General features: G+C 42.9%; 1 protein-coding gene across 1 annotated transcript; it reads left to right on the top strand.

Moving 5' to 3' along the window:
- The first annotated feature begins 8,493 nt into the window (after window positions 1-8,493).
- BCHE (butyrylcholinesterase) lies at window positions 8,494-60,547 on the top strand. The gene is made up of 4 exons (XM_081911076.1): window positions 8,494-8,622; window positions 15,533-17,045; window positions 53,689-53,855; window positions 58,604-60,547. Exons 2-4 carry the CDS (start codon window positions 15,538-15,540, stop codon window positions 58,726-58,728), a joined length of 1,800 nt encoding a protein of 599 aa, XP_081767202.1. The 5' UTR covers window positions 8,494-8,622; window positions 15,533-15,537; the 3' UTR covers window positions 58,729-60,547.
- Window positions 60,548-60,948: the final 401 nt, after the last annotated feature.

The following is a 60,948-nucleotide window of genomic DNA, read 5'->3' on the forward strand; positions in this document are numbered from 1 at the left end:
TGCGCAAATACAGAAATTTAAAGCCCTATACGGCCTAGGACCCTCGTACCTATGGGACCGCCTCTCCTGGTATGTCCCACGGAGACCTTACGGCCTTCAAACAAAAACATCTTGGAGGTCCCGGGCCACAGGGAGGTTATGCTTGCCTCAACCAGAGCTAGGGCATTTTCGGCTGTGGCCCCGATCTGGTGGAACGCTCTGTCACATCTTTTCGCAGGGCCTGCAAGACAGAGCTATTCCACCAGGCCTTTGGCCAAGGCACAGTCTGACCCCCTCCTTTGGTAATCCTCACAGAACTCTAGCCCAATGGTTGCCATTAATTTGATTTTGAATTGATTTTAAAAGGAATTGATTTTAGAATGCTGTGTTACTTTTATTGTTGTTAGCCGCTCTGAGCCCGGCTTCGGCTGGGGAGGGCAGGATATAAATAAAAAATTATTCTTATTATTGTTGTTATTATTATTAAATGACTGCTATAAGCTCTAAGCAAAGCTGGGGGGGGTGTCTTGTCTGGTCAGCACAGGACCTCCATACACACTGCCCAAGCTTGTGTCCCAAGTGGGTCACTTCAGTGCTGCCACCACAGCAGTTTGACTTCACCCCTGGAGGCACACTCCATTGGCACACTGGAGGCACACTCCATTGTCTCTCAAGACAGATGGATGCTAACAACAGCACCTAAGCGTGTATAGGATTGCAGGTCACAGTATTAGTACATAGATGAAACTAAGACCCAGGGCATTTTTACAACCGGAACTCACCAGAACTCACCTCTTTGGTGCATTCTGGCCTTGCAGAATGGGGTGGCACATCCCCCCATCCCCCCTAAAAAAACTCCACAACTTTGTCTGGGTGCTCCCCTGGAAGGTCAACAAGCAACTCAGACCCATTAAACTAATTTGGACTTACTTCTGAATAAGCAAGACTCAGATTGCACAGGCAGTCACTATGTGACACCAGGCCACCATCACTGAAGGGAGATTTTCAAAGATCTCACCGTATCTGCCATTTATGTCCTCATTGGGTTGGTTGATGTTTTGCTCTCTGCTATCACCAACCTGTTTTGAAGTCATTTTCAGTGGCATGCTGAAGTCATTTTCAGTGGCATGCTTTATGTATCAAATATATCTGCATACTTGAACACATTTACTATATTTTCCCACTAACACACCCTTCTGACAAGCCATGTTTTCTAAGCAGATGGTGCCGTGATATACTTACACAGTATGCAGAAATCGTGACATATTCCTGGAAATTTTTCACAGATGTTTATAATGAGATCTTCATGATCACACACCAATTGCATTTTCACAGACTGACAGAGCCTTCTGTTCCAAAAGGAGTTTGTACTCTGAAGTTGCTTCCATTTTGCTTTGTTCATTTTTAGTACATTTTAAGACTATGCAGGATAACCAGGAAGCTTTTTGGAAGTGCTCAGCAAGCACCAAAATAATACATTTATTTATGTGCAATAAATATACCAGGAAAATATATTCATAAGAAATACCTAGCTATGACAAGAACTATACCTAGAACCATTTTTTTCATTTACAGTCTTTTCCTGATTTTTTTCTGTAAACTAGCAACTTATAATTTTACTAATGAATATATTTTTTTTACAACCAGCTATAATTAGAGCAATAAAGAGAAAATTATAGCTCTGCATGATATACTGACATATATATAAAAAAGAAGTCTTTCACTGGTTGTAATGTAGTTAAAGATATTCCCATTTGCTGAAATGAGCAGGTAAGTAGCGTGAACTTTCCTAATATTGGAAAGTTATTCTACAGAAACATATATCTATTTCACCTTTTCATTGTGAGAGAATTATTGGGGAATTTTCATGTAATACAAAAAGAAGAAGAAGTCGTCTAAAGCTCTGCCTAAGTATTTTAGACCATATTAACTTTCCCTTTTTTATTTTAGTGGTGGGGGACATCTGGCCACGGGTCCCTGGCACAGGTCTCAATTTGACCTGTGAGGCTATTTTCCACACTACCCACCTGTCCTACATCAGGTGTGGGACAAGTAAAGACATGGCTACAGAGGAACAAAGGAAGGCCCCCACTTTGCAAGTGGGACTTGTTGATGCAGGGCCGCCTTACCTGTGGGCACTAGGGGTGTGGAGCACCCAGGCGCAGGGCTCTCAGGGGTGGCAGGCCGAGAGTCCTGGGCCGAGATTTGGAGTCCAGGAATTGGGAAGAGCCAACAGCTGCTGCCAAGTGGAGCAGAGCGGGTCAGAGCGCCACAACTCTTTGGTTGTGGGCGAGTGAGCTGCTGAGGCAGCCGACCAGCTACACCCTTCTGCACGCCTGGGATTGGCGGGCCATCAAGAGTCCGCTCACATCAGGTACCTGGCTTCGCTCAGTCACTGCTGCTGCCTTGAGCTTGACTGATGTTGTGCTGGGCTCTGCTTGCCCCCCTCCCCAGGCACCCGGCCCCAGCCTTACTCTGCTATCACTGTAGCATTCTGCTTGTGGTTAACGCTTAGCTGGAATGAAATATTCAACACAGCAATAGAGAAATTAAAATAATAATTTATTTGTCAGACAAATAAATGAGAGACACAGTGGTTTATGGTTACCAAAGCTCTGCCCACTCCAGCCCTGATGGCCAGCACTTATATTTCCTCAGCCCAGCCCCCTTGCTCCTCCTTTGGCTGCCTCTGTCCAATCAGCCTGGTTGAAATTTCTATTGGCTGTTTGCTAGAACCAATCATAAAAGATACACCCATTTCCTATTACCTTTGATGGGAGACAAAGAGCTATATTTCCTTCTATCTATAAATGGCAAACAAGTAGCCATATATCTTACATTTGCCTCAACAAGGCACCTTAATTACCAGATCACCTCCTGCCCTTCTTGCCCTATTGCCCTCCAAAACAGATGGTTAATGGTTTTAAATTTTTATCTTAAACAGAGATCAGAGATCTTGGGTTCACATTCTCACACACCATCAATGAAATAAGAATCTAACATAAGAATCTAACATTTCTTACTTTCTAAATCCTTTGCATAATTACATTTAAGCCAATATATTTCATACATAACATATAAAGATTTTTAGAAGCAAAGGCCTTTTCAAAGTAAAAACATCTTCAGTTTACACCCCCCCTTTCCTGGCCAGCTGCTTTTCCCATTAGCTCTTGCCCTTTAACCTTATGAAAATGTGGCTAAAGCCTAATGGGAGGCACATGGTATTATTTTCTGTTAAACAATAAATCCTACTATTTACCAACTCTTAATTGTGTTTTTGCAGCTTGATTGTATTCTGTAATATGTATGGTCAGTATGACCTTTTGCTCCCAGCCTGTAATTTTCTTTTACAACTTTGAGAATTTTGGCTCCTGCTATAAATCAGGGGGCCCTTGTCCAGGAGGATAAACGTCTGCCAAAGCCAGCTGGTCTTCTGCCTGGCATAAAAACATCTTTAAGCTCATTTTTTAAAATACAGGCCTTGATCAGATGCTCATCACCACCTCCTCAGGCTCCTCTGTTGTTGCTGAGGTGGCCGGCCAGGCCACCATGCCTCGCCATGGCCACCATGCCATGAATGCCTCACCGGCCCACCCTAAAAAAAGAAGGTTGACAATTTTGGGGTTCCCCCCACTAAAGAAAGGTCAAGAACTCTGGGCAACCTGGGAGGGGCGCCAGGCGGATCTTTGCACCCTGGTGCTGCATATGCTTAAGACAGCCCTGTGTTGATGGCACCAATCAGCTGATTGATGTCAATGAGCTCCAATAGGATTGGCTGTACAATGCTGTTCCCCACCCCTTTCATGGGCTGTGAGCTCTTTTTTATTGTTTTGTAATGTTTGCTTTTGTTTCATTTTATAATGTATATGTATAACAGAGAGAGCAATTACAGTATAACTTATGAAAATTAAAAGATGAAAAACAAAGCTTTAAAATTGGCACGTAGAATGAGCGTATTTGCATACTGGTTAAAAAAAACAGCATTCAAGTGAAGACTATCACTATCCTCAGATTACCAAGACTGGGCTGGAACAGAGGCGCAGTCCCTACCAGGGAAGAATGGCAGATTAAACTGAAGGTAACATGCAGAAATGGCAAAACTGAACGGAATAATTAGGAATCAGGATGACCAAAACTTCAATAAGGAATGGGGAAAATATATAATTTACCTAAAAAATCATTCTAAACAATTAAAATTATTAGTAGGATTGGAATGACGCTTGTAGTTAAACATTGGACTATGGTTTCGGAGATTTAATGGAACTGAACTAACAGAGAAGATGCAGGAGAAAAAGTTAAGGTAAGGACCCACAAAAGGGAGGGGGAAAGTCCAAGGGAATTTATGGAAATCTTATTACTTGTTTGCTTGATGACTGTAAATCTGAAAATTTAAATTCATTTATTTAAAGAAGAAGAAGGAGACTGTGAGCACCTTGGAAGATCCCTTTGGACTCTGAGGCAAACAGACATTTTTCCTCTTCAGATGGGTAGCTCAGTTGGTTCGAAAGTGGTGCTGATAACGCCAAGGTCGCAAGTTCAATCCCCATGTGGGACTGCTGCATATTCCTACATTGCAGGGGGTTGGACTAGATGACCCTCAGGGTCCCTTTCCGTTCTCCAATTCTATGGTTCTATGATTGGTGGTTACAGGGAACCCCTTTGAGCTTTAACAGACATGCATCCTTCGTCACCTGTCAAAGTTGGCCCACAGGGCTGGGGACCCACCTAGGTCCAGACTCCCATCCCTGCTTCATCGGTTTAATAAAAACTGAGCCTGCAAGTCTATACATATGTACCTGGGAGAGCATACAATTGAACTCAATGGGGCTCACTTCCAGATACACTCGCAAATCCTGTGTGCCTTGCTTCTTTTGAAGTATATCATGTGGTTTCTTCTTCCCAGTTTCTGTAAGCTTAAGTTCCACCATTCTCAGCACTACTGGGCTCAAAGGAATAAGTAATAATCACAACAATAATTGCAACTTAGTCCCCACTGTGGGTTCCAATCTCCCTTCCCAAGCATTTACATTTACTACTTTATTCAGGTAAAACGTTATCTGCAGAATCATTTGCATTCACGGGAGCATGGAAGTGTTAAACTACTCATTGGAGAGTTTTTAAATGCACTAAAGATGCACTCAGAGCAGCAAACAAAATATAAAGACTCAGCTAGAGGCTGAAAAAGTGTTTTAAGTGCAAACTTTTCACTTCTTCACAGCACTGGCATAATTTTGTACAAACTAGGAGCTAAAGAGAGAGAAAAAGGACGGATCTAAAAAGAAAACCTTGTCAACAGCTTTGAGTAAACCCAATTAAACTGTCCTCACCTTGACCAATTAAAGTGACAGAAGCAGGAGCACAGGCTGTTTTAACAAGAAAGGAGGAAATGCTTTTTAAAAATCTATGCTGCGTTCACACAATGATGTCACTCCAACAATGTCAGATTTATGCAAATTAAAAAGGTCCAGAATGTTGACACATTTGTTCCAAGATGGCACAGTATTTTTTGGACTGTACCGTTCTTCCTCCCTGACATTCATCCTCCTGTCTTGAATTCACAAATTTAAATTCAGATTGAGAGTAGTTCTCCTGCACGCAGTGTGTGAAGAGAAACAGACATTCATTTAAGCCAGAAGACTGTTTTATAGGGTGCAAGTTGAACAGCTGATGAAAGCTGCATCCAATCAAATGCTTTCCTGCCTTTCTGCCTCCATCTCCTCCAATCTGCAAACACGCCCCCTCTCTCACACATAAAGATGATGTCACAGCTGACAACACCAGCCAAGCCAGCATCTTCTTTCTTTGTTTTTAAGAAGAGGTTGGGTGGCCATCGCTCTTGCTTTAGCTGAGATTCCTGCATTGTAGGGGGATAGACAAGATGACCTTGGTTGTCCCTTCCAGCTCTACAATTCTATAGTTCTATGAGTTTAAGGATCAACTCCAGGCAGTGGCGTAGCGTGGGTTGTCAGCACCCGGGGCAAGGCAAGTAATTTGCACCCCCTAACCCGTGGTAAGCTACTCTGCCAGGCAGGGGCAGAGAGCTGCGAGTGCGAGCGTGCCCCCCCAGATGTTGCGCCCGGTGCGGCCGGCCCCCCCTGCACCCCCACGCTACGCCACTGACTCCAGGTGTGCACAGATAAAAAAGATGGCACCCTCAATGAGTGTAACACGTGAACACGCTTTGTAGTAGAATTGTATTTTATGCTGTTTAAATGTTTCATGATGCCTTGTATTCCTTTCATGCTTTTGTATGCTGCCTTACACTTTTTACACATACAAAAAAGGCACATATAAGTGGCTTAATAAAATAAATAAATAAATAAATAAATAAATAAATAAATAAATAATATACCCCGCCCTCCCCAGCCAGAGCCAGGCTCAGGGCGGTAACACCAGTAAAATTACAGTAAAAACATAATTGGAGGGGGGGGGAAACAATTTAAAATACAGGTTAAAATGCAATTTTAAATGCAGCCTCATTTTAAATGTAGCCCATAGATCAAAACCATAAGGGGAGGGAAACATAAGGGTCAAACTGAGTCCAGACCAAAGGCCAGGCAGAGCAGATCTGTCTTGCAGGCCCTGCGGAAAGATGTCAAGTCCCGCAGGGCTCCAGTCTCTTGTGATAGAGCGTTCCAGCAAGTTGGGGCCAGTACTGAAAAGGCCCTTTCCCTAGTTGAGACCAATCTAACCATTCCTGAAAAGTGCATTCCTGAAAAGCATTTGGGTAGGGTCTGCTCCACGACTGAGCAAAGTGCCTTTGGTGGGTCGCAGGAAATTTCAGTGGTATTAGTAGCGGTGATGAACAACAGCAGTACCGAAATTGGCACTAGATGGCTTGCAGCTCCCTTTTTAATTCCTCACAATTCTCCCTACATAATGTTGCTTCTGGGCATTGTGGGGGATTTTCATGATAGCCTCCATACCCGAGAGATGGGGAGGAACCATTGGGGGGAGAAATCTAAATAAGTGTCTGCTAGGTGGTCCAGATGTCAGGTTGCACACCTGGGATATTATGTATTATCTTTAGCTTGTTTGACTTTGTTGTAAACCATCCTGGGGCTTCTATGAAGAGCAGTATAAAAATCATCTAACACAAAACAAAACTGGAGTGTGTTTCATTCTGAATTTAATTTAAATTTATTTATCTTCTGCATTATTATTGTCTCTCTCTTCCTCCCACACACCCCATACTAGTGATGGTGCCAAGCAAAGTCTCAAATCCAGAATGTATAATTTGCTGTTGAAATGGAACACACAGGACGAAACGGTGAAATCAGCTATGATTAAATGGGCACAAGATATCGGTCATGACATTATGTTTGCTGACTGGGCACAGTTATGGACCACCGGTGTTAAATTTACGGCATGTAATGCCTTAAGAGAAAACATAATGAAAATGATGTATAGGTGGTACATGACCCCAGTCAAGCTTGCAAAAATTTACCATTTGCCCAATAATAAATGCTGGAAATGCAATGAGACTGAAGGTACCTTCTATCACCTTTGGTGGACCTGCCCGAAGATTAAAGCCTTTTGGGAAATGATTTATAATGAAATTAAGAAAGTCCTTAAGTGGACTTTTCCTAAGAAACCTGAGGCTTTTCTCCTGGGCATGGTTGGCCAATTGGTGCCGAGGAAGGATAGGACGTTTTTCATGTATGCCACTACAGCTGCAAGAATCCTTCTGGCAAAGTATTGGAAGACACAAGAACTACCTACTCTGGAAGAATGGCAGACAAAGGTGATCGACTACATGGGATTGGCAGAGATGACCGGCAGAATCCATGATCAGGGGAAAGAGACAGTGGAAGAAGACTGGAAGAAATTCAAGATATATCTTAAAAATTGTTGTAAAATTGAGGAGTTTTAAGATGTCAAGGAATAAGAAATAGAGAATTGCAGCTGTAATTAATAAGTTAAAGAAAAAAGAATGTAATGAAAGTGAATTAAATAATTAGTTAACTGGAGGAGTTGCTAAAGAAATGTAAAACAAGGATGCAGCAAAAGGGAGGTATGGGGAAGTCGGGGAAGTAAGGTGTATGAAAATAAGATTATGAAATTATACATGTTTATATGTTTGTATGTTTTTGTTTTGTTTATTGTTTTTTTTATGTGTTTGGAAAACAAATAAAAATTTATTTCTTTTTTAAAAAAGCAAAGTCTCAAATCCCACCAACCAGCTGAAGACCACTCATATGAGAACAATGATTCCTCTAGACCTGCGTGTGAATGTTACTAAACATGGAAAAATGCACGGAAAAAGCTGCGTTGTTTTTATACTTTGTACTTCCAATGGACTGGCTTTTCTAAATATGCATGCACTTCCTTCTTTTCCCCGTCCCTGACGAAATCCTGAAAATTGGAATGCTCTGATTCCCTACTTGACTTAACTGCAAAGCCTTTCGACAATGATGGCATTCTCCTTTGAGCAGATGTCAGATATTAAGACCGCCTGCTTTCAGATCAAATTGCTGTTGCCAAGTCTCGCGAGCTTTGTCTTAAACAGTTCATTATAATGTCAGCACAGTCCAATTTGCAAGCATTAAAGAAGCAGCTGAACACTGCCTTTTGCTGAAGTATTAAAGATCTTGGATCTTAAAAACACACACACACTTTGGCATCTCTGTAATACGAAACGGGGTAAGAGATTCTCTATTTACGTTGATCTCTATCAGCATAAGTTATAGTTAAGCTCGATTTGTATGGGAATTGCAGTCTACTAAAACGTTATGCTCTGTCCATTTGTTGCTCTGCTGGGAATACAAAGTCTATTCTGCAAATGGAACTGATGGAACAAATAAGCAGGCATGTGTATCGAACCATAGTATTATTCAATGGATTCTGGGCTAAGTAAATTAAACTGAACTAAAAAAAATCATTTATTAATTCAACTATCTGCTGAATTTAAATAGAGATTACACAGCCTTGTGTATAGATTTCTTGGTTGGCTAAAGATTTGCAAGGAGAGGAAACAATCATTGAAATAAATTGTATTGCTTCACTGAATGAGAATACCTAAGTCTGTTCTGTTGAACTTTCATGGATAAAGACTAATGGAAAAAAACTTTAAAAAGAAAAGAAACATAGATGCATCTACCAATGTATCTACATTTGGATGACAGCCTAAAAGAATCTTCTGACTTCTTTTGTTCGGGAAGTAATAAAGTGAGTTTTATTTTCTTCAGTCTGTTTCACGTTAACCTAAGCACAGGATCAAATATTTCATACCAAACAATGGCAGTTTAACTTTTAGTTGAGAGTTGCCTTTTGGAAAATATTTGAAAGGGAACTTTGTACCTGCTCTTGAGTGCTTTGCTCCATCATGCAGGAAGAAATAGGTCAGCACAAGCTGTTATAGGGATAATTGTGACATGCACAACATTATGTGTGGTTCCAGTGTGCATATTTAATAGCTGACACTTGGCTGCAAGCCAGTACATTGTTTTATGTACTTGCATCATGTGGAAATTAATTGGGCTAAAGTATATTTAACTGTGTCCTAGAATACCATTAGGACGCAGCTTCCTTCGCCTTTACTTGGGAATAAGGATGGGTAAATCTTTTAGTTTTGATTTCTTTCAATTTCTTATTTTTCCAATCTTAAACTCAGCTCTTCACATTTCCACATCATGAAAACTCTTCAGCATTTTCTGCATGCTATATACATGTTTGCAAGCAATTTCCCCTAATATAATGCATTTTTATGTTATTTTCATTGACACACACATTTTATGCCCATTTCACTAGTATATACCCTTTTGTATCCAATGCTTGCTTGGTGAAATGTGTTGCAAAATTCGGAGAAGTGCGAATTTTGAATGACGCCTGTGGTTTTAGGAATTGCAAATTCAGCAGAATTTGAACTGAATTGTGTTGCTTCTTTGTGCCTACTTGAGAAGAAACCCATTGACTTCAATGGTTTTTCCTTGTTGGCATGGGATTTGCAATCACTGACTAATGCAAAAAGGAAAAGGAAAAAGGATTACAATTTGCTATGACCTATTCAATTTGATGGCAAAATTGTTAGTAAAAACTTGTCTGCTTGATCAGTTCTCACCATTTGCAGAAATCATTGCCTTTGATTCTTCAGAGAACTATTTGGAAGTTGTGTAACTGTTAGGCTGTTAATTGCCCATTATCACCATCTATTTGCATTCCCACAGGGACATTGAAATGTGTATTGAGGTGTGTGCAATGTGTGCAATCACAAAACACTGCTTTACTTAGTTTTAACAGGATCATGTCCACTTCGTGAAAAGTACAGTGGTACCTTGGGTTAAGTACTTAATTCGTTCTGGAGGTCCGTACTTAACCTGAAACTGTTCTTAACCTGAAGCACCACTTTAGCTAATGGGGCCTCCTGCTGCCGCCGTGCCACTGGAACCTGATTTCTGTTCTTATCCTGAAGGAAAGTTCTTAACCTGAAGCACTATTTCTGGGCTAGCGGAGTGTGTAACCTGAAGCGTATGTAACCTGAAGCATATGTAACCCGAGGTACCACTGTATGTGTGAAGGGGTGAGTTGCCCTGATATATTGTTGCTTTCTTTTTTTAATCATGTATACAGTGGTGCCTCGCAAGACGAAATTAATTCGTTCCGCAAGTCTCTTCGTCTTGCGAGTTTTTCGTCTTGCGATGCACGGTTTTCCATAGGAATGCATTGAAAATCAATTAATGCGTTCCTATGGAAAAAGCCTTCCCCCGACCTCTTCTGGCGGGCGGCATTTTAAAATCGCCCGGGACAGCGGAGGACTTCTCCGCTGTCCGGGGCGATTTAAAAGCCCCTGGGAAGGCAGGCAGGGGGGACAAAGGCTTTCCCGCCCGGCCGCCCGGCTTCGGGACATCGTTCCGATGCCGGGCGGCTGGGGGAGGCTTTCCTGCCCCACCGCCCGGCATCGGGACGATGCCCCGATGCCGGGCGGCTGGGGGAGGCGTTCCTGCCCCACCGCCCGGCATCGGGACGATGCCCCGATGCCGGGCGGCTGGGGGAGGCTTTCCTGCCCCACCGCCCGGCATCGGGACGATGCCCCGAAGCCGGGCGGCTGGGGGAGGCGTTCCTGCCCCACCGCCCGGCATCGGGACAATGCCCCGATGCCGGGCGGCTGGTGGAGGCGTTCCTGCCCCACCGCCCGGCATCGGGACGATGCCCCGAAGCCGGGCGGGGGGGAGGCTTTCCCGCCCGGCCGCCCGGCTTCGGGACATCGTTCCGATGCCGGGCGGCTGGGGGAGGCTTTCCTGCCCCACCGCCCGGCATCGGGACGATGCCCCGAAGCCGGGCGGCTGGGGGAGGCGTTCCTGCCCCACCGCCCGGCATCGGGACGATGCCCCGATGCCGGGCGGCTGGGGGAGGCGTTCCTGCCCCACCGCCCGGCATCGGGACGATGCCCCGAAGCCGGGCGGGGGGGGAGGCTTTCCCGCCCGGCCGCCCGGCTTCGGGACATCGTTCCGATGCCGGGCGGCTGGGGGAGGCTTTCCTGCCCCACCGCCCGGCATCGAGACGATGCCCCGAAGCCGGGCGGCTGGGGGAGGCGTTCCTGCCCCACCGCCCAGCATCGGGATGATGCCCCGAAGCCGGGCGGGGGGGGAGGCTTCAAAAGCCGTCCGGGGGCTTTTAAATCGCCCCGGACAGTCCCGGGGCGATTTAAAAGCCCCCGGTTAGGCAGGCAGGGGGGGCAAAAGTCTTTGCCCCCCCTGCCTGCCTTCAAAAGCCGTCCGGGATAGCGGGAAGCGCTTCCCTGCTATCCCGGACCGCTTTTAAAATGCTGGCGGTGGGGAGCAAAGCCTTTCGCCCCCGCCGGCCTTCCTGGACCTCTTCTGAAGTCCGGAGGGGGGGGAAGGCTTTGCTCCCCACCGCCAGCATTTAAAAAAAGGTCCCCGAGATTTCCCTATGGGCTTTCGTCTTGCGATGCAAGCCCATAGGGAAAATCGTCTAGCGAAGCGTCGCAAAAACCGAAAAACCCTTTCGTCTTGCGGGTTTTTCGTCTTGCGAGGCATTCGTCTAGCGGGGCACCACTGTATATTATTTGCCACAGGAAGACTGGAAGAAGTCAAGGTGAAACAGCCTGCAAATCATAGGCATGCTTAGCTAGGAAATAAATAGGATTGAACTGGATAGGTTTGACTTTTGAGTAAATGTGCATTGGATACAGTGCAAAGTTCTCCATACCCACCTCTCACAATCTCTTTTCCTCCTTTTCTGATTCTTCACTTTTTTATCTCCTTATCTTCCTCAGAAGACAGCCTCCACAGTGCTCACTTGTATTTGTACTGTTGATAATTAACTTGCAAATCAATTCTTGAATCAAATTGCCTGTTGTACCTTCTGCAGTTTGAAACCAAAGCCCAACCTTTAAACTGGGTAATCTTGTTCATTTTACACCTATCTCCCCCTCCTGAACTGAAACCCAGGCTCTCTCTCTACGCATACACACACACATACACACACACACTCACACACACACACAGAGAGAGAGAGAGAGAGAGAGAGAGAGAGAGAGAGAGAGAGAGAGATCAAAACCAGGGCAGGCAAGATTCTTTATAGATTTTTGATGATTCTTCCATGTTAATTCAACATTCTGGAAGTAAAGGAAATCTTGTTGAATTCCATGGAGCTTACTCCCAAAAAAGTAGGGTTAGGACTGCAGCCTCACTGAAGAAGCTGGTCGGGTGTAGGGAGGCAAGCTGAAATCTGATACGCTTAGGAATCAGCTTGCTTTCTTCTCAAGTCATAAAAAGCCCCATCAGTCACTCAGTCTTTTGCCAACTATGTTGAAAAGGCTGAGAGCCACCTACTTCTCTCCCTCATATGCACATTGTAATTTCTTAAAAGTACCCATTTGTAAACAGAAAGGCAAGAAACAGAATTTCACCAACATAGCCACTTTACTACTGTGTGTGTGTGTGTGTGTGTGTGTGTGTGTCATCCTACCCCTGCTTCCTCCTCTGAGGCATTTGCAGTACAACAAAATAATATATTTCACCATTATTTCCCCCAATTAGGAATGGAAAGTATTTGTGTTTTCTGCCCTGATGCTAAACACATTTACTTGGGAATGAGCTCCAATCTGTTGTAGAAAGGGACATTTTATTTATTTATTTATTTATTTATTTATTTATTTAATAAAATGAGTGCCTTTAACCAAGCACATGCCTGGCCACCCGTGCTCTGATCATAACGTTCCTGTGGGTATGTCATGCCATGCCCATTGACTTCTGTGCTCCTGTGTGTATGTGATACTGTACCCATTGACTTCTATGTCACTACTTTTGTCTTTTAAAAATAATTTTTATTGGTTCTAAAACAACCGTGAATACAATAACCATTAAACACTTAGCCAGCAGTGCAGCCAATGGTGTTTGTTTTATCCATCATCTCTAGACATACACTTACATATTCAACAATCAAACATATTACTGAACGTAACATCTCCAAGAAGATCTTGATTTTGGTCACTTCTGTGAACCCACCATCCATCTAAATCACCACGTGGATTTGCTCTAAATCATGTTTCGTGTCATTAGAAGGACTTGTAAATGACAACTGGCACTTGAGTTTTCTTATCTCCTTCTCTGCCCCAATCCATTTCCCTTTTGTGTCAGGTATCTTCAAATGTAAGCCTGAGAATAGAGACGGTCATATTTTCATTGATATGTAAACTGCTCTGTGGGCCTTTTTTTTGGTGGAATGTTGTGATGGCATGTTGAAGTCAATGGGCATAGCAGGACACTCTCAGGAACACTGAAGGCAAAGGGAATAGCATGACCCACCTAGAGGAACAAAGAAGTGAATGAACATCTTTCCCAGCCAAGTGATATGTACAAAAAATGCATATATTCATGAAAATATCATGCACACAGGGCTGTGGATCTCCATGTAAAACCTTGTGCAAGCATTCTGCATGCAAGCCCAGTGTCATCGCCAAACACCTGGCAAGCACAAAGTTCACAGGTGTGCAGTTTCTTGTAAGATCTTAGGTGAGCAAAGTTTAAGGATAGATTAATGCTCCTTTATCATGCTCTACAGTTCTTTATGAACCGCCCCAAGAGGCTTTACATAAAGTCTACTATTACTTTAAATCCTTTCCTTCAGTATTCGGCCTGTACGCCATGGCTTTTTATTTGCTCTCACATTCGACTGAATCTGTGAAATATTGTCTCCGATAATCCCCCTCTCCTTCTGTTCCTTTGATGCTCTCGCATACTTAGGAAGCACTTCAAGCAAAAATGTTCCTATTTTCCACTCTCAGCTTTCAACTGTAAGCAGACAGCCAGCAAAATGGCCCTCAATGAGCCACACAGCTGTATTTTGCACAGAAATTAACTCTGCTCCTTTTAAGGATAGAAGTACTACTCAATAACCTAGAACAGACTGTTTACAATGACAGTAATGAGGACACAGAATTCTTTCCTTTCCCCCATATCTTTTCACCCTCAAGGAGAAATTACTCACAACACCCAAGTTACTGCAATATCATTTTGGAGGTTGTTTTTTTTAACTAAGGTCAATATCAAGGCCTGAATCTCAAACATAACTCCTGAAAGAAAACTCAATATGAAAGAAAGCACAGTCGTTAGTGGCGTGATGAATAAACACACACAAAGTTTCCAGGAAAGAGTTTGGTGTAAAAATATGACTTGGCATAAGATATGGATATTTTGCTCTCCATGAAATGCCTCAAAATGGTGTCAACCTAATTCTTTTAGATCCTGTGAAGTAACAAAATGGTTCAGTCAGTAGGTCCCTCTGCATTCTTTTGTCTGAATCAAGTTGGGCAGAAACAAGAAAGTACTTCCTCATACAGCACACAGCTAAACTATGGAACTCATTCCCACAGGAGGCAGTGATGACTATGTAACCTTCCTCTTCCATAGTCTCTGTATTGTCCTTGTAGACCTCACCAGTGTGGGCAAAACTAGAATTAGTTTGCTCTGCCTGTCTGTCTGAAGCTCCAAGTAGTGTTGGTCTGCCTTACCAATCTCAATGGGCACTAGCCACCCTTGGGGAAAGCACTCCTGGTGAATTTGACTAGAAATGGGAGAAGCTGACTATAAGTGAAAATGGTTGGTTCATTAAGCTGGAAGGGATCTCAAGCGTTACATGCCCTACCAATGCAGGAAACCCACTATGACAGAACCCCTGATATGTGGTCATTCAGGGAGGATGAGGATAGCTGTAGTAGAACATCTACCTTGCATGCACAGGGTCCCAAATTCAATCACCACCACCATCTCTAGGTAGGATTGTGCTAGACAGACCAATATCCTGACTCTACTGTGTACAACAACTTCCTGTGGTCTTATGATGAGGACAATGCTTTTCATTTTTCTCCACTCCTGTTTGGCTACATTTGTAATTCAAAGCACTAGGAGAGCTTGGTCTTAGGTCCTCAAGTTAGCTACTGTGTAAGGCTCATTTCTTGGTCTCCCCAGGGTATGCCTACTATTTTGTGATTTTTTAATGCTTTAAGGCTATAGCACATCTCTTTTTTTTCTGAATGCAGTCACCTCTTGCATTGCTGCACTGAAAACATACCCCCCCCATTTCATTTCAGGAAACATGATATACCCTAATGGAGCATGCACTCTCATGTGGCTTCTTGTGCTGTACATGTTTGTCAAGAAGGTGGTCCCTCAAGATGACACCGTCGTTGCTACTAAGAGTGGAAGAGTCAAAGGGTTGACCTTGCCTGTGCTTGGTGGAACAGTTTCAGCCTTCCTCGGGATTCCTTATGGAGCTCCACCTGTTGGGCGACTTCGCTTCAAAAAGCCGCAGCCTCGGGAAGAATGGGGAGGGGTCTGGAATGCCACCAAGTATGCAAACTCTTGCTATCAGAACATAGACAATACTTTCCCTGGGTTTTCAGGATCCGAGATGTGGAACCCCAACACAAACCTCAGTGAAGATTGCCTCTACCTCAATGTGTGGGTTCCTTCACCCAAGCCTAAAAATGCAACTGTCATGGTATGGATCTATGGTGGCGGCTTCCAGACTGGGACCTCCTCATTGAATGTCTATGATGGCAGATTTCTAGCCCGTGTTGAGAGAGTCATTGTTGTTTCAATGAATTATAGGTTAGGAGCATTGGGATTCTTGGCTTTGCCAGGGAACGAAGATGCTCCAGGAAATGCAGGGTTGTTTGATCAACGACTGGCACTTCAGTGGGTCCAAGACAACATAGCAGCTTTTGGTGGCAACCCTAAAAGTGTGACATTGTTTGGAGAGAGTGCTGGAGCAGGAGGTGTCAGCTACCATCTCCTTTCTCCACAAAGCCATCCTCTCTTCACTAGGGCAATCCTGCAAAGCGGTGCTGGAAATGCCCCTTGGGGTGCACTTCTACCCTCTGAAGCAACACGGAGAACTCTAGCTCTAGCTAAACTCCTCCACTGTACGAGTAGCAATGAAACAGAGATCATTATTTGTCTTCAGAGCAAAGATCCCCAGGATATACTTGCCAATGAAGTGTCTGTTTTACCATACAGGGCTCTTTTAGAGCTGTACTTCACTCCAGTAGTTGATGGCGATTTTCTTGCTGATCTTCCTGGAACCTTGTTGAAGAATGGGAATTTTAAACAAACACAGATCTTGTTGGGGGTGAACAAAGATGAAGGTACGGCTTTCCTTGTGTACGGAGCACCTGGCTTCAGCAAAGATAACAACAGCCTTATCAATGAAGCAGAATTCCGGGCAGGCTTGGCACTATCCTTCCCAGAAACAAGTGAAGTGGGACTGGAATCTATTGCTTTTCACTATACGGACTGGGAGGAAGAGCAGATCCCTTTCAATTACCGTGATGCTATGGATGATATCGTTGGAGATTACAATTTCATATGTCCTACCGTGGAGTTTGTAAAACATTTTGTCGAGGCACAGAACAACGCTTTCTTATACTTCTTTGAGCACCGATCTTCAAAACTACCTTGGCCAGAGTGGATGGGAGTACCACATGGCTATGAAATAGAATTTGTATTTGGACTACCTCTAGAGAGAAGAGCTAATTACACCAAAGCGGAGGAAACTCTGAGTAGGTCTATTCTGAAGTACTGGGCAAGTTTTGCAAAAACTGGGTAAGTTGTGGGTGTGGAGGTGTGGGTGTTTGGGGAAAAATATTTTTATGTTTACAGCTTAGACTCTTAGACTCTTTCCAAGTTATTCGTCCTACAAAAATTCAGAATAATTCCATGCTATAGAGTATTATTTCAGTGCTTGCTTGCAGAAGGGGGGGGGGTAATCTCTGAATCCTATTATTCATTCCTTCTCCTTTCCCACTATTAATATGGTGGCAGTGATGGTGGAACAAAAACTCTAGCAAAAAATAATGTGCCAGTAGACAGTATGTAATGAAAAAAGATGATGCTAAAAAGAACTTGAGGAGCACATCCTTAAGAACATTAAGAGCAACAACAAGAAGTTATTTAAATGCATTAGCAACAAGAGACCATCTAGGGAGGTGATTAGGCCCTCGGATGACAAGGGATCCAAAGGTGTGCCAAAAGAGGATAAGGAGATTACAGAAAAGTTGAATGAATTATTTGTATCTGTCTTCATAGCAGAATATAAAAGGCAGATCCCAGTGCATGAACTAACTTTTGCAGTAAAGCAACCTGAGGAACAGAGGCAGATAGTGGTGTTGAGAGATGAAGTTTTAGGCCTAACAGAGAAAATAAAAACTGATCAACCTCCAGGCCCAGATGACATTCCCCCCAAAGGTTCTCAAATAATTCAAATGTGACATTGTTGTTGTTCTAACAAAAAAATATGCAACTTGTCCCTCAAGACAGCCTCCATACGTGAGGACTGGAAAGTAGCCAATGGAACACCAGTTTTTAAAGGGCGATTCAGTGGGGAATCTGTGGGAATACTGGACATTACAGATTGGTTAGCTTAACAACTGTCTCAGGAGAACTGGTGGGAAGTGTTGTTAAAGGTAAGATAACCAAGTATGTAGAAAATGACTTGCTGAAGCAGAGCCACCAACACTTCTGCAAGTCTCAGGAACCCATCAGAGTTTCTAAGAACAATCATACAAACAGTGGTCATCCAGCTGACATAGAATACTTAGACTTTCAAAAAGCTTTTGACAAGGGACCTCATCAAAGACTCCTGGCTAAAGAATAAGAGGAGAGGTCCTCTTTAGATCAGGATTTGGTTCAGTAGGAGGAATCAAAGAGATGGGGGAAATGGCAGAGATATAGAAAGTGGAGTCCTCCAAGGATTGGTATTGGGATCCATGATTTTTAACTTATTCATAAAGGATCTAGAGTTAGAGGTGAACAATGAAGTGGCCAGGTGTACTGATCATACTGAATTGTTCAGGGTCATTTAGTAGTGGAGCAGGAGAAGGAGGATACAGGTTGTGGCAGAAGTAGTAGAGAATACTGGTAGTTGGAGCAGCATTTAATAATAATATGATTGGTTATGCACATTCACAAAGGCTGCAAGGAAGTGTTCATTGCCTCTCAAGGCAAGATGTCTCCTATTATTTCCAGAAGCTGGCAGTATCAGATGTGTTTATAACAAGACAGGATATGGTTTCAGTGTTCTTGATCATTTGTTGCTTTACCTTACAAGAGAGCGGAACCTTATTTCATCACAGTAACAGCTGTTGCAAATGAACGCCACAGTTGTGAGTTGCAAAAAAAGTATTCTATTTACAGCCCCGTGACCCCTGGCACTGCCACCCTCTTTGGCTCTCTCACACAGAGAAATTAACTCCACTCTTCCCAAAGGCAGATATAATAACTGGGTTATATGACCTTGCATTCTTGCAAGCGTTCAGGAAGTGTCCATAAAGCATGACGTGAGAAAGAAAACATTGGATAAGAAATCCCCCATGTGTTTTCTCAAACTTAGTTGTTGATATTGCTATTCTCACATTATATTGGCATATATATATATGCTTTCGTAGATTTTCACGGGTACAGGAATGCAGGTTTTGGTGTCCTCGGGTGTCTTCCCGTGTAAAAGTTGGGGTGTCTAGGCGACGTTTCGACGAGGTCTCACTCGTCATCTTCAGGCTGGTGCTTTCGGCTTCTTGTTACTGGAACAGAGCAGGATCTCAGTGTTTGAGTTCCTATAAATACTGTTGAGGGGGTGTGGTGTATAGCCTCCAATGTTCTGGGCAGAGAGGAAGTTCCCAGGCTAGTGTGCCTTTTCTTCTTTTGTTCCTTAATTACTTGAGGGATATCTTGAGTGATTTCTTGAGTGATATCCTGAGTACCACTTAGGTGGGTCATTAGGTGTGGATTGGTTGCTAAAGTCTTTGTGTCTTGACCTCTTGAACTTTGTGAAGAGTTTTTCTGAGAAGATGGCTGTACTGCACTTAGTTGTGCTCTGGCTTGGCTTCGTGTATAGGGGCGAGCTGTGGTTTTGTGGCCTGTGTCAGCCAGATCTGTGTAGGGATTGCAGGGGGGTGCAGCATCCGGAGGTGCCACCATGGTTTGGCTACTGGATGGTGTCTGTAATTTATCTGTGGAGAGGGTCTGGGTTTGGGTCTGGTGTGGTTGATTGGTGATGGCGTTCTGTGTGCCTCTGGATCTGGTGTCAGTTTTTGTGGGGAGGGCTAATTTCCAGATGTCTGGCAAGCGGGATGTGTCGTCACGCTTGTTCATGTTGTGAGGGTGTTTCTCTATCTCGATGGCTTCCATGATTATTCTCTTGTGGTGATGTTCCATGTTAAAGAGCAACATGAACAAGCGTGATGACACATCCCGCTTGCCAGACATCTGGAAATTAGCCCTCCCCACAAAAACTGACACCAGATCCAGAGGCACACAGAACGCCATCACCAATCAACCACACCAGACCCAAACCCAGACCCTCTCCACAGATAAATTACAGACACCATCCAGTAGCCAAACCATGGTGGCACCTCCGGATGCTGCACCCCCCTGCAATCCCTACACAGATCTGGCTGACACAGGCCACAAAACCACAGCTCGCCCCTATACACGAAGCCAAGCCAGAGCACAACTAAGTGCAGTACAGCCATCTTCTCAGAAAAACTCTTCACAAAGTTCAAGAGGTCAAGACACAAAGACTTTAGCAACCAATCCACACCTAATGACCCACCTAAGTGGTACTCAGGATATCACTCAAGAAATCACTCAAGATATCCCTCAAGTAATTAAGGAACAAAAGAAGAAAAGGCACACTAGCCTGGGAACTTCCTCTCTGCCCAGAACATTGGAGGCTATACACCACACCCCCTCAACAGTATTTATAGGAACTCAAACACTGAGATCCTGCTCTGTTCCAGTAACAAGAAGCCGAAAGCACCAGCCTGAAGATGACGAGTGAGACCTCGTCGAAACGTCGCCTAGACACCCCAACTTTTACACGGGAAGACACCCGAGGACACCAAAACCTGCATATATATATATATATATATATATATTGGATGGGGTGAAGCCATGTCTATAAAACGTATCATAAGATGCCCCCAATAATCTAAGCTTTAATTCCCCAATTTGTTACTGTATATCTATTCTGGTGGTGGCATCATGAAGGGCACCTTTTGTATTCCTCTTCTTAATTGTGGAGGTTACCATTTTAGAAAAAAAGAAAGGTTACAACTATGCATGGATTAATTGTTACAGTTTAAATAAGCAATCCCACTTTTAACTATCTAGGTCTCAAAGTGGCTTGCAGTAAAAAAAAATAAACATAATATACAAAATTGAAAACCTCAGAAATTGCAAATCTTTTAAAAAATAAAATCGCAAAATTTTAAAACAACAGAGAAACATCCATTAGAGCAGTTTTAATTAGGTATCTGAAACCTATCGGGAATGGTGCCTGTCTGATTTCTATTGGGAGGAAACTCAGCAGAGTTGGACCCACAACAATGAAGCCACGACTTCTTATTGCTATGAGCTGTGGTTCTGCTCCATGAGGGCCAGTATTGCACTTCCCCTGATGACCTAACTGAATAAGCCTATTTGTAATATGTCTCTAATGTTTTAGTAGGGATCTGCAACACCCTCTTGGAAAGAAAATATATTTATTGCTGGTCAAATTGATACTCTTTTTGCTTGGCACAAAATTCCTCAATATTACAACCAAGCAGAAGCATCCACATTTATGTTGAATTTTCACTTTAGGCAGAACTCAGTAGCAGCTGAATTCTGTCTCTCTCTCACACACACACACAACAGAGAGAAAAAATTCTTTGGAGGTTTCTCCTAAGCAGGAACCTCCACATTTGACTCAAAATGTTGCTTTAGGCCCAATTCAGCGGCAACTCAAATAACAGTGTTTATCTGTCTTCCTGGGATGCAAAAGGAGCGAGTGTCTGACATTTGCAATGCCCTGCTAGTTAATGCTAGACTTTCAGCACAGATAACTGCAGCCTATTTGCAAGACAGCCATTCAAACAGGGGGGAAGAGTTTGCTACTTTAAAATGAGCAAAAGAAAAACAATTCTCACCACCACCGCCCCTCATCTGCCTTCAGAAACAGCAGTGGTGGTGCAAAATGGGATTTCTTAGCCCTACAGTCAATTTGCAGGCAAGACTTGGCTTCAAGTCAAGAAGATGTAAATGACAGGGTTGTTGTCCCTCTTTACACAATGAAGACAGTTCTCTTTTTGTTCCACGCTGCCACTTCCAAAGTAGAAGAAATGGTGTGTTCATTGTTGCTGTGTGTTTTTCTGAAAGCAAAATTATTCTGGTTACCTGGATTTTTCAAGAGGTTCCCATTCTTTCAGGAGTTCTGAAAGAACTCCTTGCAAACACAGCTTCTACTTCCTTGCGGAGTCTAGCATTTGAGTAGGCAGCCAGTTGAGATGATAGGCTGTCAAAGTTTGGATCAACAACCTTGGAAGGTAGTGGTGTGTTTCATGGTTCTGTAATTGTCAGCCGCCTCCCCAGCCCCTGCCGCAAAGTTCCGATTTTATAATTTATTCTGCATTTGTCTCAACAGTTGTCAGGTGCTGTTGCGGTTGCTCGAGAGTAACCAGGCAAGACTCTGACCTGTCTTTTACAGGCTTTATTTTGGTGCAAACTATTTACAGTGAAGAGCGTCCTAAGTTCATGTCTGGCTCAATCGCTAGCAGAATCCGGGAGTGGTCTGTTTTTGTACCTCCCCCAACATCAAAGTCTCATCACCCCCAGCCTTTTTCACCCTTCCCTGCACCTCAAACTACTACGCAGGATGGGCTATGGAAAGGGCGTGCTCTCCGCCTCTCCGGCTTGCTCAGGCTCGGTGTTAAGGCTCTTCCTAGCATCCTCTGGTCCTTGCACCTCTTCTCCACTGGAGGTGGGGCTTGCCTCCTCACCGGAAGAGGAACTGCTTTGCAAGATTTTCAGAGGCTCCCTGCAACACAACTGCCCTTCTATCTCTTGACTCTGAGCCATTGGCAGTTCCCTGACAACAATGCATATACTGCTTAAATTACAGTCATCCCTACAGTCATTGGCAGAAGACCCAATGCAATAGAACTATTTAAAAAACCCCACACTTTAAGCTTGTTGGGGCTGATGGAACTTGGAGTGCTACAGCATGTGGAGGGCACCATGCTAGCTACACTTCTCACATTTTACTGACGTCTCACTTCAGTCTTCATTTAAATAAAGATTTCTGTGCTCTAGAGTTAGAGCAGATTTCTCCAAACTGCTGAACTCCAGCTCCTTTCAGTTCCAGCCAGCATTTGTTGTTATTGTTTAGTCATTTAGTCGTGTCCGACTCTTCGTGACCCCATGGATCAGAGCACGCCAGGCATTCCTGTCTTCTACTGCTTCCCGCAGTTTGGTCAAACTCATGCTGGTAGCTTCAAGAACACTATCCAACCATCTCGCCCTCTGTCGTCCCCTTCTCCAACATCAGGGTCTTTTCCAGGGAGTCTTCTCTTCTCATGAGGTGGCCAAAGTATTGGAGCCTCAGCTTCATGATCTTTCCTTCCAGTGAGCACTCAGGGCTGATTTCCTTAAGAATGGAGAGGTTTGATCTTCTTGTAGTCCATGGGACTCTCAAGAGTCTCCTCCAGCACCATAATTCAAAAGCATCAATTCTTCGGCGATCAGCCTTCTTTATGGTCCAGCCAGCATAGCCAATGGCAAAGGTGATTTTAGGGTGGCACAGTGTGGGCACCAAAACAATGCTGTAGATTGAAGTGCAATAGGTGGGGGCACCAAGTTTTAGCATCGGACAAATTTGAGAGCCCAAAGTCCACCAGGGATGATGGGAGATGGGGTCCATCAACATCCACAGGGTACAAGATTTGGGAAAGCTAAGTTAATAGTGTAGGAATCAACTTCTCACCAGCTGTTCCAGTTATGAATATCTGTTATTTGACTAATTCTAAATCACTTGGATGTGAATTGTAATATTAAGTTACATGACCTATATTGTTGTTGGACTTCTTAATGTTTTAAATTAGGGATGAGTGAATCAATCTATTTCTTCCCCAAATTCCTTTACATGCAGGAATCTTTAAATGCACTCCATCCTGTTTCTGCATTGATCTAGGATTTATTCATTTACACGTCTATTTTCATGGAAATATATACTGGAACATCCTTTCCTTCAATTACATTTCTAAACTTTTTTTTTCTGTTCAGATATGATTTTTGTAAGTATGTTGATACAGACAAAAGAAAGTACGTCACACAGTACATCGTTAAATGGTGGAATTTGCTCTCACAAGATGTCATTATGGCCACTAATGAGACATTACATTGAAAACATCTTGGATGGCTTTAAAAGGATATTAGACAAATTCATGAAGGATAGTGGCTACTAGCCACGATGACTATATTCTCTTCCATTATCAGAGACAATATGCCTTTGAATACCAGTTGCTGAGAACCAGAATTGTTAAGAGTGATGTTGCACTCAGGTTCTGCTTGCAAGCTTCTCAAAGGCATTTGGCTGGCCATTGTGAGAACGGGACGTTGGACTAGATAGGCCATTGGCCCAAACCAGCACAAACCTATACCTTTATATTTTCTGAGTCAAAAACTGAGTTAGTATCATGAAACTGATGGATAATTTTGTTCTGCTTCACACAGTCCAGGAGGTGTGGATCAAACCAGTCTTAACTGGTATCCACAAATTTGTCAAGCATCCTAGATTACTTTAGAATCCTAATAATATGGTTTGTTGCTTGTGTTCGGGGGGGGGGGAATCTTGCCATTCTTACAACTGAAAGGAATATGCACATTTTGTGTGAATTACATTAAATATGTGTTGTTGTGGGTTAAAAAATAAAACCCTTCTGCAGAGTTGTGACATCATCAGAGCCTGAGTATTTCCTAGGAAAAATAAAGCTTCTTTCTCATTATGGCATTTTTAGAACTGGTTCATCTTAATAGCAGGAAATGCTGTAAGGGGAATCCTTATTTTTCATTATGCATTATTTGAAATGCTTTTATATTGTTTCAAAATGTAGTTGCCTGCTTTGAGACTAATGAAGAAGATATTTCATTTTGACATGTAGGCTGCAATTTGGGATGCTCAGAGTTCAAAGGAGAAAAAAAGAGTAAATAAATTCTTTAGGATGTCCACTTAAGAGTTGGAGTAATATTATTAACAAATGGACCAAAAAAGCCATCATGGAAAAGACAAATTGCTCCATCAAAACGTTACTCTAGCGCTGTTCATAGAATCAATTACTCTTTTGTATCTGGCAATAGAATGAAGCTGCCATTTGGCCTGGAGAGATCCAGTGCAATGAAGGCCACGAATCCTTTACACAAGAACACAGATAATAACACCATCTTTATAACTATGTGTGTTGTGCTGTAGAAAGTTCTTTTTCTCACAAAGTCACACTATGGAATTTGCAACCACAATACCTGGTGATGGCCACAAATTTAGAAGGGTTTAAAAAGAGAACAAATTCATGGAGGAAAAGGCAGTCAATGTTACTAGTGATGAGTAAAGATGGATAAATCTGTCACTTTCAATTTCTCTCAGTTTTGTATTTTTCCAATCTTAAGTTTAGTCTTCCACGTTACTGCAGCAATCTGTGAATTATTATTTTTTGAAGGGGGTGGTGGAAGTCCTCATGGAAATCACCAGCGTTTTAGTGCAAATTTCTCCTCAAATACACATTTTGTGTGCAAATTTGCCTGATATATACTTTGTTTTTGCAAAGCAATTTCCCCAAATATAATGCATATCAGTTTAATGAATATATGCATAGTTATGCTCCCTTTGCCCTACTATAAACCACAGAGCTTAGGGCTTGCTGATCAGAAGGTTGGCAGTTTGAATCCCCACGACAGGATGAGCTCCCGTTGCTCGGTCCCAGCTCCTGCCCACCTAGCCGTTCAAAAGCACGTCAAGGTGCAAGTAGATAAATAGGTACCATTCCAGTGGGAAGGTAAACGACATTTCTGTGCGCTGCTCTGGTTTCGCCAGAAGCGGCTTAGTCATGCTGGCCACATGACCCGGAAGCTGTCTGTGGACAAACGCCGGCCTATAGAGCGAGATGAGCACCGTAACCCCAGAGTCATCTGCGACTGGACCTAACGGTCAGGGGGTACCTTTAGCTTTTTATGCTCCCTTTGCCCTACTATAATCTTTCTCTCTTTTCTCTTTTTTCCTTTGGCACACATTGCTTAGGTGGAAAATAGCACTGCAAAATATGAAGTGAAAATTTCAAAGGCCGTGTTTTAGTTCTTATGAAGTAGGTAGTTTAGCAGACAAGTGTGAATTGAATCAAATGTCTCCCCCATGCCTACTCATGAAGGCTGTGTACAACTTCCAGGACCAGAGACAACATGCCTCTGAATACCTGTCACTGAAGAACCACAAGGAGAGAAGGCTACTGTGCTTATGCCCTGGCTGTGGGCTCCTCCTATACATCTGGTTGGCTATGGTGGAAAAACATGCTGAATCTAATAGGCATTTGTTCTGATCCAGCAGGGATCTTTTTATATTCATTCTGTTAAAATCCCTGACCATTGGCCTCAGTTGCTGGGGTAGATGGGATTTGCAGTCTGAAAACATCTAGAGAGCACCAGGTAGTGGAAAGTTAGATTATGGTGTTGGACGAGGAATGGGCAGACCCAAGTTCAAATCAAAGTTATAAAGTTCATTCTGTGTCCCTTGACCACCACAAAAAGTTCTTATGAGTTTGTAAATGAGAGGGGGGAGAATTCCTTGGAAGAAGTTTGGGATATAAACAAATACTGCTAATTCTGACATTTTGCATCACCTTTCTGTATAATAATATAAGCAAAGCAATTACCTGATGAATTCAGAGGTTCTATGCATTGATAACTGGTCCCTCCCCACTTATTATGTGCAATCCTATACACCTTTTTCGGAAGACTCAGAAGGTTGAGCATAAGACGTCAGCCTCATTGATGAATTTATTTTATTACAGAGAAAAAATGCTGCCTGGAAAGTGGTTATGAATGAAGAGATGATAGGAAGCGATATCATGTGACACATTCTTGATCTGCAGCTGTCTCAGTGTTTCTCATGCTTTGGAGGGTGTAATTTTTTTAATTTTATTTTGTGGCCTTCAGGATATGCTTCAGGGGTCTTGATTTTTCAATAATTACACGATTTCCTGCAGCTCAGACATTACATTCCCTAAAGGGCAGAAGAAAGCAAATACCTCTAAGCTGTAAATAAGATTCCAATGAGTGGGCGTCAAAGCCTTGCCAATAGCTAGTTTCTGTTGCTCCATTAGTCACTTTAGGCTTTAGTCAATGGAACTGGAGTTCATTAGATGGAAATGTATTTGGATGGAGGGTTTCAAGTTCCACAGATTCTGACTGTCCCAGAATCTGCATGGCTGAGAAATCGCTGTCCTACAGAGTAGTTTGAGGAAGATCAATTTTCTATTTCCCCCTCCCCACCCTTACATGAGAACATAAGAGCTCTGCTGGATCAGACCAAAGGCCTGTCTGCTAGGATCCTGTTCTCATAGTGGTCAACCAGATGCCCATGAGAAGCTTGCAGAAGCAGGATTTGAGTGCAATAATGCTCTCTTCATTTGCAATTCCCAGCAACTAGTATTCAAAAGCATTTCACTGTTGATGGTAGAGACAGGCCAAAGAAATTGTGACTAGTAGCCAAGAAAAGTAGCGTATTGGATTTTAGGGTTGCCCCGGGCACAAAGTTGCTAGGGACTCAAAATTTCAACACCTAGTGGTGCCTCAACACAGCTGCGTGCTTCTGCCATGGGGCTCCATTGAAAATGACTTCTCCATGCAAACCAGGAAATGTCCTCTCCAGACTTTTCTTATTTCTGTGGCTGTGATTTCCTGGGTGACCTGGACGCAGTTAGGCAGTTGAGTGTGCATGTATACTCCGTCTGTTTCCCTTTTTCCCAGGCCCATCCTCTGTGCATCCCCAGGCACTGGCAACCCAAGCTACACTACTGTCTAAGGATAGCTTTATCTTGCATGAACTTGTCTAATCCTCTGTTAATGCTACCCAAGGTGCTGGCCATTCCTACCTTTGTTTCCAAATTTGAGAGATGCTAAGGTTCTGTTTCTGATGTTGGAGGGGAAAGAAAACCTGAGTCCCTCGTGCTTCTTGTCCCCACTGCAACATTAAGAGGTTCAGACAACCCCACTCTGCAGATGGAAAACACATGTGAGAGGTTAGTTGAGTAAAGTCAGGCTAGCTCACCCTATCCTCAAGATGTGCTACCTCATTAGCTGCACAGTCTCAAACCAGAATCTAGGACAATGATACATATTTGTAAGCAGCCAAGTGTCTCCTGTTTGGAACAGAATTTAAGCTAATGTGTTCAACTTGGGCCATGTTAAGACAAGGAAATGCTTTTCAGTGTCACCAGACACTTCCTCTACCCAAACATTATGAAATCAGCATAGGTGAATCACAACTCAACATTTCCTAGATGAGATAGGTGAGCAACACACTCATTTTCAAATCAAGGAACACTGACCAAGCTCCATCACCAGCATTCTCATATGCTATATTGGTCAGAGATTTAACTTTTAGTGAGTCTTGGGAGACAGCTAAGCCCTGAAGTGTAGCAACGAGGGCTCCCCAAAAAGCAAAAAGGGAGGGACAAAACAATGACTTATTCTTGATTGGTTGAAAACATAAGGCCTGTCAGAAGAATTCCACAGGGTCAGAATATCCATGAGACAATATTGACTTATTAACTAATGTATTTTTATTGTAATTATATCCCCACAGAGAGTAGCCTGTGGCGCTTTTCCGACTCAGATGGCCATCTTGATTTAGGATATGTGTTGGGGGGGGGTGACATTTGTTGTTCTGTCTCAGGCAGCAATTATGTTGGACTAGCCCTGTATGCAATCATAGTAGTGGGATGATTTGGGGCTGACAAAGCTATTTTGTCCATGTAAAAGTTTCTCAGTATCTCAATACAACTTTTGATTCTTGGCCAATTTACTTCTCTGCAGTTACTTATATGAATATTAATCAAGGCATGTTTTCTTGGAACGAGGCTATTTCTGTCTGTGGTTTCCTCATGTGACTTATTTTAAGTTTAAATCCACGATGACAACTTAGTTACTTTTTTATTTATTTTAAAATACACTTTTATCCTCATTTTTCTTCTTGACTTTTGGTGTTCTTCAGAAAGCCTTTGGAAGTAAATGAGTGACACTAACCGGTACGATCAATCACAGTCAGCGGTATGCTCCGCTAAACCCTTGCAAGGCAAAGCTTTATCATGGAAGAAAATGCTTGTCAACCAACACTAGAAGTTGCTAGGTTATGCCTTTTCCATTACTTTATTCATTATCTTTATTCAGTACCGTTTTCCAGACATGAGTGAAGTTAAAAAAAACCTGACGAAAAGATAGACAAATCAGATGAAATGAAAGCTGCAAAGAAGTAAGTGAAGGGAACTCACAAAAATACCATTGCTAGGCCTTTTGGGGAATGCTTCATTTAAACGAACTGACAGAATACCATCTTTCTCTTTTCCATTCTAGGAAACAAATGCGTTGCAGGCTCTAATTGGGATCTGAGTATTTGAAATATTCCTTCTTTTATATTTTAAGACATCTTCACATTGCTTAATGTTGTGGAGGCATCCAAAAGCTTTTCATTGAGTTATTAAAGACCATCATGAAGAGACCTTCTTTTAGCCTATCTAAGCTTTAGATTACTTAGTCATTGGAGTTTAAAATTTAAAAAATGTGAATGACAGCCCCCTAAACAAATAGCACCTGTCAAGGTCCACACTCCAACAGGGGACCACTGTCATTTGCATTTTCAGACCCAGAAACCTCCTCCCTAAATAAATTCACACTCGACTCAAATTTTAGTTTGGTTTTTGGCAGAATTTAGGCCACAACTTTATTGATTACAGAAAGTCACTGGTTGCATAGGCTCTGGTTCGACTAGCTCCCTGCCATGCAGGTAGCACTGACCCAGGGTTCCAGCATAGGTCAGCCAAGGGTGAACACCTGGATAAGTGGAAAGTTGGGAACGGGCTATGTCCGCCACCCAAATGTCCCCCTGTACTCAGGCACAGGCACAACCCCCTCTCAGGGGTTGACCAAACCATTGAGTCCCTGGATTCTTTTAATGGAATACCCTTCACATGGGGATGGCAAGAGCGTTCTCCCATCCCTATCACCTGAACCAGAGCCTATCCACAACCTTACAAGTTGTGACGATTTGCTATGCGGCAGGCGAAACCCAAATGGTACCAGCCAATCAGCCAAGTGGGGAAATTCCTGCCGTGCCCCTGCCCCAACGACAGATGGCACACGACGGCATAGCAAGGTCAAGCACAAAAGTCCTAAATATAGGGAGAGGTTGGCGGGTGTTCCAAATGCACGCACCAAAAGAGGAAGCTCTGGGTCATGTGCATGGGCATAAATAGGTCCCTCGAACCATTTGGACTGTGTCCCATTGGCCAGATTGTACCCAGCTTTGAGGGACCTACCAATCGGGTGAGGTGGCTGTCCAATTGTACCCACCCACAACACAGGGTGTTGGTTTCTCCAGGTCTCGCCACAATACATGCCCTCTTTAAGGAAGGACCCGATATCCCAAAGCCCACTGACATCACTGCCTGCTGTGTGTTGTTTCTACTTGTCCTCTCCAAGCAAGGGAGCAGTAACAGGACTAAGGACAAGTAGAAATAGACTCTATTTATCTTGCTTTCACTCTCTGGGTGTGTTGCGGCCCAGAGGAAGCTGACTTTTGAAATTCCCTTAGAATTTTATTATTTTATAATAAAATAACACAGACTCAAGGAAGCTTACAGATAAAAAGAACAGTTTAAAACATAAAAAATAAACATTGGTAGAGTTAAAAGAACACACAGACGCACACATATAGCATACAGATAATTACAATAAAAACAGCACAGCATATCTTGCCACTACCACTAAAAATAATAGTGCAGTCAGTACTGTTCAGACCGGTTACAATGGTGAGTATTTATAGGGGGGAGGGACACTAGAAAATGAGAGGTGTTGAATTTTGCTATAAATAATATTTTCTTCACTTTACTTGGAATTTGCTGGCTTTCTTACTTAACAGGATGGCTGTCCACACCTATTTAATATTGTGGAATGGTAACAAAAACCACTTAGCTGTTTCAATAAATTTGTGTTTTGGACTTGAGGCAAAAAACCCATAACTGGAGATGAATGTTTGACAATTTTATAAAGTTCTGGCTTGCGCACTGACAAGCTGTCAGAGACTCTCATAATTAAGCATATTTGAACCTGCTGTTGTTTGACAAAATAAGTTTGGGAACCAGACTGTTGATACTGGGAGGAGGGCAGGCATCTGCAAATTGTTCAGCTCCTTTAAATGACCTTCCTCTCTTTGTTCGTCAAAGTTCTAGGCAGCTGCAGTGAGGCAGTTATCAAAGGGGGTGTTGGTGACATGCTTGCTTGCAGAACCAGTGTTTTCAGCTCCCGTTGCCCCTGACCACTAGCCATGCTGGCTGGTGTTGATAGAAATGGGAGTCCAACAATATTGGAGGGCTACACTACCCCCACCCTGGTAGAGCTGGTGGTCTTAATGGGAACCACAGCATACAGGGATGAGGTATTAATTGTTTCTCTAATGAAAATACCCTCTGTTCCTAGGGTGGTCTTTGCAATCATAGACAAGATACACGTAATATTTTCCTACTGGTTCTCATTCATGAAAGGGTGCAGGGAGAAGGGGATAAGTCCCGTCTCCTCGGTCCACTATCCCCCTTTGCCAAGGTGCCAATCCAAATCACCCCCACAGCACATTTATCTACGTAGCCACCCAGTGGCTGTGAATTGGAAGTCAGGAGACCACTCTCCACCCCCATCGTTCAGCCCGGACACTGAGATCCAGCGCCGAGGGCCTTCTGGCGGTTCCCTCATTGTGAGAAGTGAGGTTACAGGGAACCAGACAGAGGGCCTTCTCGGCAGTGGCACCTGCCCTGTGGAATGCCCTCCCTTCAGATATGAAGGAAATAAGCAGCTATCTTATATTTAAAAGACATCTGAAGGCAGCCCTGTTTAGGGAAGTTTTTAATATTTAATGCTGCATTGTTTTTAACACTCGATTGGAAGCCGCCCAGAGTGGCTTGGGAAACTCAGCCAGATGGGCAGGGTATAAGTAATAAATATTATTATTATTATTATTATTATTATTATTATTATTATTATTATTATTATTATTGCGTTCAGGTTCTGCTTGTGAGATTCCCATAAGCTCGACTTCTTATGGTCTTATCTGCAGCATATCACCTAGTTTGGCCCAGAAACATTTTATTTTATTTCAAGAAAAAAAAGTTGGGAAAAAATATCCCAGAGGTTTCCTTGGTAAAAAGAGTATAAGTTAGAAACTTTCAAATCCCATTGGCTTCCATGGGGATTTACAGCAGCAGCATAAACACGTTTTTATCCAAAAGCAGGTCTTTCTGTGCTCAGTGGGACTTACTCCCTAGAAAGTGTGTTTAGCATGGTAGCCTTAAGCATAGACTTAAATCTCTCCTCACTGAGGAACCTCAAGTGCTTATAGTGTTTTATTAACACGCACCACACCACTCCTTTCTTTCCCATCACAGTAATTTCAGATAACCTCAAAGAATCGCCGCAGTTTGATGCACAGTGCTTCTTGCTGTTCACCTACAGACTGACCTTTCTTGTCAAACTGGCTTAGTTGACAGACCACCTACAGGTTTGAAGTCCTGACTGCAGCCCTCATTGCTGGAACTGCATCTTCTCATGCCAACTCTTTCTTACCCTTTGTCATGACTCCTCTCTCCCCCTTTCTCTCTTTTATTGGCTCTTTCTATATTTTCTTCCTCTGCCCTCCCTTCGTTGTCTCCCCTTTTCCCCCAACTGTAAGCTCCTCCGACAAAGGACTTATGCCTTTCCCTCGTGTTATTCTATATTATCATCTTTTTTTTTTAAATTGTCAATTTAATTTGTATTCTACCCTTCCACCCAAGGCTTGAAGGTAAGGGCTATTGGTGTTTCACAACTTTAACCTGTTGCAGGATCTTAGCCAGACCCAGTTGAATATAGCAGAGCATATGCAGACTTCCAGAAGCAATCAGTTGCAGGCAGGAAGGAGACAACCAGTAACTTGGTTTCTTAGAGGTGTTTATTATTTACAGTAGACTCACAAGTTACTATATACATGAACAGATACGGATCTTAACTAGCTCTCTTAACAAACTCCAAATCACTCTCAGAACACCACACTGACCAACACACTATCCAGTAAGCAAGGTCATGAGTCATCATGCCTGTGTGGAGACCTCAACCAATAGTAGAGCTGTATCCAAGGTCCCCTGTATCTCTAGGCAGAATAACTCCCTCTGCTCAGTCTTCTTGGCCTTTGGCCAACTCTTAATTGCTGTGTGTGAAGCTGCACGTAGGCAAAATCCCAATAATGGCATCATGGCTCAGTAGTAGAGCATCAGCTTTGCACGCAGAAGGTCCTAGGTTCAATCAATGGCATCTCCAAGTCAGGGAGGAAGAGACCTGAAATTCTGGAAAGCTGCTGCCAGACAATACTGAGTTAGATGAGCCAATAGTTTGATGTGGCATTTGGCAGCTTCCTATTTAAAATTCCTTGGGAGGTACATAGCAACATAGGAAATTGCCTAACACCAAGTCAGGCCAAAAGTCAATCTAGCACAATATTGTCCACACAGGCTGGCAATGACTCTACAGGATTTCAGGGAAGGGAAATCCAGGCCCTTCCTGGATAAGCCAAGGATTGATCCTGGAACCTTCTGCATATGAAATGTAAAATACAGCCGCACCTTGGAAGTCGAACGGAATCAGTTCCAGAAGTCCATTCGACTTCCAAAAGGTTCAAAAAACAAAACAAAACAAAACAAAGCGTGGCTTCTGATTGGCTGCAGCCAATCAGAAGCCTCAGGAGCCCTGTCAGACGTTTGGCTTCCAAAAAGTAGTTCGCAAACCGAAACAGTCACTTCTGGGTTTGCGACGTTCGGGAGCCAAAACGTTCTGGAACTAAGCTGTTCAACTTCCAAGGTACAACTGTATGTATAAAAACCATATAACAATATAGAACATTGAGATAGTGTGAGAGGCAAACAGAATTAAATTATGAATGAGAAATTGCAAACAGTTCAACAGCTTGTGCAAAAACTCTCCACCAATACCATTGGCCTGACACTAAGCACTAGCGCAGAGGACAGTCAAATTTCTGTGAGGATTTCTACACCCAAGGTGCCATAGTAGAGAAAGTTTTGCTCTATGTCTCTGTACTAGGGGTACCAAATTGAATAAAATATTGGGGGCTGGGGGGAGGTAAGCCCTTGGTATAACATTGGCACAGGTCACTGTGTGAAATTTTACACAACAACTCATACTACTCTTGCCAGTCATTGCCACTGCTAGTTAAGCCCATTACTAAAATAGTAAAGGTAAAGGACCCCTGACAGTTAAGTCCACTCTGGGGTTGCTGCACTCATCTCGCTTTACAGGCCGAGGAAGCCAATGTTTGTCCGCAGACAGTTTCTCCAAGTCATGTGGCCAGCATGCCTAAGCCACTTCTGGCACAACGGAACACTAAAACCAGAGCAGCGCATGGAAATGATGTTTACCTTCCCACCAGAGTAGTACCTATTTATCTGCTTGCACTTTTTGGCATGCTTCTGAACTGCTAGGTTGGCAGGAGCAGGGACCGAGCAATGGGAACTCACCCTGTCGTAGGGATTCAAACTGCCGACCTTCTGATTGGCAAGCCCAAGAGGCTCAGTGGTTTAGACCACAGCGCCACCCGTGTCCCATGACTAGGGGGTCTATTAATATAGGAGAACACACACTAGAGAGCACTTTGCTATGGGCATTCTCAAACCATGACCTAGTCTTCACTGCTCCAGGTGGTAGTCATGTCCTTGCTATTTATATATTTTTTATTTTGTCAGGACATACAAACAGGTGTCTTCTCTGCTGGTTGTTGTACAATCTTCCATCATCAACCATAACAAACAATTTACATCCTTTGGCAATAGCCTAAAACTGCTCTGCGTAATTCCTAGACCTGTTAATTTCTGTCTTAGGCAGTGTAGCTGCTCATAAAACTACCCTTCTTCCTTATCTTGGCTAACCATGACTAATGAATTGGCCTGAAATAAATGCGGTTGCAGAATGACTCATTCGGCCTTGGGAGTTATTGCAAATTGTTTGTTTTTAACGAGGCCAGTCATTACAGAGGGCATGAGAACAATGCATTCTTTAATCTCTGAGTATAATGGAGCATTATTTAAAAAGAGGGCTTGGGTTCTCGGGTCAATGCAACAGTGTACACCTTCTGCCATCAGTGGTGGACTTGGGGTTCTCATATTTCAGTAGTGCCCTGTGTGATGCTAAAATTTGGCACCACCTTCTTGTGCTCTGTTCTACAGTATTGTTTTGGTGCCCACTTCACCATGGCACCCAGTGTGACCAAACCAGCCACATTAGCCTAAAACTGCCTCTGCTGTCATTGATATATTATACATATTTGAAGCGTAGGGGAAAATACACTGATCTCAGCCCTGCCTCTTTACACAGAGGATACACAGATGTGCCCTACCCTTACACCATGGAGGGGGCCTTCAGTCAGAAATGGGTGCCCCACATCAATGCACCTATTGCATTGGAGCACCTATTGTCAACTTAGGTTGATACACCAACTATGCCCTTCTCTGTTCCGGGATAGTTTGGTCACTGTGGTGTTACAGGTATAAATTTTATATTCATGAAATGCAATGTTTGTATGCATTCAACTTTGAAAAACTTATATAAAGATTTACATTTGGAAAGTCGAGAAGTTTGCATTGGTCAGGAGGTTTCACTCTAGCAAACATGGCAAAAAAAGTTGGATGTTTCCAGTCTTTACGCTAACTGGCAACTCATGCTGGAAAGTCAAGCAGAGGGAAGATGAAAACTGAGAACTCAGTGTCTTTGTCTGTCGGTGGAGCCAAGAGCATTAGCAGTAATGACTAAGTTCAGTGGTGATGATAGGTTGCATTGGCAATTTCTCTCCCTAAAGAAGAGGGGTGCACATTTCTTGCTGTTTAAGAGCAATGTGTTACTTTGCATTTTGTAACATTTCTTTGTAACTATTTTAAGACTATTCACTAAAGCATTTCTACTCTGCACGGAGTCCATATCAGGGATTCAACTTACATCAGCTCTCACATGTGATTCATGGACTGGTAACTTCACAGTTGGACTGACCTAGAGCTAAATCATACCTGGGCAACTACACTCAATGTGCAACTTGATGCCACTTCATTTCCTGCTCTAAATGTCATTTTGAATTGAGTGTCCCAAGGAATTTACAGCTAAGATTGCTGTCACCTAGTAGGAATGTCAATGGAGAGGTCCGAACTTTATTTAGCATGTCTAGGCATCAGAAAATTGAGATGCTCAAGAGCTTCTCAAGTTTCTGGATGCCAGGATGAGAGCCAACTGGATCACAGACATTTCTCAAGGGATCAGAGGAAGGCATAATGTTTGCTTTTAATATCCTCTATCGAGATTGCAGTTTGTTTTTCTTCTACAAAATTTATGATTCAAAATGATATTCTAGGAATCAATTAGAAATATTTTCAGAGCGCGATTGGAATATAAATGTAGCTTCTTCTGACCTTTCCCAGTCAGCTGGCCCTTGGGTTTTAGTGGGGCAGTGGGCTTGGATACCAATGAGTACCTAGATTTTGGTTCTTCTGTCATTTGTATTCTTATTCAGCAGGTTCAGCATACTGGGTTTGAACTTGCTGAGACATTTCTCCACCAGTTGTTTGCAAATTCTTCCTGGCAGACAACTATATTTGCCAGTGGTTAAAGCAGTCTTCTCCAACCTGGTTCCATCCAGATATTTTGGACTAAAACTCCCATCAGCCCTGGACATTATTGCCAGTCATCAGGGGGCAATGGGAAATATAGATTTAAACATCTGGATAGCACCAAGCTGGAAAAGTGAATGACCTGAACCGATGACATTAGGTTTGAGTAGTAGTAGGCTTAACTCACTTCAGGGCTACTCATACAATAACAGGAAAGCAAGAATAACGGGTCAAGGCAATGTACAGACAGAGAAAAAGTTCTACTAGGGTAACTCTAATTCTTTGCCAAAAAACCCACCTGGTCTCAGACTGTATGAATCACACACATTAAAAACATTTACATAAATGTGCTTATTTGGCCCTGTTTTATTGTGCTAGTCATAGGAAACAAAAAGCAGACTTGGAAAACTCCCCCAGGACGTATTAACATCTGGTACTTCTTTGAGAAATCTTGTTCCTCAAATGCGTTGTTTGTACAAAGTGATCTTTTAAAAAGAGCTCTAGGTGAAACCCTTCAAGACGTGTTGAACTAGGTCACAAAGTTTGCTAATGTTATTGAAAAACTTGTTGTTCCTCTTCAACATTATCAGACTGGTTGGTCGACAGAGCAAATTCATCTCAAATTGTCACTTTGGGCAAAACCCTACTATAAATGATTATGGAGAGTGACGTGTGAACTTACCCCGTCAGAAACTGTACTCAGTTCATCAAATCCCACATTAAAAACTTGGATGAAAGTTCTCTGTTTTTTCCAGATCTTGTAGCCATATACAATTTGGGGGGGCTCTTTAGGGAAGAAAGGTAGGGTATAATAATAAGCAACCAAATAAGTTAGTTCATTCTGGCAATGTATGATTTATAGTGCAATAGACTCACGGCATACATTGCGATGTCATGCATCACAAAGCTTCCTTCTCTGAGAAATTGTTTTCCTGTCTTACAGCAAGTTTGACTGTTGCTTCAAAAGTGATCAACTGTAGATGGAGTTCAGATCCAAACTTTAAACCTAATTGATTTGACAAAGAGTAGCTAAAAGGGTTAAAAAACACCACCCCATGGGAAGCACCTGAGTATGCAGAATTTAGATGATTAGTTATGTGGAAAGTGCATGTACAAAAAAAATCTGGAAATAAACTCAGAATTAATTTAATTTTGAAATATGGTAATTTTAAGATCTGTTAGACAGATAACTGGACTTGGTGCACATTCAGCCATTTATGAACCTGATAGTTCTGGCATATGAGCCACCTAATTTTGAGTTTTGATGGCATCTCAGAATATGGGGCATAGCTTCTTAAGGTTGAAGTTTCACCAGGCAACAGTTTTGCATCAGTCTACTTTAGATTACCAGTTGCTAGGGGAAATAAGTGGGAGAAAGCTCTCACCCTCATGTCTTGCACGAGGACTTCTGGTTGGCCTCTATGGGACCAGAAGGCTGGACTAGATGGTATCAAGTCCTTATTTCCCCTTCAGCTTAGTCTTTGTATATCTCCCTGAATTCTCTGAGGTTATTGGACTTTCGCTGTGAAAGGAACTGAAATCAAACATTTCTTTAGTTCTAAGGAGTTGAAGCATTGTATTGTAGTGGTGCAGCCTCTTAGTCACAGAACTTACATTAAATGGACAAGACAGATGGGTGGAAATGGGCTAGGCGAGAATGAGATGGCAGCAGAGAAGTTGGTGAGCTCAATCTTCTACTTTCCCCACAAATCATAAACCCTGGAGTCTCATTGATGCAAACTAGCATCATGAATAAAATCCGAAATTGCAAAATGAAATATTTCTGTCATTTGCCTTTTATTTTAGGCTTATAGGTATGAAAACCCTGAATAGACTTTTTTTGTGAATTAGGCATAAGGCATGATGAAATTGCACAGGGAATCCTTCACATCATTTGATGAGATGATAAATGACTAGCTGAAGTGGAGAAATGCTCTGAATTTAAAAAGAAATCTAGAGAGAGAGCTCATTATATCAAATCGCACATCAATGGGCCCCAATGACAGCAAAAGTGACTTCAAATGAAACTGAGCATTCATAAAGAGTGAGGGTGTCAGATTCCCATTTTATTCATTCTGGAGTGAAGCTTCTTCTAATTCTGTTATTTCAAGTGACATCATTTCTAACTTGAGGAAATCAGAAGGGACCATTCACGTAGCACCTATAGCACATTCTTAAAGGACCCCTGACCATTAGGTCCAGTCGTGACCCACTCATCTCGCTTTATTGGTCAAGGGAGCCGGCGTACAGCTTCTGGGTCATGTGGCCAGCATGACTAAGCCGCTTCTGGCGAACCAGAGCAGCGCATGGAAAAGCCGTTTACCTTCCCGCCGGAGTGGTACCTATTTATCTACTTGCACCTTAACATGCTTTCGAACTGCTAGGTTGGCAGGAGCAGGGACCGAGCAATGGGAGCAATGGGAATTGCAGGGATTCGAACTGCCGACCTTCTGATCAGCAACTCCTAGGCTCTGGTTTACCCCCTCCCCTTAAAGTCAGTGTGTATCCAAAAGGGAACTTTTCTGCACAATAAACCTATCATTTCAAATGCATTGGATTGTAACAATCTGACAACTGATATTAGAGAGCTTTGGAGAGGAACTTCACTTTGTAAGTCATCATATAGGTGGTTCCAGTTTGTGGTCGCACCACTATTGTATATCACCTTGCATTATCATTCTTCTGCTGTGCTTGTATCAGTGAAGCTTCCTGACACTGATTGACTGAGCTGGTGTGATGGCATGGAATGTTCAGCTGCTCAGGCAACTAAACAGCAGCAGTGGCATTTCTAAGAGGGAAGGGAATGTTGTCAGTTTGGCTGGGATTAAAGCCCCCTGGTAAAGGTGAGGATTGAGAAGAGGTCTCAGAATGTATGGAACCTGCTGGGTAGCAGGGGGACAGGTACCCTACAGCAGACTCTGGCATCCTCAGATATTGGAACACAATTCCCATCATCCCCTGCCAGTTTAGCCAATAGTCAGGGTTGATGAGGACTCTAATCCTAATATCATTTGGAGACCCAACTTTGAAGAAGGCTGCTCTAGAAGCAGAGGCCCAAGTCACAGCATCATAGAGAATCATAGAATTTTAGAGTTGTAAGGTACCCACAAGGGTCATCTAGTGCAACCCCTGCAATGCAGGAATCTCAGCTAAAGCATCCATGACAGATGGCTATCCAACCTCTGTTTAAAAGCAGAGAGTCCACCACTTCTTATGGGAGTCTGTTCCACTGATGAACAGTGTCAGACTGTCAGAAGGTTTTTCCAAATATTTAGTCGGAATCTCCTTTCCTGCAACTTGAAGCCATTGGTTCAAGTCCTACCTTCCAGAGCAGGAGAAAACAAGTATGTTCCCTCCTCCATGTGACAACCCTTAAGATATTTGAAGATGGCTATCATATCTCCTCTCACTCTCCTCTTTTCCAGGCTAAACATACCCAGCTCCTGCAAGCACTCCTCATAAGGCTTAGTTCCCAGACCCTTGATCATCTTGGTTGCCCTCCTCTGCACACGTTCCAGCTTCTCAACATCCTTCTTAAATTGTGGTGCCCAGAATTGGACACAGTATTCCAAATGTGGTCTGACTAAGGCAGAATAGAGTGGTACTATTACTTTCCTTGATCTGGACACTATACTACTGTTGATGCAGCCTAGGATAGCATTTATTTTATTTTATTTTTTGCTGCTGCATCACACTGTTGACTCATGTGAAGCTTGTGGTCCACCAAGACCCCCAGATCCTTTTCACATGCACTGCTAGTAAGTCATGGCAATGGAGTGAGAAATGACTCCTAAAGGAAGGATAATCAGCCTGAGGGAAAGTGCAATGGTGACAGAGAAAGCTGAAGAAAGAAAGGACTGAACAGAAAGGAGTCTGGGAACTCGCAGTACAGGAAAGCAAGATGGAGAATGCCACAGAGGATGGTTTAGAGAAAAGGTAGCTAAAGGTATATATTGTAGTTGTAACAGAAAAGTTATGTTTCTCCAGCATTGTGATCAATGTGAGTGTGGGGGGGTAGGGTGGTTTTGGTGAAGCAACCCCCCCTCTCTGTGTGGTATACAGTGATACCTCGGGTTAAGAACTTAATTCATTCCAGAGGTCCGTTCTTAACCTGAAACTGTTCTTAACCTGAGGTACCACTTTACCTAATGGGGCCTCCTGCTGCCGCCGTGCAATTTCTCATCCTGAAGCAAAGTTCTTAACTCGAGGTACTATTTCTGGGTTAGAAGAGATTGTAACCTGAAGCGTCTGTAACCTGAAGCGTCTGTAACCCGAGGTACCACTATATGTGTGTGTGTGTGTGTGTGTATAACTTTGCATATCAATTCGCAGAAACTGTGACTCCAGGCTTCTAGATCTCCATATGGTAAACCAAATGTATATGAATGATATTAACACATGTGCTAATGTAGCATCACAGAGAACCCTAAGATTATAGAGAAAAAGGGAAGTCCCTAAGTGGTGGAAGCTTGTAGTGTACCCTTGTTGTAAGAAACCCAAGACGCATTGCTGTGAAGAAGTCCATTTCCCATGTTGGTAGGAGCTGCAACACTGAATTGAAACTGTTGCAATTTGCTTACCAGCAAAGGGTGCTTGGGACACCTGTGCTTCCCACCCCCACCCCTTGCCACTCTCAATAAATAAGAAATCACTAGCAGCGCTTGAATTCTTTTCAATGAAGAGGTTGATTGCTTGCTTTTAGTCTGAATTGCAACTAGGTCTCTGACAGCTGATCTACTGTTGAGTTGAGTGCATGAAGCATGCATTTGTGCAACTCTTCAGCAAAGTCTCTTATGCTGCAATTAGTTGAAATCACTAATATGTGAGTGCATCATGCCTTGGGGAAATCACTTGCTAAGGGGGGAGGTTTGTGAGCTGGTAGCTGGGATCTTGCCTATACTTCTGATTGGCTGAATCTCTTTGCTGCCATCTGCTGGTTGGAATATAAATTTGCTACAGCCACCAGTTGGCTGAAGTACAGTGGTACCTCAGGTTAAGTACTTAATTCGTTCCGGAGGTCTGTACTTAATCTGAAACTGTTCTTAACCTGAAGCACCACTTTAGCTAATGGGGCCTCCTGCTGCTGCCATGCTGCCGGAGCACAATTTCTGTTCTCATCCTGAAGCAAAGTACTGAACCCGAGGTAATGTTTCTGGGTTAGCGGAGTCTGTAACCTGAAGCGTATGTAACCTGAGGTACCACTGTACGTATTTGCAATGCACCCATATTCCTGGCTGTCACTGTCTGGAGAGCTGTCTCATGTAGCGCTCTCAAGGTTTGCTTCTTTGTAGTAAAGACAAGGGACCACACATCACTGGCTGAATTAGCCATAAGTTAGGTTCAAACAACAAAGATTCCATTGGCACATCTAGGTCTTTAGGAGGTGGACAGCTTTGAGTGCTGCCAGGTAAGAGAAAATGGGGGGAGGAGGTGATCAGTTATAATACCAAAATCCAGGTCAATATCCTAATTGATAGCCCAGGAATTGCCCCAAAGGGACAGGTTCTTCCCCCAGTATGCTCCTGAGACCCAGAGCCAACCACCACAGCCAATTGCTATGGTCAGCAACCCAGTCAAACTTTTAAATATGCATTGTGGTGGCAAATTCCACAGAGGCTCTTTGTACTTCCTTTCCCCACTGCACTTAGTTTTCCTCATTCTTTTGCATCTCCTCACCACCACTGTACTTCCAATGTTCAGAAAACAGTACCAAACAATTTTGATATGACCGTAGATGTGCTTGCACCAATATTTTGGTTTGTGTGGTGTCTTACCGGCCACATATCTGCTCCCTTATGCAGTGATAAAACACCATACCCAAAGAATCATGATACCACCAAAGAGAAATGCAGCAGGAGAAAGATTGCTTTTATTTTATATTCCTTTTTTGAAACACACAGGCAAACTCATGGGTAACATTGACAGGGAGAAGACACAAACCAAGTCATGGAACTTTGGAAAACTAGCATTATATATGGTGGAATTATTTGTGGGCAGAGACTCCAAACAATGCAGATTTCCCACTGCATCCATTCTAGTTTGGAAGCAAAGACCAGGTGCCTTAGAAATAGAAGACCTGGAGTGAAACAAGAGGGGGGGGGGAAATATCTGAAACATCCCTAATTAGAATAGATGGGTGTTTGATTTGACCCAGAATAGTTCAGCTCATATTTTTAATCAGATGTGGCTTAAATTCTTACTCCTCTTCTGTGAGAGGTTTGGATGATGGCAACATAAGAGTGGATCTTTCCTGTGGTGCCCCCCCTTGTGGAACTCTCTCCCCAAGGAGGCTCACGTGGCATCTTTGCTGCATATACAGTGGTACCTCGGGTTAAGTACCTAATTCATTCCTGAGGTCCATTCTTAACCTGAAACTGTTCTTAACTTGAAGCACCACTTTAGCTAATGGGGCCTCCTGCTGCCACCGCGCCACCGGAGCATGATTTCTTTTCTCATCCTGAAGCAAAGTTCTTAACCAGAAGCACTATTTCTGGATTAGCGGAGTGTGTAACCTGAAGCGTATGTAAACCGAGGTACCACTGTATTCAGACACCAGGCAAAAACACCCCTCTGCTCCTAGGCCTTTGGCTCATTAAACAACCAATGGCCTTTTAACCTGGGGGCGGTGGTATTTTTTGTTTGTTTGTTTTTTATGTTGTGAAGTGTCCTGTGTTCGTCAGATGAAAGGCGGTATAGAAATTTAATGAATAATAAATAATAGTAACAATCAGGTGTGTTCTTTAAATGTAGATTGCAGGCACTTTTTATGATGGTACACTCTGCAAAATAAAAAGTGTTTTCTGTGGAATATAAAAGGAGTCCTGCTAGATCACACCAAAGGCCCATCCAGTTCAGCACTGAGCAACCAGATGCCTCTGAGAAGCCAACAAAGAGGACACAAGCACAACAGCAGTCTCCCACTCTGATCTCCTGCTCCTGGCATTCTGAGATCTGCTGCTTCTAATACTAGAACCCTTTCTGCATCCCTTTTAAAGCCATCCTAATTGCAGCCACCACTATATCCTGTGGGATTGAATTCCATAGTTTAACAATGCGCTGTATGAAAAAGTACTGTTTTTCGTCAAGTGGGGCCTGCTAATTTTCAGTGTCTCACGAACCTGTCAAGCAGCACAGTTTCTAAACACACACACACACAGTGGTTGGCTTGCTGGAATTCTATTTCCCGAACAAGTGCTATTTTAAGAGTAGTTCAGCCTCCTAATGTCAGCCTCTAAGAATTGAGTCTGGTTCTGTCAATAGGCAGAATGAAACTTAGGAAGCAGTTTCTGGGGGCTAGAACAGCCCCTACCGTCGACCCAGAGTCTCCTAAGATGGCCTGCTCTGCACCCTTTGAACTAGCACGCTGCCCTTGGGCAAGGTGGAGGAAGTTGTCTCACCCTCACTGTTGAAGTAAGAAGCAAATGGCAGTCTGTTCAAGTTCTGTAGGTGGAATTGAGGAGAGGAATTTCTTCTTGATCTTCATTTGAGGCAGGCAAATGTGTTGAGCTGGACCATTACTTGCCATGAAGCTAAGATGGAAAGAAAGAATGTCGTATCATCCAGCATTTCCTGATGCAAACCAGGACACACGTTTTCTGGGACGCACGCCTTCCAGGATGAGTCATGTGACCCATACCTTGTTCTTGCCCCCCCCAAGTGCTGGTGGGGGAGGGGGAGAGTGCAGTGCAAAAGGTTAAGAACTTAATTTGTTCTGGAGGTCCGTTCTTAACCTGAAACTGTTCTTAACCTGAGGTACCATTTTAGCTAATGGGGCCTCACGTTGCTGCGGTGCAATTTCTGTTCTCATCCTGAGGTAAAGTTCTTAACCCAAGGTACTACTTCCGGGTCAGCAGAGTCTGTAACCTGAAGCGTTTGTAACCCGAAGCGTTTGTAACCCAAGGTACCACTGTATCAATGGCACGTTCATATAAAATATCACAAGGTGGTATATAACTACATAAACATTGAAACACATCAGTAAGAACTGGCTGGCTGGCAAAGATACCCTGGTCCCAAGCTCCACAAGGTTTTGCACGCTTGTACCTGCACCTTGGATTTAGCCTGGCAGCTTATTGGCAGCTACTGCAATTCTTTCAGCAGCGGTGTAACATGATGAATAGTCTGCCTCAATGAGCTGTCGAACTGCTGCATTTTGCACTAGCTGCCATTTCTGGGCCAATCTCAGAAGCTGCAACCACATAACAATGATGCCAGCTATGCAACAGCTGATTTCCCTTGCTAATTAAACATGCATATGCACAACTTCAATTTACCTTTATATAAGGTGATAACAGCCCGGGAATATGATTCAGCTCTCCAAATGAACAAGCTTTCCTTTCATTCCTACTAGCTCAGGGCTAAAATAAGCCATGTGTGGGGGTTAGAAAGAGACTGCTCAGTAGTAAATCTTCAGCACCTCTCATTCCTGTCTGCATCTTAGAGCAGGGAAATTGCAGGAAGCGTTGCACATTCTGTCACTGGAATTCTACTTCTTAACTCTCCCAGGAATTGCACAAAGGCTCATGATGGTTACTTGCCCTGCAGTTGTTACACTGTGAGTACAGAATAGGAGAAGGTCTACATTGAAGATTGTGTGTCCTCCTGGCCTTTAGAAATTATGTGAGACATCTGAATGTGTTATGTCTCTGTAATGCCGCAAATACTTCTTGCCATTCTCTGATTGATTGATGACTTTGCACACACAGCTAGCTGTGACTTGATTGTCTGGGGGCAGAGTAATATACGTGGTTTGCTCTTCCAGCTTTCAAACTAATTAGGAGCATCCTTCTATCATGGACAAAAAAGGAGGAGGACTCTACTTCCAGTCATAAACAGCACAATTTATTGATCTTCTCCAATAGACTAGCAAAGGTGGTGCGCAGTTCAACAAAGATGCATGGTTATATCTAAGAGTTAACCTTCCTCTCAAGTAAGTTCACTATCCCAGAGAACTAACAAGGGCTTACTGCAAAATCCAGCTAAAATGGATAGGGGCATTTGATGTGCTTGCTGTGCTTGGAGATGGGAGATGCTGAGCTTTCAAAGTGTCTTTGCTGATGGCTGGATTTCCTCCCCCACATGCTGCATCAGTCCCCTTCCATAAGCATGAAGGACTGCTTATTGAGGAAGGCTTTCCACAAAGCAGGCAACAGAAAATCCCCCAAAGATGTGTCACAGTGGCACAACGGACTCTTCTCCCTCCCATGAGCCCTATGTTAGTAAAGCACAACATGGCAGCATCATTTTATGTTGGGGGATCATGGCAATTCATCTTCCACGGTTCCCAAATATTGTTCACCTGAACTTATTATAGTGGTTTGCTGACACCGCTGAATTGATTTACTGCATTCACTAGGTTGTCTGGATTGCCTCAGTATTGCAAGATAGCATAGGGAGAGCATTATCGCTCTGACGTCTCATTTGTCGGCTCCCCATAAGCATCTAGTTGGCCACCAGATGCTGAACAAAATGGGCCTTGGGCCTCATCTAGCAGGGCTCTTTTTAGTGGTTTGTATGACAAAGAAATGGGACGCAGGTGGTGCTGTGGGTTAAACCACAGAGCCTAGGACTTGCTGATCAGAAGGTTGGCAGTTCAAAACCCCACAACGGGGTGAGCTCCCGTTGCTCGGTCCCTGCTCCTGCCAACCTAGCAGTTCGAAAGCACGTCAAAGTGCAAGTAGATAAATAGGTACCATTTCAGCGGGAAGGTAAACGGCGTTTCCGTGTGCTGCTATGGTTCACCAGAAGCAGCTTAGTCATGGTGGCCACATGACCCGGAAGCTGTACGCTGGCTCCCTCGGCCAATAAAGCGAGATGAGCATCACAACCCCAGAGTCAGTCACAACTGGACCTAATGGTCAGGGGTCCCTTTACCTTACCTTTATGGCAATGAAATAAAAGGAACAGCATGCAGCGGGACACCTCTCTAAGTGAGAGCGATTATTATTAACTCTAATTGTCTTCATTGAATATAAGGCAGTACTTGGCTTCCAAGAAAGACTCTCTGGTTGGTTAATTCCAGAACAGCTCACCTATTCTGTTGGTGTCCTGGAGTGCCCAGGAAAGGTCTATGGCTTGCTGGTATCTGAAGGTGACAAGCACTGGTAATCTTCCTTTTCTTAAGGTGTCAAGAAGATGCAGCCACTACAGTTCATTAATAACTCTCTGTTGTGGGCAGGTTTTGTTTGGATGGAGCCTTATGGGGAAAAGATGCTTTTAGTGAAGCTTTGTGGGAACAAGTGTTGCACTACAATGTACAGTGGACGCTTGGGTTGTGAACGTGATCCGTGCCGGATGCACGTTCGCAACCTGCAGCGTTCGCAACCTGCAGTGCTGCATCTGCGCATGCACAGGTTGTGATTTGGTGCTTCTGTGCATGCACGACCGCCGAAACCCAGAAGTAACCCGTTCCAGTACTTCTGGGTTTCGGCGGGTCCGTAACCTGAAAAAACGCAACCTGAAGCGTCTGTAATCCGAGGTATGACTGTACTTGAACAATGTTATTATTGAATAAAAGTAATTGACTCAAAGGTAGGCAATATGGTACCCTCAGTATGGTATGGGACTCCAACTCTTATCAGCGCCAGACAACATGGCCAATGCTCAGGGATGTTGAGAGATGTGATTAGCGTATGAACAGCCACAACATTGGCTCCCCCTGGTTTAAATGTTACACTGACTTACGTTAACATCAGTTTCCTTGGTGAAATGGGTTCTCAGTGAATTGTAACAAAAAAGAGGACTTAACAAACTTGTGAAAGTTGTTTGTAGAGATTAAAAATTAAGCTGACTGCCTTTTTGCCTGTGAATGATAAGTTATCTATAACAATGTGGCTTTTAATAATAAAAAAAACAAGTTAATGTCTGCTTACATCGTGCTTTCAGTTTGCATTAATCATATTAGTGCAAAAACGATAATGGTCAAAAAAATTCATTTTAATTATGGAAGTTTTCCTTCTCGAGTAAAGATTTCCACTAAGGTTACTTTGTTGGACCAAAAAGTATTTATCTGTCAGCAGTGAATCTACGAAAGTCAGCTGCCAATAAACAGTTTCTTATGGAATTAGTGGCTAATAAGCAATTGTTTACAAATGTAATGATTATTAAAAAAAACAACCTTTAAAGACAGTTTTACTGCTTCTGCAGAGTTTTCAGTGTCCCAAAGGTCTCATATTGATCCTCCACTAGCATAATGCCAGCCTAATGCTATTAACTGAGATTTTTCTAACTTGTAAATTTGGAGAGAGAGACATGTCTTTGGATGGAATATGACCCTGCATGAATGGAGCACAGCCAATATGGAGAGATTACTAAATATGAAATATATTTAATAGCTCCACATCTAAAAATATTTAATCTCTGTAAACATGGCACCCAGATGAGATTTGAGATTATTTCTATCTGAAATCTGAGGGTAAAAAAATTGACATGCAAATCAAAGAACAGATGGAAGATAAATATTGGTGGGAATTCAGACAAAATCTTGGACAATGTGTTGCATTTAGAGCTGCAAAATCTACATTTAAATTCATCGAGGCAGATGTCAGCCTGCTTCATCTCATAGCTACCTTTTCCTTTGCTTCTTCCTTTTGTTGCAAAGTTAAAAGAAGACAATAACATTAAAACTTTAGCTGTATCCAGGTATTCCAGACTGAGAAAGATTGGACATCAGTAAGAAGACAGACAGGTGTAGGATGGATGAGGGGAGATTGCTGTCCCATTAGAACAGACCAGCCTGCACTGAACATGCATAAAAACTCAGTTATAAGTTCTGCAATGTTTTTGGTGAATCTGATAAGTGGGAATTTCTGTGTATCTCCTGTTGAAGTACTAAGTACTCGCTAGCAATGCAAGGAATATACATATATCTCAAAGTCTCATGTGACAGGGCATTATATTAAACACATGATGTTTTCAATCACTTCTTACAAACTGATATCTGCATCCACAAGCATAGCCCCCTTCCCACCTGTAAAGTACAATTTGGAATGTCATGACTTGCTTCATAGCGCAGGAGTGCTTAAATGAATTCTGACAGTGCTATTAGTGTCCTGATCTTGAACTGAAGTACTAGTCAGCTCTGCTTAAGTCACTATTCTCAGGAGCCACAAATAAACATGCAATTAAATGGTTGCCATAAGTTAATCAGAGCAGAATTAGCGAAGAAGTGGGCAACTGAGGAACCTAGGAATTGCCATGCCAGATCAGATTAAGGGATATTTTAGACTAAAAGCTTGAATTCACTAGTGTCTGTCCAGTGGGCTTTCAGGAAGAGTTAAATGCCCGGAATGTAGTAACTAAAAGCAGAGCTTATGAAACGACCCATGAGTTATGGTTGATGCTAGTTTGCTATAGTTACTATTACCTTCTCTCCATGCATCTCTCTCTCTCTGTGTATCTGTATGAAGGTGAGGAGGATTCTAGTAATTATCTGGACTAGGAGAAATGAAATACGATTATCCATTACATTTATCGGTCAGTTTATGCAACAAAAAGTCTCAAGGTGGTTAGACAAGGTAAAATGCAGCACATAAAAACAGCTTGGAACCATAACAGTTTTAAAACACTGAACGACGCAAAATGCATAAAATGCTCCTCCAGCAATATGTTAAGACAGACAAATCCTACCCAACCCATTAAAATATGTCCAATCATGAAAACTATGTGGCTGTGCTGCTCAAGATCGCTAACAGAGGCCACATTCAAAACAAAAAAAATTCCTAAGTTAGTTCTTGGTATGAGCTTTCGTGTGCATGCACACTTCTTCAGATACACTGAAACAGAAGTTACCAGACCCTTCTATATAGTGAGAAGGTGGGGAGGGGTATTACTCAGAAGGGTGGTGGGAATGGGTGATTGGCAGATAGCTGTGATGAGCCTGTTGACGACTCTTAACGACTGCAATAGGTCTTACAGGAAAAAGCAAGGGGTGAGAAGGTGAAAAATGGCTTTGTCATGTATAATGAGATAAGAATCCAATGTCTTTGTTCAGACCAGGTCTCTCCATGGTTTTAAGTTTGGTAATAAGTTGCAATTCAGCAGCTTCTCTTTCCAGTCTATTTCTGAAATTCCTTTGTAGTAAAACAGCTACTTTGAGATCTTGTATAGAATGTCCTGGGAGATTGAAGTGTTCTCCTACTGGTTTCTCTGTCTTGTGATTCCTGATGTCAGCTCTCTATATTGGACAAACAGGCCAAACCTTACGCCAAAAAATAAATGGACATAAATCTGACATCACACGAAAGCTCATACCAAAAACTAACTTAGTTGGTCTTTAAGGTGCTACTGGAAGTTATTTTTTTTGTTTTGACTATGGCAGACCAACACGGCTACCTATCTGTAAGAGGCCACATTGTCAGTCAAGGTGGCTTTCACCATCAGATAGAATTTTGCTTAGCAAAGGGAATGTGTGCAGAGGAGGGCAACCAAGATGGTCAAGGGTCTGGAAACCAAGCCTTATGAGGAACAGTTGAAGGAGCTGGGTATTAACCTGGAAAAGAGGAGACTGAAAGGAGATATGATAGCCATCTTCAAATAACTTAAGAGCCGTCACATGGAGGATGGAGCAAGCTTGTTTCCTCCTGTTCTGGAGGGTAGGATTCGAACCAATGACTTCAAGCTACAAGAAAGGAGATTCTGGCTGAACAACAGGGAGAACTTTCTGACCATAAGAGCTATTTGACAGTGAATGGTCTCCTTTGGGAGGGTGTGGACTTTCCATCCTTGGAGGTTTTAAAGCAGAGGTTGGATGGTCATCTGTCTTGGATGCTTTAGCTGAGATTCCTGCATTAAAGGGGGTTGGACTAGATGACCCTTCCGGGTCCTTTCGAAGTCTATGATTCTGTGATTTGATGAATGGGTAGCACTGGCAACAGTTCATGCCAATTTTGATTGGGACCCAAACTTTGGATGGTGTGTGTGTATAGACATGGGATTGGTCTTAGGGTGGGCAAAACATGCACATACTTATTCTTGAGCCTGCCCTCCCTCCATCCACAGCCTGACATTCACCAGCTTCACTGATCGCCACAGCAGGAGGAGCAAGGGAAGTTGCTTCCCATTGCTACATCTGGGTAGTCACTTCACAGAGTTGAGATATTCCAGGCATCCAGCCAGTGGCCTGTAGCAAGAACAGCTGGTGTTCTTTTCATTTTTGCATTGGCGGGTTGTTTACCTGTTTAACACATTTAGCTGTAGCATCCTTTGTTGTTTTAAAACAGCGATATGACTACCCAGCCCGTGTACAAATCGAGCGATCTGTTTCCAACAGCCTCCTGCAAAAGTGATTTTTCCTTAGATGAACATGAACCTTAAACCCAACTCTCTTTCCTCGAGGCCCTCCAGCTGCTAACCGTAGCATACATTAACAACCATGCCACTTAGGAGATTTTTTTTCTAAAGCACACCCTGAAGTAAACATTTGCAGTCCAGCACTCCTTCCTAAAATGGCCACTCTTGACCTCTACTTCAGCGGTGGTAAACAAACTGAAACTCCCACTGTCTTCAGATAGAGTTAGCTTTCCCTCGCTGGTTTTCCTGGCTGGAGACCATGGGAAAGGAGACCCAATTACTCTTCTCAGCCCTTGCACTTTTCAATTCTTTTATTGCCTTCTTCCTCTCTGAGTGTTGTTTAAATAATCATTCACGGCATTTTGTAAACCTCTTTTAAGAGAAGCTTTTGTAGCTTTCCCCTTGCTTTGGAGAATTTGCTTTGGAATTTCTTTGCTGCGCACAAGCTTGGACAGAGCCCTCTCTAGAGAGATGGCTGATAAACATGAATAGAAGTCAACAAAAGAGAACTCTGCTCCTTCTTCCTATTGATTCATGCTGATACCGAGCTGCTTAATTGGTGATGGGATGGGAAGCTGCCCCATAGAGAGAGTAGATGTGATGGTTCGAGTGCTAGTCTAGGGTCTGGGAGACAGGGGTTCAAATCCCCACTCAGCCATAAAGCTTACCAGATGTCTTTGGGCCATTTTTCAGCCTAATCTATGGAGAGGGGGAGTAGTGTGTAAGTCACCAAGAGCTCCTTGCAAAAAAGGTGGAAAGGAATAATAATAATAATAATAATAATAATAATAATAATAATAATAATAATAATTTATTTGTACCCCGCCCATCTGGCTGGGTTTCCCCAGCCACTCTGTGTGGCTTCCAAGAAAATATTAAAATACAGTAATCCATCAAACATTAAAAGCTTCCCTAAACAGGGCTGCCTTCGGATGTCTTCTAAAAGTCTGGTAGTTGTTGTTCTCTTTGACATCTGGGGGGAGGGCATTCCAGACAGTGGGTGCCACTACCAAGAAGGCCCTCTGCCTGGCTCCCTGTAACTTTGCTTCTCGTAATAATGTAATAACAAACAAACAGATCTGGCTATTGGTCCCTCTAGCCTACCACTGGGAGCAACTCTCCAAGATGTTGGGTAGGGACCTTTCCCTGTATGAGGGGGTAATGTAATTCATCTAAAGGCAAAACTATCTAAGTTGCACTTTCTGAAATAATATGCAAACTGAAACGCAATTATCCATCAAAATTCACAGTTCTCAGAATTTTGCCGTGCAGTTCTCCAGCATAGTAATGTGTACCAAAATCCACCTACATTCCTAGGGTAAAGGATACATAGAAATGCATACACTGGTGAAAATAGTATACAAAGATACATTGTATTGGGGAAAATTGTTTTGCAAAAATATGTACTTTAGGGAAAATTGCATGCAAACGTGTTTGGAGAAGTTTCACTGTTGTGGAAATGTTGAGAACTGAACTTCAGTTTGGGGAAATGAGAAACTGAGAAAGCCAAATGATCAGAGCTTCACATCCCTACTTGTACCTGATTTCATTTTAGCTGCAGACGGAACCTGAGGCCAACAGCATGCAATATGTGTGTTCTACAACTGAGCTACATAGAGCAAACATGCAGCAGGATCACACCAGTAATTCCTGTTCCCACTTGTGCCTGTTCACTTGACTGTTTCAACACATGTATGGAACCTATATGTGTCCCTTTTGCACATACATCAGCACTATACAGCCCAGCCTTCCCCAACATAGTGTCCTCCATTTGTTTTGGACACACCCATCAAGATTCAGCCAGTTGGAAAATAATAAAAGATGGCGGGAGTTGTAAGACAACAGCATGTGGAAGACAGCAGGTTGAAGAAGGCTGGTAGAAACAGTCTAGAGCAGAGGTGGAGAATTTGGCCACAGAGCCTAGGACTTGCCGATCAGAAGGTCGGCAGTTCGAATCCCCACGACAGGGTAAGCTCCCGTTGCTCGGTCCCTGCTCCTGCCAACCTAGCAGTTCAAAAGCACGTCAAAGTGCAAGTAGATAAATAGGTACCACTCCGGTGGGAAGGTAAACGGTGTTTCCGTGCACTGCTCTGGTTCGCCAGAAGCGGCTTAATCATGCTGGCCACATGACCCGGAAGCTGTATGCCGGCTCCCTTGGCCAATAAGGTGAGATGAGTGCCGCAACCCCAGAGTCAGTCACGACTGGACCTAATGTTCAAGGGTCCCTTTACCTTTGCCTTTAGATACTGTTGGTCAGCCCCCCTCCATCAGCTGTAATAAGCATGGCCAATGGTCAATGATGACGCCAGATGCAGTCCTGCAACATCTGGATGCTTCATTGTTTTTCTATTCCTGGTCTGCAGAGCATGCATAATGCAGGGCTGTGATTCTACATGCCCTGTATAGATTCACCTTTTGCTCTTATACTGTCACTCTAATGCTGAGCGATCCTTTAATGTGCATACCTGTGGATGGAAGGATTTCTTTAGCTAGGAACTTTCCTTTCTTTAGTTAGGAACAGGAAGAGGGAACCTGTGCCCCCCCCCGATGCAATGATCCTGCAAGTCCCAACATCACCCACCCCTACATTACTGCATCATGTCTAAGATAATCAATTCCAATATATGACAGCACTTCTGCACACTGTCTTACATTAATTATTTTGAACAGTGGAAAGATGCCTTTTTTCCCATTAGGAAACTCATTCTTTCTCCAGCATACTTTAATCAGGATACAATTTTCGTGCATTTCACCCATATAGGCGCATATCTTTGCAAAATGTCTACCTTAAAAAAAAATCAATATAGTATTCTTGCATATTTGAATAAGGCATTAGCATTCTTATTAAGAACTTTGGGCAATCCAGGCTAGTGAATTTATTGTCCTTAATGTTATCCATGAGATTGCATTTTCTCACTGACCTCTTGGGCTCATCCATGGAACTGATGAACAGTGATTTTATTACTGTATGCATATTTCTCTATTCTTAATTAAACTTTCCCCCCAAAAAAATCTCATTTAAAGTTTGGGGGTGTTGATATTTATTCCTATCTAGTTTCAAAAGTACTGGGGTAATTCCATGCAACCCTACCAATCTTTGAAATAAAATAACTTTTCAGCAGTATAATTTTAAACTACTGATGTGCACAGGTAATTTCCCATGAGAGATCTAATGCTTCTCTTTAATCCTTTAGAACACCCAATGGGACTCAGATTAATGGGACAAGATGGCCAGTCTTCACCACCGCTGAACAAAAATACTTAACATTAAGCACAGACGCTTCAAAGATTCGTACAAAATTACGTGCCCAGCAGTGCCGATTCTGGAATATATTTTTTCCCAAACTCCTGGAGATGACAGGTAATTTTGGTGGCAAATGTATGTATGTACAGTAAATTGGTTAATGCAAGGTCACTTTGCTGCTACTAAATTTTAATTTCAATTTCAAGGCTTTTATGAGCGAGAACTATCTGTGTAAAATTAAATCCAGAGGTCCTTCAGAAAAGACAACCTCTTTCACTTAACTAACACTCCTCCCCCCACACAATCAATTTTTGTAATATATAGTTTTGTGCAAGTTTCACATGCTCTCTTCAGCTTCGTTCACATAAGATTTGTTGTCCATTGCATGAGCACAGTCTGCTGAGAACATCTGCTGCATGAGCCGGTTGAAATGAAAAGGTGAAAGAACAGCTGCATTCCTACACAGATTCCATTCATTTCAAAAGCAAAATATGGAAGTGTGATAGTCCCTTGGAATCAAACCCTACCAAGATCAGCAGGACTTCCATCTTAGTAAGGGTGCTTAAGGTTGAAGCCAGGGATGGGTGGAATCTATCATTTCTTTTTCAGTAATTAAGCCAAAACTTGAATTGGTTGCAGACTTTATTTTGTAATAAAGTACAATCTTAGAAGCAGCAATGATGAGCCTTCTAAAATGGGCTGAACAGACTTCTGGCTTATCAGGACTACTTCAGGGTTTTTGTCCTACTAGAAATCCAAGATCCACCCACCAATGGTAGGTGTAAAAACCTTTAGAATAAAGAACAGGGTGTCATTGCATCCAACGAAGCCATTATGCTCACAGAACACCTTCTGTTCACACAATGGAAATTCCTGTCCCTCTCGCCTCCTCACTCCTGCAGTTCCACAGATCTGCCCAGAAGATTCCATTGCACAAACAGAAGTTGTAGTAATGGGTAATGATAGAGTTATGAACTGTCTTCAGTTGTAAGGGGTTGAAGCTAAGGCCCCATCTGCACTGTATATTTGAAGCACTATAATACCACTTTAACCAGTCATGGCTTCCCCCAAATAGTCCTGAGAACTCTAGTTTGTTAAGAGTGTGGAGAGTTATTTAGTGACCCTTGTTCTCTGCACGAGGGATGCAGGTGGCACTGTGGGTTAAATCACAGAGCCTAGGACTTGGCGATCAGAAGGTTGGTGGTTCGAATCCCCGTGACAGGGTGAGCTCCCATTGCTCGGTCCCTGCTCCTGCCAACCTAGCAGTTCGAAAGCACATCAAAGTTCAAGTAGATAAATAGGTACAGCTCCGGTGGGAATGTAAATGGCATTTCCGTGCGCTGCTCTGGTACACCAGAAGCGGCTTAGTCATGCTGGCCACAGGACCCGGAAGCTGTCTGCGGACAAACGCCAGCTCCCTCGGCCTATAAAACGAGATGAGCGCACAACCCCATAGTCAGCCACGACTGGACCTAACGGTCAGGGGTCCCTTTACCTTTACCTTTACCATTATTCTCTGCACATAAGGGATGTGGGTGGTGCTGTGGGTTAAACCACATAGCCTAGGGCTTGCCGATCAGAAGGTTGGTGGTTCGAATCCCCATGATGGGGTGAGCTCCCGTTGCTCGACCCCTGCTCCTGCCAACCTAGCAGTTCAAAAGCACCACAAAGTGCAAGTAGATAAATAGGTGCTGCTCCAGTGGGAAGGTAAACAGCATTTCCATGTGGCCACATGGAAGTCATGCTGGCCACATGACCCAGAAGCTGGCCACATGACCCGGAAATCATGCTGGCCACATGACCCGGAAGCTGTCTGAGGACAAATGCTGGCTCCCTTGGCCAGTAAAACAAGATGAGTGCCGCAACCCGAGAGTCGTCCACGATTGGACTTAAAGTTCAGGGGTCCCTTTACCTATTCTCTGCACAGAGCTACAATTCCAAGAGTTCTCTGGGCCTACAAAAGTGAGTAAGCTGTAAGAAGTTAACATTGAAGATGGCTACAAGTTTAGGTTTCACTTTGGGGTTTTTTTAAAAAAATTACACAATTTTGTGGGATATAGATCTGTTAATAGACATTAGCCATGAGAGGCCAGTTAGGACGTTCATAAGTAGAGGCAGTGCTCAGTATTGCATATCTGTTTGGGAGGTACCTATACCTGGGCCCAGATCTTTATACAAAGTGTGAAAGAGCTGCTGCAACATCTTCATCTTATTTCTGTTTGGTATGCTTGAATTCTCTTGTGTACTTATACTCAGCCAAGTGGCACATGTCATATCTTTATATTGTGTTTGGGATTGTCTGTATCTCTGACAGCGAAAGCTAACAAATAAGCTGGCTTTGGTTGGTTGGCTTTTTCAAATAGCTGTTAAGCGTAAGGCTTCCTAGTGGGGAAAGAACATAGCCATCTTCATCTGACACATTGTTTTCCATTTGACGTCTGAGAGATTTTATCATCTCTTGCATCATGACATCCCATCATATGTAGGATGTGGGAGACATTCAAAAACAAGCATCCTGTGTGTGTGTGTTATGTGTGAACCTGGACCGGTTTCAAGCAAGATGTGGGTATATCGTGAATCTGACGAAATGTTCCTTGTGATCATCTGACATTACTCACGGAAATCATAACTGAAGACACCATCTGTTTGGAGGATGATACTGATGAGCAACTGTGCTGCATGTAACCAAATGTTCTGTGAAATAACCAATATCAGTAAGATATGCTTCTGTGTTACATAATAGGCCAGTAAAATAATCTCCAGTAATGGGGACGTAAAATGAAATGTAGTCTAACTCAATGGGGTCAATCCTAAAGCAAGATCTGCTGAGATGAACAGCATAGACTGCAGTAGATCTCCAACTCAACTGGCTGATTCCCATCTGAGCTCAAATGGCATTATGTCCCCAACCCCTGATGAGCTGAAGGTCCTCTGGCATAACTTGCTCATTCAGGCAGGTATTAGTTCCCCAAAGGGGTGTGGTTCTAGGGATATTTGGGCAAGTGGGACTGAGGGAGCCTTAGGCTGGATCCTGAGCCCATTCGGCTCAGTGACATGACCTGGCAACCTGGCATAGGACACTGCTTTAAAGGCTTGTTTTCCTTCTGTCAGGCTTAGGTGGCGCAGTAGCTGCAATCCTACTCTTGAAAAGTTCTTGGATCTGGTGTAACTTTATAGCAGCTCAGCCTATATTGGCTTGCTTTATGCCAGATTCTTGTGCATAGGATTGCTCCCTAAATGCTGCAGATATCAATATTGCGCAACTTGAAGTGACTGGATGCAAAAACAAAACAAAACCCTGACCCATTAGATTGTTCAAAACTTTACTTGTTGAACTTTCTTCAAAGCAGAACAAACTCATCAAAGATACATCCAAATGATTCCATACAATATCTTGTGCAGTCTAGCACAGGCTCATCATCTTAGAAATAAAATATGAAATACTCCAAACAGATCTAAAATCAGAGGTTTGTCTCTCCTTACAGTTTCCATTTTGCCTGGAGCTGTATTCACTCACTGGAGAGGGTCATTTACATGTCCTTACTTCCACGGAGCATGAGAACCAAGATGAACTTGGAATTCAATACCTCTCATGTGATCTAAAGTTAAAACACCACATCACAGCTACCAGAGAACAATAACAATAGATAGTTATCAACCAGTTTAGGCAGCTCAGAGAGCTATTCTTGACTGGATAATATTATGGATGCTTACCCTATTGCTATTTCATATCCTACAACTAAGGCTGAGTACGTAGCATACATTTAAAGCTCATTCCCTCCAAAATAATCCAGAAAGCTGTAGTTTGTTGAGGGTGCTGTGTGAGGGGTAAATTACAGTTCCCAGGATTCTCGCAGGTGTGGTGAGTGCTTTAACTAATTTGCTATTGTTTGTGATAACAGGGCTTGTTATTGCATATTCTTAGTGACTCTGTACAGCTGCTTTGTTGTTGGCATCTGTCTGTCCCAGGAGACAATGAAGGAGTGAGCCTTTGAGGGTTAAGTCAAACTGTTGGAGAATTACAGTGCCTGCTGTGGCTGTAGAAACCCATATGGGAGAGACATGTTTTGTTGCACCTGAGGCAGATAAAGGTTTTCCAGTTTTGCTGCCACAGGTGCACCATGGAGTGTCTTCTCCCTATGCTCCTCACAGCGGTTATTCATCCCCCTGGTTACTGCTTTGCATACATGACCTAATTGTTTCCAGCTGTTTTAATTATCAAATATACTGAACAAATAAGACTTTCCTTTCTCAGGTCCATTTTGACTTCTGTTTTGTTTGTTTTTAACACATTGTTGCTATATTTAGGACACGGTTCTGCAACTGGGAATAGGTGATGTATTTATTTGTTTTGCTTCCAGAAGGAAATCCACTCCGTCTCCCTTGTTCAAAGATGGGGAAACTGTGACCTTCCAGGTATTGTTGGACTACAGTCCCTATCATCCCTGACCACTGACTATGCTCTCTGCGGCTTATGGGATATGGAGTCCAACATTATTTGGAAGGCCATAATGTCCCCATCCTAATTAGAAGCCAATATGTGGAACCAAGTTACTAGGTGCCTATCCGCTATGAACTATACACTGCTTGGAAAATGTCAAAGGGGTGTAAATATTGAAAATGAAATTCCATATGATACTCTACATTGATCTGTAAGAATAATTATTCACTTCAACCGATTATCTCAAGATCTAGAGATAAAATGTTGCCCTTTCGAATTTGCAATAAATCAGGTGACAAAGGGGAGGGTGTAGTGCTGTGTAGTGTATTTAGAGGGAAATGGCATTGGTAATCAGAATTATTTTTCAATTAATGTACAAAGAGATTTAAATTTAGATTAATGCCACCCATTTCATGTTTTACAGGCAATATTGATGAAGCAGAACGAGAGTGGAAAGCAGGATTCCTTCGCTGGAACAATTACATGATGGACTGGAAAAATCAATTTAATGATTACACTAGTAAGAAGGAAAGCTGTGCAGGTCTCTAATTAAAAGTTCCAGCCTTTCTGGAATGCCTTCATTGTCAAAGATCAAGGCAAACACAGAGATAGCTAATGTAGCATATCCAGCAATAAGGCATGTTATGCAGGCTCGGTGACACGTCACAAATATACTTGTCTCCCAGGTCCATTTCTATTTATATCAATAAACGTTATAAAGCGCTTCTCCTCTTTGAAGCTTTGAGAAATGAAAATCAGACCAAGTGTGATTAAAACCTGAGGATTATCGTTAGATGTTTAATGGCCCCAATCCAACTCTAGCCGCATGGCTAGTTGTACAAGCATGAGGATGAAGATTTGATTGCACATCAGGAATTGCAACCCATTCCATGTGATGCAGTACTCTATCTGTCCTTCTGAATACACAGCCCATTTATGGCTGTTATTCCCAATGCAGGAAGTGGCACACATGCGTAAGCCTATTTGTATACATGTGTCTCCTGAGCTGGATTGCGGCAAGTAAGTTTCAGCGGAAATAAATATTTGTGGTATGTTGACAGATAAATGCAACATTTCTTTCACCGTAAAGGACACAGCAGAAATATCAGTATTCCAGAACACTGCCATCAAAAGCTCCATTGGCTCAGATCTCCAACTGCAATGTCACAACATTTTAATCCTGCTTCAGCTGTAATTTACTTGTTAGGGGTATATCAAGAGTTGCCAATGTTACAGGAAATAAAAAAAGATGCAATTTTCTTGTTAAGTCAAAAGAGGCTTTTAAAACTGACTGTCTCGCTCCTTGAAAACTAAACATTCTGGAGACCCAAATGCTCATTGTCAAATTATACCAATTTTCCCTACAGAGAACAGAATTATTTCTTGACACTGTCAATGAATCAAAGGAGAGCTATTCAGGCAAACCTTTCTTCACCCCTTCACCCTCTTCCACTGGAGCATATCATCTGCTGAGAAAGAGCACTCTTTCTATTATCAGATGCTTATCTGGCACTTTTAATTTGGAAAGTGCTTTGAAATCATCAATTTATCTGGTCTCCCAACATCCTTCTACAGTAGGTAGGAATGGATGGATAAGGGGGAAATCCTATGGTAAGATCTCCCAGGATGAGCAGCTTAGGATACAATGGAACTGTGGATCAGACATCTGGTTCTTAGCTCAGCTGGTGTTATGCCTCCAACCATGGCTCAGCCCAAGATATGCTGGTGTGACTTGCTCAGCTGACTGATGCAGGCAGTGTAAGTTTCCCAAAAGGGATCTGGCTTTTTCACGATGGAATCAGGACCAGAGGGTGGACTTAGGCTGGTTCCTAAACCCATTCATCTCAGTCCTGTGACCTGGCAACCTGGGCATAGAACACTCTTTTAAAAGCTTGTTTTCCTTCTGCCAGACTTATGCAGAGCAGGAGCAGCAGCCCCACATTTGAACAGGATTTGGATCTGGTGTAACTTTCCATCAACTTAATTTACAGCAGCTTCCTTTATGCCTTGTGTGTAAAAGATTGCTCCCTTAATGCCACTTAAATCTCACAGTCTGTTCACTGAAATCTCACAGTCTGTCCATCCCATCGGGTCTGTCTTCTCCATCCAGGATAATCTCAATGGAGTTCGGTACCAACTTTGAATCCCCAGCCACCTTACCAAGGTTTTGGACCGGCAAATTGCAGATTGCTGCTTTAGAATGTTGCACACTTTTCATTTCACCTTTCCCTTGAAATGAGGAGTATATTCTGAGAGTAAGACTCTCCAAATTTTATAGGCAATCACATGTTTTAAAAAATAATAATAAAAGGAGATGTTGTGGACGAAAGCAAACCAAATAACCATAATAAAATTCACTGCAAAACCATTCAGCTGAGATGTTGGTGTGTCAGTGTTGATGATCTCTGTATATGATGTAGTATTATTGGTTGGAGTTTTTTAGATACGTACATCAAGGGATGCTTAGAAAATAATCATAACAAATATTGCACCATCCATTCAATACAGTAATTCTGCTTGGTTGCATTCTAAAGGGGCAATCCTATGGAGAAGATCTGCCAGGTGGGGCAGCTTATGATGCATTGGATCTTTGGCTCAGCTGGCTGATTCCTGGCTCAGCTGGCCTTGGGCAGCATTAAGTTCCCAACTCCAGCTCAAGTTAAGATACATGGCTCAGCCGAGGATGAGTTGACCGAGCCACAGCTGGCTTTGCTGAGACCAGTGTAAGTTCTCTAAAAGGGGTGTGATGCAGGTAGGGCTGTGGGAGAT

Source organism: Podarcis melisellensis, assembly GCF_964234715.1.
Source record: "Podarcis melisellensis genome assembly, chromosome: 5".
NCBI classification, from domain to species: domain Eukaryota; kingdom Metazoa; phylum Chordata; class Lepidosauria; order Squamata; family Lacertidae; genus Podarcis; species Podarcis melisellensis.

Coding starts and splice junctions, on each gene's coding strand:
- BCHE (XM_081911076.1), top strand. CDS start 15,538: ATGATATACCCTAATGGAGCATGCACTCTCATGTGGCTTCTTGTGCTG. Junction 17,046..53,688: donor GCAAGTTTTGCAAAAACTGG/GTAAGTTGTGGG, acceptor TTAATCCTTTAG/AACACCCAATGGGACTCAGA. Junction 53,856..58,603: donor CAAACTCCTGGAGATGACAG/GTAATTTTGGTG, acceptor CATGTTTTACAG/GCAATATTGATGAAGCAGAA.